This window comes from Micromys minutus (genome assembly GCF_963924665.1).
Source record: "Micromys minutus genome assembly, chromosome: 16".
NCBI classification, from domain to species: domain Eukaryota; kingdom Metazoa; phylum Chordata; class Mammalia; order Rodentia; family Muridae; genus Micromys; species Micromys minutus.
Genome location: NC_137985.1, coordinates 17,990,654 through 18,059,676, shown reverse-complemented (window position 1 = coordinate 18,059,676; position 69,023 = coordinate 17,990,654). Strand labels below are relative to the sequence as shown.

The 69,023-nt window shown below is 49.7% G+C and overlaps 4 protein-coding genes across 10 annotated transcripts; 3 read left to right on the top strand and 1 right to left on the bottom strand.

Moving 5' to 3' along the window:
- Window positions 1–1,858: 1,858 nt before the first annotated feature.
- ELOF1 (elongation factor 1) lies at window positions 1,859–7,050 on the top strand. 2 transcript variants are annotated; one of them, XM_080930047.1, is made up of 4 exons: window positions 1,859–1,911; window positions 5,888–6,023; window positions 6,108–6,178; window positions 6,423–7,050. In XM_080930047.1, exons 2-4 carry the CDS (start codon window positions 5,908–5,910, stop codon window positions 6,485–6,487), a joined length of 252 nt encoding a protein of 83 aa, XP_080786173.1. In that variant the 5' UTR covers window positions 1,859–1,911; window positions 5,888–5,907; the 3' UTR covers window positions 6,488–7,050. The 2 variants fall into 2 exon arrangements, with proteins under 2 accessions (XP_080786173.1, XP_080786174.1); XM_080930048.1 differs by lacking the exon at window positions 1,859–1,911 and adding an exon at window positions 1,955–2,085.
- A 5,012-nt stretch (window positions 7,051–12,062) lies between these two features.
- CNN1 (calponin 1) lies at window positions 12,063–21,185 on the bottom strand. The gene is made up of 7 exons (XM_080930190.1): window positions 21,053–21,185; window positions 19,208–19,329; window positions 16,313–16,379; window positions 15,426–15,563; window positions 15,141–15,251; window positions 12,875–13,021; window positions 12,063–12,785 (listed from the first exon to the last, which is right to left on the bottom strand). The coding sequence occupies exons 1-7, from the start codon at window positions 21,113–21,115 to the stop codon at window positions 12,540–12,542; spliced, it is 894 nt and encodes a 297-aa protein (XP_080786316.1). The 5' UTR covers window positions 21,116–21,185; the 3' UTR covers window positions 12,063–12,539.
- Window positions 21,186–33,715: 12,530 nt separating this feature from the next.
- On the top strand, window positions 33,716–45,117 carry ECSIT (ECSIT signaling integrator). Of its 6 annotated transcripts, none has more exons than XM_080929662.1 (9): window positions 33,716–33,794; window positions 34,863–34,977; window positions 39,378–39,495; window positions 41,291–41,708; window positions 42,639–42,862; window positions 43,597–43,654; window positions 43,763–43,911; window positions 44,292–44,397; window positions 44,797–45,117. In XM_080929662.1, the coding sequence occupies exons 3-9, from the start codon at window positions 39,400–39,402 to the stop codon at window positions 45,048–45,050; spliced, it is 1,305 nt and encodes a 434-aa protein (XP_080785788.1). In that variant the 5' UTR covers window positions 33,716–33,794; window positions 34,863–34,977; window positions 39,378–39,399; the 3' UTR covers window positions 45,051–45,117. The 6 variants fall into 6 exon arrangements, with proteins under 6 accessions (XP_080785788.1, XP_080785789.1, XP_080785790.1 ...); XM_080929663.1 differs by having other exon boundaries at window positions 33,720–33,794; window positions 34,867–34,977; XM_080929664.1 differs by having other exon boundaries at window positions 33,724–33,786; window positions 34,867–34,977.
- Window positions 45,118–46,004: 887 nt separating this feature from the next.
- On the top strand, window positions 46,005–63,312 carry ZNF653 (zinc finger protein 653). Its single transcript, XM_080929661.1, has 9 exons — window positions 46,005–46,330; window positions 49,197–49,240; window positions 51,497–51,712; window positions 60,413–61,024; window positions 61,126–61,327; window positions 61,431–61,542; window positions 62,295–62,409; window positions 62,738–62,837; window positions 62,942–63,312. Exons 1-9 carry the CDS (start codon window positions 46,041–46,043, stop codon window positions 63,117–63,119), a joined length of 1,869 nt encoding a protein of 622 aa, XP_080785787.1. The 5' UTR covers window positions 46,005–46,040; the 3' UTR covers window positions 63,120–63,312.
- The last annotated feature ends 5,711 nt before the right edge of the window (window positions 63,313–69,023 follow it).

Below are 69,023 nucleotides of genomic sequence, written 5' to 3'. Positions count from 1 at the left end.
AGAATGTGGGGAGGGGGGAAAAGGGGGGAAAAAAGGAAGAATGTACCCGGCATGTATATTTGTGAGGGTCTGCATGTAAAAGCCAGACCCCCACATCTCTCCATCTTATATGTTGAGGCAGGGTCTCTCTTGAACCCAGAACTCACATCAGCCAGCCAGCCAGCCACCTTGCTCTGGGGATCCTCTGTCTCCTGCAGTACAGGTAGGCGGGTAACTGCTTTTAAGTAGGTGCCAGGGATCAAGCCATCTCAGACTCAATCCTTGATTTCTTTCCCATGGGACGCCTCTGTCTTGCTCCTCAGAGAGGCAGCACTCAGGAGCTCTGCCGAAGACAGCCCCCCTCTCCTCCTCTCTGTCTCCTCTGCATAGTCAATTCTTCCTGGGGCTTCTACTTCAACTTGAGTGGCAGCCTGTGTGCCCCAGGCCTCCTCCTCTCAGATCACCTGGCTACTCTACCAGCATCGAATGTCCGGAGCCTGCATGCCTCTCCCTGCAGCACAGAAGTCTTGTGATGCACCCCTTCCTGTGCTCTTCAGTCCAGAGGGGGAATGGGGACTTGTGTCTCCCTTCTCCATCCCAGCTCCAGAAACCAAGTTTGGCTTCTGTCTTAGTTAGGGTTTTACTGCCGTGAACAGACACCATGACCAAGGCAAGTCTTAAAAAGAACATTTAATTGAGCTGGCTTACAGGTTCAGAGGTTCAGTACATTATCATCAAGGTGGGAACATGGCAGTGTCCAGGCAGGCATGGTGCAGGAGGAGCTGAGAGCTCTACATCTTCATCTGAAGGCTGCTAGGAGAAGACTGATTCTCAGGCAGCCAAGAGGAAGGTCTCAAAGCACACACAGCTTTGTACCTCAGTTTCTAGATGTATAAAGTTCTTTCTGTTCCCATCAATATAGCTCCACGATCCATTCAGCTACTGCTGTGGCTTTCAAACTGTTATACCGGCTCTCCTATCCCATCAACACTCCCTCCTACTTTCCAACCACCAACTAGGGTGACTTCAAAAGGTGTGGGGCAGGGGGCTGGTCTTTGTAACCCAGGCTGGCCTCAAACTCAACTTGTAGCTGCGTTAGTTGGGGTTCTCTAGAGTTACAGAACTTATGGAATGAATCTCTCTCTTCTCTTCTGTGTGTGTGTGTGTGTGTGTGGTTTACTAGAATGACTTACAGGCTACAGTCCAACTAATCCAACACTGGCTAGCTGTGAACAAAACGTCTAGAATCTAGTAGGATTAAGTCTACATGGCTAGATGTCTTAGCTAGTGTTCTGTAGTGCTGGAGGTACACACCTTCTGCTGGACACCTACATAAGGACATTGGAAGAAGGAAGGTGAATCTCTCTGCCTGCTTGCATTTGCTGGGGATTGATTCTTGGACTTCCCATTCACAGCTGACAGTTGTTGGGTTAGTTGGACTACAGACTGTAAGTCATTACAATAATTTCCCTCAATATAGAGACATTCCATAAGTTCTGTGTCTCTAGAGAACCCTGACTAAATACTTTGACCATATTAACCGGTTTTCCTGCCTATCACTTCCTCTGATCCCTTTCCTCTTAACTAGTCTCTTCTAGGGCTAGGATATTGGAGTCAGCATGGAGGTTAGGAAAATCTAGGTTTTCAAGGAGGTGAGACAAGTGAAACGAACCCAGGGAGATGAGCACAAGCGAGAACCTTAACCAGGGACACTAGATGTGGAGCCACCGATAGGAATTTGCTAGCGAATGAGCAGGAAGGCGCATGCGCTGTAACAATTGCGCGACAGTTGGAGGCGGGGTCTACACGCTCCCATTTACTTGGTTAAGGAGTGGGCGGGAAACACAAAGTGATATTTCCGTTTCCGTTAAGGGCCGGAAGTTAGCGTCTCCTGGGTGAAGCGGCCTTGGCTGAGAGGCAGGGCTGGTACAAGTAAGTGTAGGGTCTCGCGGGCGGACGTTGGGTTGGGCGGGACCGGCGCTCTTCTCTAGATCACCCACAGAGCGTAGAGCCAAGGCCGGGGCATGGCTTTGAGTACGACCGCGTGGGGAGCCTGACCCCTGGACCCCTGCAGCTGGGCGAGCAGGCGGCGCCACCGAAGCCTGGGTGAGGCGAACGGCGTCGCCCTCCGCCTAGACCCCTTCCCTCTGTCCCGGTCTCCTCAGGACACCACGGCTTGTTCGCAGGCTGCAGGTTGCCGGTGGATTCTGGGGTCACACAGAAACAGATTCAGGGAAACTCACGGATTTCGTTCAACAAGTAGTTATTAAATGTATAAGGTATACGAGGTACTGTGGGTGCTGGGGATTGAGCAGTGATCAAGTGAAATCCTTCCTCAGAGATTGATGGGCCGGGTTGGAGACGCTGAGGACCTGTGAAAAGTTTAAAGTGATCGTGAGTTCGTTTGTTTTGGATGCTGTGCGTGTGTGCGTGTGCGTGCGTGCGTGTGTGTGTGTGTGTGTGTGTGTGTGTGTGTGTGTGTGTGTGTGTGTGTCTGTTGGCTCTCCACCGTGAGAGCCCAGGGAATTGAAATCTGGCTCAGGTTTGGCAGTCACCATCTTCACCTGCCGAGCCAACGTCCTCTTCCTGTTTTGAAAGTTTCAGAAATCTTTTGCCCCACATTTTTTTCCCTATATGTGTATAATGTGTACAGAAGTTAATGGACAATTTGGCGGAATACATCCTCACTTTCCACCTTCATGTGAGTTCAGGGACCAAATTCAGCATTTCAGGCTTGGCAGTGATGTCTGTAACAAGCTGAGACAGGATGGTCCAAGATGTCCGAGATCTCTGATTCTGTTTTAGCTGGTTGCCAGGGCCAGATGGAAGGGGAAGCAAACACATCTGCTTAGACAGTTGACAGCGGGGCTGGGGACCAGGCTACACTTCACCTTCAGGATCTGGCCTTTCCTTTTGTGCATCTCACACTTTATCCCTGTTGCTCCCAGAGCTTCAGCCGTTCTTTCTGAAGTAAAAGGATGAGAAAACCCTTCATCTGGCTCAGACTCCTTTCAGATACACCCCTCTCCCTGGCTGTCTTGGTGTCAAAGTTGCCTTTTGTCATCCACACTTCATCTGAAATGACTCTAGAAGAAAAAGGCTTTCCTTTTTTATTTTTTAAAAGATAAGTACACTGTTGCGGTCTCCAGACATATCAGAAGAGGGCATCAGATCCCATTACAGATGGTTGTGAGCTACCATGTGGTTGCTGGGACTTGAACTCAGGACCTCTGGAAGAGCAATCAGTGCTCTTAACTGCTGAGCCATCTCTTCAGCCCAGAAAGGTCCTTCCTGATTCTCCTTCACCCAAAGTAGCCCCATCTCAGAAACTTGCATTTAACTCTTAATAACCTCACAGCAGTAGGATTCATCCAGTTACAAGTTTTCTTAAGAGTCTGTCATCTGTAACTATTAATACAGATATTTTGAAGATTTATTTTTATCTTATGTGTCTGGGATATCTGGATTCAGGATATCTGATATGTGACCCCCTCAAACCCACAGGTTAGAACCTGTGCTCTAGAGCCTTACACATGTTAGGCTGCTGCCAGCTGAATTTATCCAGTTAAGAATGTTCCTGTTGGTAGATGGTGGTGGCACATGCTGTTAATCCCAGCCCCCACACTCAATCTCTGAGTCTGGTCTACACAGTGAGTTCCAGAATAGCCAGGGCTACAGAGAGACCCTATCGAGCTTTCATGTTAAGAATTACATTTATTAGCATAGATTTTTATTTATTTTCATCATATATGGATATATACACATATATATGCTCTGCCTGCATATATGTCTGTGTGCTTCCTTTGTTTTTGTTTTAGACAGTAGATTTGGCTTTGTTTTATTGCCCAAGCTGACCTTCAGTGATCTGAAGTTCTGGGGTTACAGTGTGGGGTGGACTAGCTCAGAATAGACTCCAACTTGAGATGAATTTTCCACCCTCTGCCTGAGTCTCCTGGGTTCTGGAACTTTTGGCATATGCTAACATGCTGGCGTTTCCCAATTCTTCCTCTCTTTCCTTCCTTTCTTCCTTCCTTTCTTTCTTTAATACAAAAGCCACGTGTGATGGCACATGTATACCTCTAATCCCAGGCAGAGGCTAACCTGTTCTGCATAGATAATTAATTCTAGGTCAGTTGTATACAGTGAGACCCTGTTTCAATAAATAACTAGCTGAGTGTGCTGGTGCATCCCGTTAATCTCCACATGTGGATGGCAGAGGCAGGTCTTCCCAGTGAGTTCCAGAGCAACCCTGGACTACAGTGAGACTGTCTCAGAAGGAGGTGGGGGGCACTTCAGAGTGGTAGACAACTGAATGTAACTGTCCTCTCCATTCTCAGGGACCGCAGCAGGCTCCTGTTATGGGCAGTGTGGCCTAGGAACGGTGGGTGGTTGTGGTTGTGGTGAATCTGGAGGTGCCATGGAGACCAGCGACTACAGAGGCAGGCAGACTGCAGTGCCTCGCAGGGGGTCAGGGATAACCGCCACCATCTCTGTGCCTACCTGCAACCACGTCTGCCCTCTTGGTGCCCCTCACACTGAGACGGTCACCTCTCCATACCCACCTCTTCCTGTCTTAGATTTCTGTACGAGACACTTTTGGGTTGCTTTGTTAGAAAAAGAACCAACTTGAGGCAGAAAGGGGCTTATTTGGGGTTCCCAGCAGGTCTGTCACTGTGGCGGGAGCTGGTGAGTGCTATGCTCAGCTGGGCCTCCTTTCTCTGCTGTCTAGAACCCCACCCTAGGACGTGGTGCTGCCCTCCTCCAGGGTGAGTCTTTTCACCTTTATTAACCTAATAGGTAGCTGTCATGCCAGGCTCTCCTGAGTTAGTCTAGATTCTGTTGAGTTGATGATCAGCATTCACTACATCCATGTCAAGTGGAGAACCAGGTGTGGTAGCTCACGCCTATCTATAGTCTGAGCACTTGGCAGGTAGAAGTGGGAGGATCAGGAGCTCAAAGTCATCCTCTGCCATTTGGGAAACAGGCCAGGCCTGGGCTATATGAGACCTTTGTCTTGACTCTGTAGGCCTGGCTGCCTTAGAACTCAGTATGTAGACCAGGCTGACTTCCAACTCAAAGTTCTGCCTGCCTTTGCCTCCAGAGTGCTGGGAGCAAACAGCCCACGAACATGTCTGTTATCAGGGCCTCTCCTCCCAACCTTTTGTGTCCCGTCACAGCACCGCCCTCAGCTGGTACTCAGTCCATATGTTCCTGTCTCGCTCACTGCCATCCACTCCGGTCCCCTAGATCCTCAATCCTGACTGAGACTCTGTGTGTGGTCAGAGGAGGCACACATCCCACATCGTCCACGTGTAGTCAGAGAACAGTTTTGTGGGGGGTCTGTTCTCACCTGCCATCTTGTTTGTGCCCCATCCCTGTGTAGTCCAGGCTCACCAGCCAGAGGATCCCATACAATCCTGTCTCTCCTCCCACCTCCACGTCAGAATGCTAGGCTTTCAGTTTTGAGCCACTGGGACTGGCCATTTATATGTTTCTGGAATTGAACTAGGGTTGTGCTATTGTCGTGGTTGGTACCTTTGTCCACTAAGGTGGACATCTTCCTGCTCTTGACTTCATCTTTAGTCACTCTTTGGACTTAACTCCTTCACCCCTTAGCAGCATGCATCATTATTATGTCAGAACCCCTCTCTGTCCCTGTTTTCTCTCCAGCTAGCTGCCACCCCTAACCTCCCCTGAGACTCTGAGCTCAGAGATCGTAAGTGACCTACCTAAAGACAAACAAGAAGTTGGGAAATCAAGGTTAAAGGCTGTTCTTGGTCCTGCTTCCCAGTGTGTACACAGGAACTGTTGTGCGGGTGACGAGAGCATACATCTTCTCCACAGAGCACTGCTGATGGCCTGTGGCCTGCTTCTGGAGAGCCTCTGACCCCTGTCCTCTGCACCACAGGTTTTATCCCCCCTGCAGTTATGGGACGAAGGAAGTCTAAACGGAAGCCACCCCCCAAGAAGAAGATGACAGGCACTTTGGAGACCCAGTTCACCTGCCCTTTCTGCAACCATGAGAAGTCTTGTGATGTGAAAATGTGAGTGGGTGTTCACTCTGGGCCTCCCTGCTGGCGAGGTTGCCGCCACTGGCTCATGCACACCTCCACCTTATCTTCCTGCAGGGACCGTGCTCGAAACACTGGAGTCATCTCCTGTACCGTGTGCCTAGAGGAATTCCAGACACCCATCACATGTATCCTTGGAAAAATCAGCTGATCCTCTGAGAATAAGAGAAATGGGTGGAAGTCTGGGCTGTCCTGACCTACTCAAGGGCTGGTGACCTCCTGCAGCTCTGGCCTTGTAGCCATCTAGGGGAATAGATATTGTCTACTAGTTTAACACTGAGCGACAAGACATAGGGCAGGGTCCAGTGGACCCTGTCATAGCAGAGTTGTGCCTAGCAATGGGCTTCATTATTATCCTTGACCCTGCTTCAGACCTGTCAGAACCAGTGGATGTGTACAGCGACTGGATAGACGCCTGTGAGGCAGCCAATCAGTAGCGATGTCAAGGACCTGCTCCCCCGCAGCCCCTGATCTGGCTACTCATCCAGAGACATTCCTGGGCTCCAGGGTGTAGGTCCAGGGCTGTGATCCCCCCTCCCCGTGTGAATGGAGTGGATATGAATGAGTAGATGTGTGCGTGGCTGCAGATGTGACTGCAAGGACGGATATGAGCAATTGCTGGGTCTCACCATGCAGCCCAGGATTGCCTCAGAGGACTCCGAAAGCCTTTGATGCTCCCTTCTTCAGCCCACACCTGTGCCCCCAAGATTTAGGTTCCTTCTTCTCTGGTGACAGTCTCTGACATCCCAGGCAAGGAATATCTGTGGGACCTCCAGTCTCCTCGGCCACCTCACTAGCACCTTGCCCTTGAGGAGCTGGACTTTCTGTCCTTCCCAGCCTCCTAGTGCTTGTGGTCTGGGAGTCAAGGCTACTGACCACCCTGGTCTCTTGGCTGGGCTTTGCTGAGCAGCACCATTTTCCTCATTTGCCTTTGTAGAAAAGTGGGGGCTAGTTGGGGTGCAGCTGTCACTCATCAATAACCTATCAATAAAGCATCCAGTGTGTATCCCTGCATGTCTGTACTTCCTTGGGTCATGAGGCAGCCCCAGTGTCAGAAGGGGAGAGAGGAGTCAGGACTGAAGCATTCAAGAGAGCGTTTTGGCTCTGTGACATACGGTTTGGTCATTTTTTTTTTTTTATTGTTTATTGTATTCTTTGTAAGGACAGGCTTAGTGATTAGGAGATGGGGTATCATGTACCAGGCTGGTCTTGAACTTGCAATAATTCTGAGAATGGCCTTGAATTCCTCATACCCCTGTCTTTGTAACCCAAGTGCTGCAATTATAGGTGTGTACTAACAAATCTAGTTCATTTGGTGCTGTGGATCAAACCCAGATTTTTGCATGTTAGACAAACACTCTTACCAACTGGGCTACATCCTCAACTCTTGGTGGAAGATGGATGATTGGGTTGGTTGGGTTTGGCTTGGTTTGGGGGAGGGGGATGAAGTGACATAGGATTTTTTTTTTTTTTTTTTTTGCCAGTCAAAAGGCTTTTTATTCATGTACATCACAGAGACTATCTCCTGGTAACCTTTTTTTTTCCTAAGATTTATTTATTTTATGCATATAAATATACTGTCACTGTCTTCAGACACTAGAAGAGGACATCAGACCTCATTACAGATAGTTGTGAGCCACCATGTGGTTGCTGGGATTTGAACTTAGGACCTCTGGAAGAGCAGCCAGTGCTCTTAACCACTGAGCCATCTCTCCAGCCCCATTTTTTTTTTTTTTTTTTAATCCATAGGTTGGATTCAGATATTCCCTTTGGATCACTAGTGTTTTCCAAACTAGGTGGCCCAGAGAATCTGTTCTTGGCCTTTAGCACACAGTCACAAAAAGTGCTTAGGGGAAGTGAGCTGTTTATTTAGACAGCTGTGTCTGAACACAGAGTGGAAAGGCCCATTTATGCTTGCTGGCTTGTTCACCACCCTCAAGACTCAGTTCAGCTGTCGGCTACTGTAGGTTCCTGATACAGCTGCCAGGACTCCTAAAAGTCATCGTCAGCACAGAGTGACATAGGATCTTATTGGGGACCAGATTGGCCTTGTGCTCAGAGATCAGCTTGCCTCTGCCCAAGTGTTGAAAGTGTGCTATCACTCCCAGCCAGTGGTAGTGTTTGAGACGAGATCTCACTGTGCAGCCAGAATCGTCTCAAACTCGCCGTTCTGTCCCAGCCTTCTAAACGGAATCGCAGAGATATAACACCACTTCAAACGCTGCACAGTTGGATGATTCTGTGTATTCAGGACACCAGAGAGCCAGACGGAATCTGGCTTTGTATTTACAGCAGCAGTAAAAACCAGAGAGATGGGTAGGTGGGCCAGTGAGAGACCCTGTCTCAAAAAAACATGGTTGTGGTTGGCATGGCAGCACACGCTTTGAAAGATTTGGGTTTTATTCTATGCATGTAGGTGTATGAGCTTGTGTACGTGAGCAGGGGTACCTGAAGAGGTTAAGGCATTGGATCTCCTGGAGCTGAGAGCCACAGAGCTTTCTGGGCGACCTGATGCTCAGAACTGAACTCGGATCCTCTGGAAGAGCAGCAAGTGTTCTTAGCTCCCAGTCCAGGCCTCAGCACCCAGGAGGAGACAGAGACAGGAAGATCTGAGTTTGAGACAAGTGTGGTCTACACAGCAAGGTCTGGGCCAGCCAAAGCTGCATAGTGAGACCTGAGCTCAAGAAAAAAAGAAAGGCAGATGTCTCGGTTTGACGCCGTGAATTCAGTCCCCAGGACCCTCTGGACTAGAAAGAGCTGATTCCTGAAAGTTGTTCTCTGACCTCCACACAAAGCCCCCTTACCACATGCATCACACACAGAATAACAATATTGTATTTTAATGTTAATTCCATTTCCCCAAGAAGGGCTGCTTAATTAAGTGACTCCAACTGAACCTTTCCATTTTAATTAGTAAAATAAAGGAAAGCCAGTGACTGGGCGGGGCTCGGGAAGTAGAGAGGGCTGTGAGCTCAGAGGAGGTCATGGCAACATGGAGTTTCCCAGGGACCAGCTAGACCCAGGGGATATTAATTGGCATTAAATAGCTATGAACATTAAGGATTTTATAGGTCTAGCATCTTATATGACAAGCAGTTTGTATCTTTGTCTATTTGATGTAATCTTATTGTGTAGAGGGTTTGTGGATTGAGAGTTGAACATATAAACCTGTATGAAAAGCTATTGGGCTGTAGAATTGTGTTTGTGTGGGATTTTGGGGTACAGAAATACCCCGGGAGAGAGGCGGAGAACAGGCAGTAGTAAACGGCCAAGGGAAGGGGGTTGCACGGATGAGTTGGGCCGTGGTGGCTCGGACCAGGCTCCAGACGGGCGCGCGGCTCCGTATCAGGGTCGGGCCTGAGGAGTGAGACCTCAGGGCTGGTAAAGAGATCAACCGATTTTTATTTTTTAATATTTACTGCAACACATTATTGTCTCTGCTGGAAAGTGTTTGCTTGACAATCTAAGCTCTATACTCAGGCCCCAAGTGGTGGGAGGAGAGAACCAATCTCCAAGGTCCTCAGAGCACACATGCTCTGTGGCACCCACACACTAAATATTTAAATTTTGTACGAATTTTAGAAAGGATTTTATGTGTGATGGCATTTTGCCCAGGTGTCTACCACATGGGTGCAGTGTTGAGGAGTCCAGAAATGAGTATTGGATCTCCTCAAAGTGGAGTTGAAGGTGGTGGTGATACGTGAGTGTGTCCCTGAAGATCAGGAAAGGGTGTCTGTCGGGTCCTGTGGAGTTGTTTCAGACAGCAGTGAGCTACTTGACTCATTGGGGGGCCCCATGGGGACTGGGAACTAAACTTGGGTCCTCTGTAAAAACAGATAGCGCTTGTAACCACTTTCTTCCCAGCCATCTTTCCAGCCCAAATAAAACTTCTAAAAATAGAAAACGTGGATAGTAACTGAGGACTACCAGATGAGGTCGACCCTCTGACACACTTGTACATCCACATAAACACAAGACTTCTAGACAGGTGACCCCGAGGAGGTGACCCTGTGAAGGTGAAGTAGGTGTCTGGAGAAGAGAGGAGACCGGTGAACAAGCTCCTGCAGCCTAAAGGCACAGAAGGAGGCCTGGCTTCACAGCCACCATTCTAATTTCTTGTAGTCCAGGTACTCAAGTGCTCTGGGCCACTGGGAAAGTGACGGTCACAGAAGGGACCCTTTTTCTAAGAGTGTGAGGGCTTTTGGAAGGCTGGAGGCTGTGACTGGGTGGACACTCTTAATGGTAAGTATGTGAGAACCCCATGTGCCCTCACAGGGTCTCAGAATGACAGGAGACTTGAACCAAGTGACTCAGCCCCTCACCTGTTATTTAGAGGTCCTCATGGTATATCTCTTGTAAGAGAGCTCAGGAGGTGGCTGCCAGGGAAGGACTTGACCAGAGATCAAGCCCTAGGATCCATGTAGAAGCTGTACCTATATCTCAGCTCTGGGGCAGGAGAGATGGACAAATCACATTGTTGGGGCTTGATGGCCTGCCAGCGTCACATCAGTGAGCTCTGGGGTCAGGGAGGACCCTGTCTCCAAAAATAAAGTGCAGGGTAACCAAGGGTTGTGTGAATCGGCCTCTGACCTCATGCTCATGCATGCACATGCCCACACCACACCAGTGTGTACCACACACGAGAAACTGTCAGATTCGTGCAGAATGAGCCAGTGGTAGAACCTGGCATCAGGTGGTTCTGTGGCCACTCCAGAGTTGCTAAACAGCCAAAGCAGGTATTAAGCTGACCCAGAAATGATGGCCACTGGGCTGGGCTGTTAGATCTTATCTCCTGGTTCACCCTTCAGTGATATGTGCTGTGGAGCACTGAGGTTCTTTAGGCTTGGCTGGAGCCAGAGTCCTCAGCAACATTGGTAGGTAGTTTCCTGGATCAGTATCCTCAGTAGATGGGCGCCCAGAGCTGACATCAGTGCATTCTCTGGAGACCTGACCAGCGGACAGATAGTTCTCAGGCAAGAGAACAGGGTCCTTGCTGAAGCAAGGTGATGTGAAAGTCTTGTCTAGACTTTCAGGATCCTAGGCCAGCCCTGGGACTCAAGTTTTTTGTTTGTTTGTTTTTGTTTTTCTCCAAAGACATTTATTGCTGAATGATGGTGGACCCAGCACTCAGGAGACAGAGGTAGGCAGATGTCTGTGAGTTCAAGGCAAGCCTGATCAGAAGAACAAGTTTCAGGACAACCAGGACCACACACACACACACACACACACACACACACACACACACTCACACATCCTGTCTCAAAAAGCAAAAAAAAAAAAAAAAAAAAAAAGAAGAGTGTGGGTGATGGATGCATGCTTTGTCGAGAGGCAGAGGACAGTTCAATGGAGTTGATCCTTCATCAAGTAGGACCTGGGTTTGAACAAAAAGTTGTCAGACTTGGCAGCATACACCTTTGTTTCACGCAACACACGTTTACAGGTGTGACATCTTACCAGCCCGTGGGATTCAGTTTTAAGAAGAAAAAAAGAATGACACCTCTGGGCACAAGGCAGGCATATAGAGAAAGGCATGTCCTGAGGCTAACTACTCAACTGCTCTGCCAACATTAGGTACCATGTCCAATAGTTCCAGTGTGTGCCACATGCACACAGTCTGGGACCCTCCCAGGGCACTCCTGATCATTTTGTTTAAATGTATGTGGCATTTGCATTGTGCCTACCCTGTGTAGTGGTGAAGGTCTGTAGCTGTATATTTCATTTTTTAGATACATATTTATTTAAGGAAGGATATTTATCACATGACCTGTACGTGGAGGTCAGAGGACATTGCAGAAACCAATTCTTTTTGACCATGTGGGTCTCAAAGACTGAACTCGGGTTGTAAGCTTGGTGTCAAGCGCCTTTACTAGCTCTGAGCTAGTCTTTACTAGTTTCAGTGCCCTAGTGTATACAGGAGGGTATGTATACCTCCTGTATATGGGGGAGGATGGAGGCTATCTAAGCCAAACTCCTAAACAACTGTCCCAAGACTCCAATGATGTCACAGCCATTTATTGTGCTCCAGTGAAATAGAAAAAGTGTTCAAGTTACAAACGCTGCTGTCACATCCACAAACGCCAGTCACTGCAAAACCAAACTGCGTGTGTCCACTGCATTTCCAGGCATGCATTCTGCTCCCGTTGCAGGAATGGGACAAGGGTCAGGCCAAGCCTGGGTTCTGGGGGCTTCGCTTGAAGGGTTTCTGGTTCTGGGAGGTACTCACTTATGAGGGAATAAAGGGGGGCAGCTTACATAGCTTTACTCAGTGCTTCCTTTGGGTGCTGTTGGGGACACCCGATTCTATGTTGGGCCCTGGGAAAGCTCCAGGGATGAGGGGCCCCCTTCTTCCCATTGCCCCCCTCGGCCTGATCTCCCCAAACTGTAACCCTATAGGCAGGTGCCAGGGGGCTGGGGGACGCCATGCAGGAGATGGGGTTGGCTGGGCCAGCTGGGTCCAGCCAAGAGCAGCAGCCAGCCCCTTGGGGGCCCCTAGGCAGAGTTATAGTAGTTGTGTGGGTGGTGATTGTGGGTGGGCTCACCCAGCTCTGGGTATTCCGGGTTCAGGCAGTACTTGGGATCATACACCTGGCGAGGCAGCCCGTACACTGTCATGCCCCTCTGTGAGGCCCCCTTGTTGCTGCCCATCTGCAAGCTGACGTTGAGTGTATCACAGTGTTCCATGCCCAGACCTGGCTCAAAGATCTGCCGCTTGGTGCCTGGTGCAGTCATGCCAGCCTAAAGGATGGAACAGTGGTCAAGTCACAGGGATAGCAGCCCCACTTCCCCACCGCATCTCACTGGGGCACCCCGCTGACTACACAAACCTGGCTGGCGCCCTTATTGGTGCCCATCTGCAGGCTGATGGTCGCCTGGTCCAGGGGCTGATCTGTACCCAGTTTGGGATCATAGAGGTGACGCCGGGTACCATAGGCTGTCATGCCCTGCTGACTGGCAAACTTGTTGGTGCCCATCTAGGAAAGAGATTAACTGATCAATAAGGATTACAGGGTGTTCCTGTGAGATAGGAGAGCAGGAAGTCAGAAACAGAGTGGGGATACCAGGCTTTTAGGTTCAACGTGTGGCCCACATCCTGTCAACTGGAATCCTGGCTGGAGGGAACTACAGCTGTGTGGTGGCCCACAGCTGTAATTCCAAGAGGATGAGAAGTTTAAGGTCAGGCCCTAAGAGACTGTCGGCTCAGTGGGTAAAGAGTCTTGCCTCTAAACCTGATGGCTTGAGTTTAACCCACAAGACCCACACAATGAAAGGAGAAAACCTGAGAAGGCAGAGACAGGTGGATCTCGGTAAGTTTGAAGCCAGCCTGGTCTACGTGGTGAGTTCCAGGCCAGCCTGGGCCACACAGTGAGAACTTGTTTCAAACAATAAATGAAAGAGAAGGGGAGGTAGATCACGCTGGGGCTGCCAGCACACGTCCGTAGTCTTAGCTACTTGATGGGGAACCCGAGGAAGGAGGATAGCAAGGTAAAGGCCTGCCTTGCCTCCAGCAAACAGCCATCAGCCCGAACAACTTAGCAAGACCCTGTGTCAGGATAAAAACTGTACTCGGGAGGTAGAGGCAAGAGGATCAGAAGAGAAGCTCAAAGTTAGCTTTGAATAGCTAACCTGGGTTATAGGAGACCCTGCCTCAAGTGCTTGCCTAGAACCCGACCGACAGGGCAGTGCTATGCCTATGCAGGTGATCCTGAGTTATATAAGAAAATTGAGCAAGCCATGGAAAGCAAGCCAGTAAGTAAGGTTTCTCCATGGTCTCTGCTTCAGTTCCTGCCCCTAGGTTCCTGCGGGAACTCCTTCCCTGACTTCTTTCCAGTATGGACCATGATGTGCAAAATGCAAGCCAAATAAACCCCTTCCTCCTACTAACTGCTTTGGTTAGTGTTTTATTACATTACAATGCAGACTAGAGGGCTGGAGAGATGGTTCAGAGGTTAAGAGCACTGACTGCTCTTGCAGAGGTCCTGAGTTCGATTCCCAGCAACCACATGGTGGCTCACAACCATCTGTAATGGTATCTGATGCCCACTCTGGTATGTCTGAAGACAGTGACAGTGCACTCACATAAATAAAATAAGTAAGCAAATCTTTAAAAAAATAGAATGCAAACTAGAAAACCCAGTGAAAGACTGTTTCAAAAAACAAGATGGCCAGATGTGGAGGCAGAGGCAGGTGGATCTCTGTGAGTTTGAGGCCAGCCTGGCCTACATAGCAAGTTCCAAGACAGCCAGGGCCACAAAGAGAAACCCTGTCTCAAAACAAAACAAAGCAAAGCGGGTGGCTCCTGAGGAGTGACAGTGACAGTGGCTGTGACCTCTGACCTTGATGTGCACATATCCACAGACACACACAGGAAAAGTGGAAGGGGCTAGAGACGTAACTGAAGCAGTGCCTAGACTTGATCTCCAATGAAGAGGAGGAGGAGGATGAAGAAAGTAGTGTGCTCTGCAAACCCCATCTTTCTCTCTGTGTAAAGGATGGAGGCATACTCAGTAGCTAAGAATACTGGTTGCTCTTCCAAAGGATCCAGGTTCCACTCCCAGCATGCACAGCAATCCTTAACGCCATCCCCAGGGGACACAGCATCCTCTTGTTGTCTCTGTGGGTACCACACACACTGTGGTGCACATACATGCAGGCAGGCAGGCAAAGGTAAAAACAATTTTTTTTTAAATATAGATATTTCAAAAGGATCTAGAGGCTGGAGAGATGGCTTAGTGTTTAAGAGCACCAGCTGCTCCTACAGGGAACCTGAGTTTGTTTTTTAGCACCCACATGGCTGCTAATGGTTTATAACTTCAGTTCCAGGTGATCCGATGCTCTCTCCTGGCCTCTGTGTGTACTAGGTACACATGTGGTTCATAGGTATACATGCAGGCAAAACACTCACACACGTAAAGATAAATTAAAGTATCTTAAGGATCTGAAAACTCAGGAACTACTTAGGACTATGGGCAGAGGGAGCAAGTTAGTAACAAAAAGCAGAACGTCAGTGCTAATATTCTGACCCCCAACGCCTCCAGGGTCTGGGCTACCTTCCCCGCAGCCCAGAGCAGCCATGTGAAGAAGGGGCCATACCTGTAGTCCAATGATGTTCCTGCCTTCTCTCAGCTTCTCAGGCTCAAATCTCCGCTCTTGTTTCTCTGCATATTTGACCCCCACGTTGACTTTGTTTCCTTTTGTCTTGGCCTGCGTGGAGGAACAGAAGACATGAACCACAGATGAGCCTCCAGCAGGCCTCGCTTCCTCTCAGTAACTCACCCTTTGTGAAGCTCAGGGGCCTGAGTGTCCCTATGGCTATCAGACCTCAGCCCAGCCCCAGCCCCTGCCCCTGCCCTATGCCCACTCTGCCCCCACACTCACCATGCTGGCCAGAGCCAGGAGAGTGGACTGAACTTGTGTATGGTTGGTGTTTTCAAACAGGTCGTTGGCCTCGAAGATGTCGTGGGGTTTCACCCCATACTTGGTAATGGCTTTGATGAAATTACCTATGTTCTCCAGCTGTAGGGGAAGAGACTGTGTCAGAGATGGGAGGGCAGAGGGCTGAGGAGCTGCGGGATAGAGGATTGACTGAAACACCTGTAACTCCGGGCCAGGTCTCTGTGGGCACTTGTCCACACAAGTACACACACACACACACACACACACACACACACACACACACACACACACACTAATAAATACATAAAAAGGAATCTTTAAGAAAACTAAGTTAATAAGTAGGCTTAGTAGCACAGGTTCCATCCCCTCAGGAGGCTGGGGCAGGATTGCAAATTCAAGGGCTGCTTGAACAACTTAATGAAACATTGTCTCAGAATTGGTAAGAAATACAAACAAACAAAATAAAAACACTTTCTAAGTGTCAGGATCAGAGTTAGATTCTTCAGAAACCAAGTAAAAGCCAGATACAGGGCATAAACTAAAATCCTAGGACTCCTACAGGAGAGACAGAATCCTTAGTTTGGGAAACTGCCAGCATAGTCCCAGTGGAAAACAAGGAGTTGGAGACCTAGTCTCAAATACCTAGGAGAGGACCAAGACCTCTGACTATGGGGGTTGGCTTTGACAAAATCAACAGTGGAAATCAGTGGTTGAGTGTGGTTCTAAGGTAGAGCCCCTGCCTAGAATCACCGGGAGAGGGGCTAAGGCACGGCTAGGCAATGGAACTCCAGTCTAGCACACTCACGGCTCTGGGTTCAATTCTCATTACTAAAACAGAAAACAAACTAGTACGTTGTGTCTGAACTTACCTGGTGCCAGTTCTGGGTTGACTCATTGACCTTCTTCACAGAACCTGGCTGGAGCTTGTTGATAAATCTAACAAAGAGAAGCAGGGAATGGGGCAGGTGAGTTCCAGTTGCTTCAGGATCCAGGCTGGGTGGAAGAATTGACTTCTGGGAGGGGATACTTCTATACCCAGCACATGTTTATGATGAGCACAGCTATGGGCAGCTAAAACCAGTTGCCAGCCAGGAAGTCCTTTTGTGAGCCACATGTGTGTGAAAGTCTTTGGACAACTTTCAGGAGTCTGTTCTTTCCTTCCAACATGTGGATCTTGGAACACTCAGGTCAGCAGTGTTAGTGGCAAGTGCCTGTATCCACTGAGCCAATCATCTGCCCGTTGGGTGTTCTTTATTGTATTCTGTTGCTACTGATGTGAGTGTGATTATCTGGTTGGCTGGCTGATAACCTTTTCTTATCATGGTGATAATACTGCTGGGTATAGAGCCAGCACGATTTCTCCCACTGGTATTAACGCTCCCTCTGTAGGCGACACATGGAGTCTGGTTCACTGTCCACATGCCTAGAGTAAAAGCCGGTATATACCAGGAGCTCTGTAAATGCTTATTATGTGAATGACTAAGGAAATGGTTGGTCCATTCGCTGTATAATGCTGGGGATGGAACTTAGGCGTATGTCCGATACTGTAGGACCGTAGCCCTGGCTCTGTACTCGGGCTGAGCCAGCTCTCTCTAATCCAGGACACCAGCATGTCCCAGATTCTTGTTTCTGTTAGCTAGGAATGAAACAAGATAATAGCCCCACCTCTGAGCATCTGGACGCCGGGAAGCTGATTTGGACTGCATCTCTGAGAAGCTTTCCAAGGGTGAGCTGTAACCCATGGTGTCAGACTCAGAGAAGCAGACAGGCCCCGGCTGGGCTCAGGACCTTGCCCAGCATTAGGGGGAAGTGGGATGTCTAGGCGTGGTCATACTAGCCTGAAATCTCAGGGTTCTGAAGGTAGAGGCAGCAGATGAGTAGTTCAAGGCCAGCCTCTGCGGTGAAGAGCCCTGGCTGCTCTTCCAGGGGAAGACAGCATACTGCCCAAACGCCCACATGGATAAATAAAGTTGGTTTGGTTGTTTTCGTTTTCGTTTTGTTTTTCGTAAAAAGAGGGCAAGCAAGATGGTTCAGCAGGTAAGGCCACTTGCTGCCAAACCTGATGACTTGAGCTCAAATCCTGGGTAAGAGGAGGGAACCAACTCCCACAATTTGCCCTCTGACCTCTATATGCGCACGTACAATGAGCATACCCCATTTCGAACTCACAAATGCATGTACAAAAATAGAATGTGTACCTGGTGCTAGGAGTTGCTTTCACTATTGCTGTGTGCTTGTGTGTGCGTGTTTGCATGCGTGCAGAGGCCGGAGTCCAATCTCCCCTGTGACCCCTCAGGTGCTACCTCGATGAGGGGAGACGCGTGAGATGGGGTGCCCATGCGGAAGTCCGAGGTTAGCTGTGTGGATTCCATCCTCTCTCACCACCTTCCCATGGGTGGGCAGTGGAGCTCAGACTGCAGGTCTGCACAGCAGCGCCTGTGCCCAGCGAGGCCTCTCTCTAGCTCCCACTTTGTTTCTGAGACAAGGCCTGGAGCTTACCAGATAGGCCAGATTGGACGGACAATGAACTTCTGGGCTCTGCTTGCTCGCCACCAAGCCTGACCGCCTGTGTCCGATCCCCAAGACCCACACGGTACAAGGGGAGACCTGATGGTGGGAGTTGTCCTCCAGCCTCCACGATCATGCTATGGCACACGTACAACGTGAGCTCTGAGCACACAAGTAAAAATAGAATAATAAACGTGTATGTGCGCGCCTGTCCGAGGGTGTAGAGGACACAAAACGACATTGGACGTCCTCCTCTGTCACTCTCTGCCCATTCTCCCTGAACCTGAGGCTCACACTCCCTCAGCTGGGCTGGAAGCCATCAGGCCCCAATGTTCGTCCTGTTGCCGGCATTTGCAGGGATGTTTGACTTGCTACATGGGTGTTGGACCCCAACTCTGTTCTTCTGATCATGGAACAAGCGCTAGCAATCGCTAAGCCACCTCTCCAACCCGCCTTCTGTCTCAGCATTCAAATCCTCACAGCAAGCGCCCTCCTGACTGAGCCATCTCCCCAGGCCTTGTGTTCGGGTTGCGTTGTTTAGTTTTGCAAGAAAGGCTTTCCTGTGGCCTAAGGTCCCAAACCCAATGTGAAGCCAAGGGTGACATGGAATTTCTGATTCTCCTACCTCCACCTCTAATATGCCCAGGGCTACAGGCTGCACCGCCATACCTGGCTTTATACAGTGCAGGAGACAAGCCCAGGGCCTCCTGCGTGCTAGGTGAGCACTCCACCTTCCCCACCCGTCTTCCCCGGTTAAGAAGACAGTCTGGTTACGCCGCCGAGGCTAACCTAGAATTCTGAACCCTCACTCAGCTTTGCCAGTACTAAGGTCGCAGGCGTATGCCAAGCCACGGTGAGGATTTTCATCTCCCCCAGTGATGAGGCAAGTGGGAAGCCACGGTCTACATACATTCCCGTGACACCATCCAAATGTCATGAAGACTGGTAATAAACAGCCACGGTTGCCCACCGCGGTTTTATTATGATGCTGGAATCCACAGTCAGGCCTGCTAGCTGAATAATGCCCTCCTAACACCTCAGGGCTTCGCTGCTACCTGACTGTGTTTGACGTCATTTCTGCCCATGAAACCAGCACTGGTTGAATCTTTTTGACCTTTCAAGGAACAGGGTGGGACCGGATATCAGTGTCTAACTCTAGCTCCAGGCTCGGGATCACCTGGGAGTGTTGAAAGGCTGTTTGAAGAGGGGCTGCTGGGCTGGGGGGACAGGGCCTGCACCCTAAGATCCTCACTCACTCGCAAAGAATGATCCCGTCTTTCAGGCCATCCATGAAGTTGCTCCCGATTCGGCGGCCTGTCACCCCCTCGATCCACTCTCTCAGCTCCTGCTCACGCTGATGGTCATATTTCTGGGCCAGCTGAGAAGGAGACAGACATGCAGAGCAGGTGATGAGGACACAGTCAACAGAGAGTGGCTTTGGCCTTCCAGGGGCCCAGCCCAGTCCGGATAGGCAGATCTCCTACCCCATCCCAACTAAGGCAATCCTGTCTTAGTGTCCACAGTAGGGGAGGAGTGTTGGGGGAAGGCTGAGGGCCAGGGTTGAGGTGGCACCTGCCCAGGGGGCCATTCCGGGCATTCTGAGGTTTGGCACCAATGAATAGACAAGAGGGGGCTGGAAAGCCAGATCCTTGAAGCTGGGGGTGGGGTGGGGTGGGGGCGGCGCTTGGCTCCTCGGTTTCCCCTCCAAGCCAAACTTGGGGCTTAGCTTCCCCTGACCCAGCCCTCCCCACTCTCCTGTTGGAAGGGGAAATGCCTTAAACTGGGGGTGGGGAAGAACCCTAAGAAGAAGCTCCTGGGTGCTGGCTTCCTGGGAGCGCTTGCTCAGTCATACAGCTGTCTCGGTGTAGTACCAGGTCATCCTGCACACTAGTCAGAAACCAGAGCATCCTGTGCCCCTCCTAACCCTGTCTGTAGGTCTGTCTTCAGCCCCACTTGGTCTCTCTTGTTCTCCAACTTTCTACATTATCTTTTACTCGGTCTCAGGGTCCCATCTCTGAAGACCTGCCCAGACAGCTGTGGGGCTCATGGTTTGTTTTGTTTTTTAAGCTTCTGCTCCGATCCCATCTTCCCGGGTAGGGGTGGGATTCGGCAGACTCCCGTCTCAACCTCCTCTTAGCTCTTATCTCCCTCCTGGCTTGCTCTCCTGTCTCCTGTCTCCTAGGCTCTTTCTGCAATCCTCCTGCATGCTAGCCTCCCAGCCCCTGGTGGTGGTGAGGTAGAGGGATGCTTCACTTCTTCTGCACGGAGAGAGGAGGGATGCGGCCCCTTACCTGGCCCCAGCCCTGTCGCCCCCCCTCCTCACCAGCCCGGCTTTATAAAGCAAACCGGCCCTTATATAGCGCGGGCCCGGGCTGCCCAAGGCCGCCTTATAAGGCGCGGCGGCTCCTCTGCGACTCTGGGGCCAGCGCTGGGGGGAGGGGGCGGCGCTGTCATCAGTCTCCGGCAGAGCACCCGCCCCCCACAGTCCCTGAACTCCAGCCCCTAGGATACCCTAACCGGATCCAGGTCTCAATCCCTGCTCCTCGCTCCCCAGAGCTTCTGCTGTAGGACCCTGGAAAGAAAGTGCCTCAGTGTTCCCTTCTGTCAAATGGGACTGCCTCTCCCCCTCCGCGTAGTCCCTGAGAAGCTTGCCCATCCTTTGCGGAGATGGTTTGGCTTTGCACTTGCCTTACCCGGCACCCTAACTCCTTGTTTCTCCTTTCTAAGCCTCAGTTTACCCATCCATGACAGGAAGATGCTGTCTCTCAACCTTCTAGCTCTGCAGACCGGCAGCATTTGATTTTTTTTTTTTTTTAAGGTAAAGACCCTTTCCCCTACATCCCTCCAGGAACAAAAAGGTTGACCAAGAGCTATGAGCAGGTGGGAAGTCTTTGCAGCACCTGATTACTTCTATTTATGAAGTACCTCACCTCACCCCTCAAGTAACTGAGTGCTCTGGGATGTTGCAAGAACAGAAAATAGCCCCTACCCGTTATCTTTCTTCTCTTCTCAAGTCTTAGGACATATGACACAGGTGGGAGGGGGATTCAGGAAACAGGGCTCTGTCACGGCAGGGTGTTTGTCAGTCCTTCCAGCCTTACCTTGTTCTTTACTTCGGCAGACAGGCCGTAGGCAGGACCTCGGTTAAAATGTGCAGAAGACATGCTGGCCTGGGGGCTCTGGCAAAGCGGAGGTGCGGATGACGATGACGAGCGGGCGCACTAGGGAGCTGAGCCTCCGTCTGCACCCTCTTCCCTCCTCACACGTTTTTGAAGCTCCAGAAGCCAGCCCCGGGCTCTTCCAAGTCTGTCCCATTGGCCACAGGGGCTTGCCAAGGGGCGTGGCACCCCACACATACTCTGGCCACCCCCACCTCCTGATGTCAGAGCCTTGGTATTGGGAGCTGACTGTGTCATTGTTTCCACCTAAGGGGGCTGAACGCCTTATTCTGGGACAGGGGTGCTCAAACAGCCCACCTCTCATTCACCCCTCTCTTGAGTCTCCTCATCTCAGAGGTCCTTGATCTTCTTCAGTCCCAAGGCAGGACTGCTGCACGCCCACCCCAGCCCCCTAGGGTAGCAAGATGATCTGATGGACCTCCACACACCAATCCTTCGCCTCTATCGGTCTCTATTGCCGTCTCTAGAATGCGCTTGCCTTGCAAAGGTGTAGTAAAGGTCGGGGGAGGGGAAGGGAAGGTCAGGGATGTCCAGTACAAAGACTGACACAAAGGAGACCCTCAGCAGGGCTTCATTCTTCGAAGAATATAGTACCCAGTTCTGTCCCCTCTGGCCCCTCACAAGAACTTGGAGCAGCAAAGAGCCTAGATCTAAGCTCACAGATGACCCATGCCCGCAATCCCAGCATTTGGGAACTTTGAAGGAAAGGATTCATGAGAGTGGGGCCAGCCTGGACTACATAGTGAATTCTAGCACAGCCTGGGTTTGAGAAGAATCAGCTTCTCTCTCTCTCTCTCTCTCTCTCTCTCTCTCTCTCTCTCTCTCTCCACACACACACACATACACACACACTCACACACATACACTTCACACACACACTCACACACACACACACACTCATACACACACTCACACACACACACATGTAATGAAAAGAATGTAAAGGGTGAGGCTGGGACATAGGTCATTTAGTAGAGCATTTGCCTTTCACCCATAAAACCCTGGGCTCAAACCCTAGGACCACATAGACCAAGCCTGGTAATTCCTGTGTTCAATCCCAGGACCCAGGAGGTACAAGCAGTTCAGAAGCATAAAGTCATCCTTGGCTACATACTAGTTCAAGACTAGTCTGGGCTATTTGAAATGAAAACAAAACAAAGAAATATCCTGAATCAATTCCCAATATCCATTCACTGGCCACCCGAGCCACCAGGGCCCAGGTTAACAGGCCTTGGGCCATGAACACACCCGTCTCTGTCCAAATCAGGCTGGTCTGGCTGGACACTGTAAGTATTCCTATCTAGACAGCTCTCATCCAGACCCGGGAGGTGATGCTCCACCCACATCCTGTCAAGGACAGGGTAGTGACATGTGGATAACATCAATCTCATGATACTTTAAGTACCTGCAATTTGCTGGCCACATTTGGCAAGGCATGGAGGGCCACACCATTAATCCCAACACTCAGGAGGCAGAGGCAGGTGGAGTACAGGGAGATCCCAACCAGCCAAGGCAGCATGGTTAGACCCTGTCTCAAAACAACAATAATAAATAATCATAGTTCATTTTCAGGTTGACATGGGTTGGGGACACAGCGTGTGAAAATCTTTGAGTGTAACGGCCAGCACTGCAGAAGGACAGTGCAGACTGAAGATGCTTCCAGGCTGTACAGAACCGTGAACAGAGGGCCAGTAAAGGACTTGTCTCCAAGCCTGATGACCTGAGTCTGATTTCTGGGACCTCCATGATAGAAGAGGAAATCGGAAAGTTGTTCTCTGACCTCCACATGCAATCTGGGGTATGTGTGAACAACGACACACACACACACACACACACACACACACACACACCATGAAATACAGATGTTTATTCTAACATTTCTGGGCAGTGAGTGAAACAATGTCTTATGTGGCTCAGAATGATACCAAACTTGCGATCTAGCCAAGGATGACCTTGAACTCCTGATTCTCCTCCCTCCACTCCCAGCCCTGAAATGACCGACAGTCAAGTACAACCCACGCCCAGACACTTATATCCCCCACCACTGTCCTCCCTGCCCCCTGTTTTTATATCTGGTTTCCTCCCTCTTCCCACATGGCCCCATGTCTGCTTTCATGTCACATAGAAAACAAACAAACAAACATACAAAACTTCTCAGCTGGAGAGATGGCTCAGTGGCTAAGAGAACAACACACAGTTCTTGCAGAAGACCTGAATTCAGTTTCTGGCTCCTGCATCAGGTGGCTCACAACCTCCTGTAACTCCAGCTTCAGAGTACATGATGCCCTGTCCTGGCTTGACACAAGGTCTCACTAAATTCCCAGGCTGGACTTGAACTCAGAATCTGCCTCCTTCCACCTTCTATGTGACTGGGATTCCAGGCATGCGTTGTTGTCTAACCTGACTTTGACAATAGCTATTTATTTAATGCATATGATGAGGACACTGTCGCTGTCCTCAGACACACCAGAAGAGGAAATCAGATCCCATCACAGATGGTTGTGAGCCACCATGTGGTTGCTGGGAACTGAATCAGAACCCCTGGAAGAGCAGTCAGTGCTCTAACCACTGAACCATCTCTCCAGCCCTGTAGGTTTGTGGGTCACACATCTGCTCCACCATAGGGCATGGCCGTGGGACACCGCTTGGGGCGGGGAAGCACAGTCTGAGGCACGGGGACAGCAGGAACTGGTTCCGAGGTCCCCAGGCCTGAAAAGAGGGCGTCTGATTCTCAGGCTCACTGGGAGCCTCGGAAGAGCTGAGAACAAAGTGGGGGCCCACAGGCTAGATCTAGTCCAGGGCTGAGGGGAAAAGAGGGGAGCTCTGGCTGGTCCCTGGGAGGAGTACTTGGTTTGATGGTGGCTGTGGGCTTGAGCTTGATGTTGCTGCTGTAGCTAGGAGCACAGAGAGGCCTTTACAAGAGATTAGACAATGGGGGGGGGGGTCCTGATGAAAAGAGGCAGTCCATAGTTTTAAGGCATTTATTGTCATGGAGGGGAGTAGATAAGTAAAACCATACCCCACTTTTCAGGGTGGGCCTGAAATTAAATATCTTTTGCAGGGAGGAGTGTCTGGGAAGAAAGGTTAATTGGCTAAGTTTCCAGGCCTTTAGGTTCCTCATTATAATGGAGATCTGTCTTGAGCCAACCGGACGCGGGGTTGTGACCTCACCTGTGGAGGAGCTTGGAGCGTTGCCCTTACATGACTAATGACCACAGTGCGGCTAGTGACTGGGGCGTGGTGCCTGGGAGTCAGGCAAAATGCCTGCAGCCCTTCAGGGTCACTGGGTTTCTAGCCTTAGCTCAACCAGAAGCCAGGCTGCCTCAACCATACAGCCGCTGTCATGGGCACTTTACAGATGGAGGAATGGAGGCACAGGCAGAGGTGCGGAATCCTTTCCATAGCAATAGCACATAGGTTCGTCAGTGTCACCGCAGAATCTGAACTCTGTCGCAAACCCTGCGAGATTCTTGGCCGTCACATCGATGCTTGGAGCTGAATAATTCTTTGCCATGTAGTCCCACCCTGAACACTGTGACTTTAAACAGCATATCAGGCCTTTATGAGATGCAAGTAGCAACTGCTCTCTCCTTTTTAGGGAGACAGGCTTTCACAGTGTAGCCCAGGCTAGCCCCCTGAACGCTAGTGTGTCAGGTCTGCACCCACAGACCTAGTATAGGTTGACAAACAAATTGTGCAGTCACTGTCAAATGAACCTTGAGAATGGAGGGATGGATACCCAGCTTGTTGTCATTTGACCTCTGGTGACACGTGCCTGCAATCTATCATTGGGGAGATGCAAGCAGGGAGGTTAAGAGTTCAAGGTCCTCCTCAACTACATAGTGATTCTGATCCAACCTGGGCTACATGACATGAGGCCCATCTCAGAAAACAAACAAACAAAATAAAATCTAGTGTCAAAGAGTTGGTTCAGTGCTTGCCTGACACGCATAAGAACCTGTCTCAAAATAAAATACTTGGGTCCCATCCCCAGCCTGGCACAAGCCAGACACAGCAGATGGGGCAGGTCTCTAATCTCATCCACTGGGAGGCAGCACAAGGGTCAGAGATTCAAGGCCATATTTAACTTACATACTGAGTCTGAGAGGCTACACAAGAGAGATACTGTCTTAAAAAATCAATTAGATTAAAAAAGAAAGAGAACAAGAAAAATGAAAGAGAAACGGTCGGCTATGGAGGCACACAACTTTAAGCTCAGCACTCAGAAGACAGAGTCCGAGGCCAGTCTGGTCTACATAGTGTGATACAGGCCTGCCAGGGCTACATAGTGAGACTCTGGACAGGAGGAATAGAGGGAGTGGGAAAGGAGAGACAGAGACAAAAACAGCAAGAGGGGAGGGGGGAAGGGAGGGAGAGAGAGATGCAGACAGACAGACACACACAGACACACAGACAGACACACAGAACCAGTGGGCTAAGGATCAAACAGCATCAAATAAAATAACAACCCATGCCTCCCAACAGCCCTCTAAAGAGGGTCCTACAGGAGGAACAGAGACGTGTAGTCGGTTGTACAGGTCACACAGCCTGAAGGAAAGAGTGGAATTTGAATTAATTCATAACCAAAAGCTTCCACGGAGAGAGCTGATGATTCCTACAGCAAGGTCTGGTACCCCCTGGTGGCCAGGGCACTGCGCCGAGCAGAGCGGCTGACGTCAGCGCTGACTCACTCGCGGGGCTCCCCGGTCGCCGCGGCTTGGCCATTTATAGAATCCCTGTGAGCTCTGAAGTCAGAGCGCAGGCACGGCGGCTGAGGCGGTGGGTGGGAGCCCGGGTACCGGGAGGCGCTCTGTGGACCTCCCTTGGCTTCCTGATCCTGGAGCTCATCGCTGGTCCCATCTTAGTCCTTGATCACCTAACCACGGGGCACGGGGCAGCTACTGTGCCTCAGTTTCCCACTCCTAGAAGAAGCTTGGGATCGTTCAAGTTTGCTGATGTACAGCTGAGATGCCAGCACTCAGGAGGCGGAGGCAGGGGCATCAGGAGTTCAGGTCAGCATGGACTTCATAGTGAGTTCCAGGCTAGCCTGGGCTGTTCATAACCTGTCTCAAAACAAAAACTTAATTAAAATTATTTTTAAATAGACCAAGCAGCGGTGGTGCACGCCTTTAATCCTAGCACCGGGGAGTCAAAGGCAGGCAGATCCCTGAGTTCAAGGAGTCTGATCTACAAAGCAAGTTCCGGGATAGCGAGGGCTACACACAGAGAAGCCCTGTCTCAAAAAGTAAATAGTTAAACAAATAAATATTAAATAAATAAATAGGAAAGAAGGAAAGGTAAAAGCGGCGGTTTCCCTAAGCTTGAGGAGTTCCCTGAAACGCTTTCTCACACAGCTCGGCACCTTTGTGTTGGTGTGAGTGATTAAACACTAGGACAATTCTTTCTTAACAGTCCTGTCTTAAAGAAATGTTCAGCATCCTTAGTCATCAGGGAAACGTAAATCAAAACGACCCTGAGATTCCACCTCAGACCAGTCAGAATGGCTAAGATCAAAAACTCAGGTGACAGCAGATGTTGGTGGGGATGTGGAGAGAAAGAAACACTCCCCCATTGCTGGTGGGGTTGTAAACTTATACAGTCACTTTGGAAGTTAATTTGGCAGTTTCTCAGAACACTGGGAATAGCTCTACCTCAAGACCCAGCTATTCCACTCCTGGGCATATACCCAACAGATGCTCTACCATATCTCAGGGGCTCAACCATGTTCACAGCAGCTTTATTCCTAAAAGCCAGAGACTGGAAACAACACAGATGCCCCTCAACCAAAGAATGGATCAAGAAAATGTGGTGCATTTACACAATGGAATATCACGATGTAGCTATTAAAAACAATGACATCATGAAAGTTTCAGACAAATGGATGGAACTTGAGAATATCATCCTGAGTGAGGTAACCCAGACTCAGAAAGACAAACATGGAATGCGCTCACTCGTAAATGGATATTAGCCGTAAATCACAGGATAGCCATGCTACAATCCAGAGACCAAAGAAGCTAAGGAACAAGGAGGGCCCACTGGGGGCGTGCTTGAATCTCACTCAGAAGGGAAAATAGAATAGAAATCTGGGATGGATGGAAGGGGGATGAGTGGGGGAGGATCTAGGAAGGGGAGGGATCAAGTTGGGGGAGGGTAGAGGGAGATTTCATCCCTACATGCAAGAACAGTGGAAGAAGATCCAGGTCTCGAACTCACCCACTTTTGACCGAGGGACTCTTAGCTGCACACCAAGTGGGGTGCAGCTCACTCCCCAGCACCGGACCAAGGCCAGTAGCTGTGAGAGTGCTTTGTGTGTTCCATTTCTCCCCTCCCTAGAAGAGCAGCTGGAGGAACACAGGGTCTAGTTCACGACCTGTAACTGGCATTTTTCTAGAACATCCTATGTCTTAGTCTCATAGACTGAAGGGTTTCCAGGAAATTATTGAGAGAAAGTACTTAGTTACTAGGCATGGTGGTGCACACGTTTAATCCCAAGACTCAGAAGGCAGAAGCAGATGAATCTCTGTGAGTTCAAGACCAGTCTGGTCTCCATAATATGGGCTAAAGGCTGTGTAGGGCTACATAGTGAGATGCTGTCTAAAAGAGCAGAGAGAGTTCATTTGTATTTAACTTTATTTTATTTTAATCCCTGAGACAGTCTCCTGTAGCCTGAGCTGACTTTAAACTTCCTATGCAGATGAGGATAACCTTAAACTTCTGATCCTCCTGTGTCTGCCTTGAGTTCTGGGGTTACACACCTGCCTGTATTTTATTTTTTAAATTACATTTATTTAATATGACACACAGATTTGTGTGTGTGTGTGTGTGTGTGTGTGTGTGTTGTGTAACTCAGGGAACAATACATGGGAGTCATTTCTCTCCTGATACAAGGTCTAGGGGTTCAAACTCAGGTTTGCTTGCTGGCATTTAGTGTTCTCTCTCTCTCTCTCTCTCATAGGATCTTTTAGCTCAGGCTGGTTTTGAACCCCCTGTGTAACCATGCCACCACACCCAGATTTTTCTTCTAAAATAGGTGACTGTCACACTGAGAAAGGCGACACTGGCCACCGGCAACACGTAGGCCATCTGATGATCTGATGTTACTGGTGAGTGAGCAATTTTCAGACATTTCATATGACAAAATTCCTCGGCATCAGACCCAGGCTGCCTTCTTTCCTCGTCATCTCAAGAAGTCCAAGTGTGGGTATGGAGAGCGGCGAATGTGCACAGGAACATCAACCTCTGTGGTCACGTGACCTCGCACATCCATCAGAGGTGGAAGAGGGAACACAAACGAAGGCTCAGTGCAGGCCGACTGCAGTCAGAGGGAGGTACCACAGCACAGTGCAGAACTCCTCACCTTTTGCTTTCTTCAGGGCTTCGGTGGTTTGAATGAACATGGCCCCCATCCATAGGGTCATATATTTGACTGCTTGGTCTCCAGCTGGAGGGCTGTTTAGGAAGGACTAGGAGGCATGGCCTTGTTGGAGGATGTTTGTCCCTAGATGTGGGCTTTGAGGCTTCAAAAGTCCATGTCAGACTTTGTCCCTCTGACTCCAACTTTTGGCTTGGATGTGCACTCTCAGCTATTGCTCCTGTGCGGTGATTGCCTGTCTGCCGCTATGCCCCACCCCGCCATGACCATATGGACTCACCCTGTGGAACTGTAAGTAGGCTCCCCAAGGTAAATGCTTTCTTTTATAAGTTGTCTCAGTCACAGTGTCTCTTCCCAGGAAGGATGTGCAATGCTTTCTGGCTTCATGGCCTAAGACAGGTTGATTTTATTCTCGACGGTGTTTTTTGTTGTTGCTGTTGTTTGGTTGTTTCTGGTTTTTGTTTTTTAAAATACAGGTTTCAGGTAGCCCAAGCTGAGTAAGAACTTCAGTTCGGGGGCCATTGAGATGACTCAGTAGTAAAAGGTTTTTCATACCAGGCCCGAAATCCTCAGTCTTATCCTGAGAAGACCAATTCATTTAGTGTCCTCTGACTTCCACATGCACACCAAGGCACACGTGACCCACCCAAATAAATAAATTTTTTTTAACACATAACTTAACATATAGCTTAGGATGCACTCAGGCTTTTGATCCTCTGCCTTAGTCTTCTGAGTGCCGGAGTGACAGCCAGCACCACACCCTCACCTTTCCGAACCTCCATTTCCTTCTGACGTGGGTATTGAAACAGTCTTTAACATTTATTTATTTCTTCATTTGTTTAGATTTGTACGCCAGTATTTGTGGAGGTCAAAGGATAGCTTGCAGAAATGTTTGCTCCTTTCACTGTGGGAGTCTCAGGAATGGGACTTGGGTCCTCAGGCTTCATGGCGAGTGCCTTGGTTTGCTCACTCATCTGCAGACCCTTTTCGGCTGGTTTAGTGGGTACAAGCATTTACACCCACTAACAATGAGGAGCTGAATTTGACTCCCTCCAGCCCATATTAAAACTGGGTATGGCAGCTGGGCGGTGCACACATTTAATCCCAGCACTTGGGAGGCAGAATCAGATGGATCTCTGTGAGTTCAAGTCCAGACTGCTCTATACAACTCCAGGACAGTGAGGGCTACATAACAGAGATACCCTGTCTCAAAACAACAAAAAAACAAGTAAAGCCAGGCATAGACGTAAATACCTGTGGGACAGGAGCAGGGCAGAGGCAGGAGGGTTCTGGAAGCTGGCTGATTAAGCCAGTTTACCTAAAACAGTATCCAGGTTCATTGAGAGGTTTCCATGTTAGGGGAATAAGACAGCAATAAAGAAAGACACCAGATGTCCTCCTCTTGACTCCTCAGTGCACACACGTGTACATACCCATCTCTCTCTTTTGCTCTCTCTCTCTCTCTCTCTCTCTCTCTCTCTCTCTCTCTCTCTCTCACACACACACACACACACACACACAAAACTGGTAATTATTAGAGAAAAGTTGTAAATCTAGTTCCAGGGTTCTCGTGTATACTTATCCTAGCTGTCTTCAGACACACCAGAAGAGGGCATCAGACTCCATTACAGATGGATGTGAGCCACCAGGTGGTTGCTGGGGATTGAACTCAGGACCTCTGGAAAAGCACTTAGAGCTCTTAACTACTGAGCCATCTCTCCAGCCCCAATGCTAACATTTTTTAAAAAGCTGTACATGTATATGTTCTCCCATGTGTTTGTATGTGCACATGAATGTATGTATGTGCATGTAGCATCCAGAGGTGTTAGATCCTTGGAGCTGGAGTTACAAGTGGTTGTGAGCTACCACATGGGTCCTGCGAACCGAACTCGGGTTCTCTGTAACAGCAGTAAGTGTTCCTAACTGCTGAGCTCTCTCTCCAGCCCTTAATGTTAACTGCTATAAAACTAAATGAACTTTTTGGTTTGTTTAGTTACTTGGTTGAGACAGGATTTTATTATGTAGTCAAGGCTGGCCTGCCTCAAACTCACAAGTACCTGCCTCAGCATTTTAACTCTGGGAATTATAGGCACGTGCCTTCACAACCTCCAGCTCAGAAAAACTATCTGCTAAGCTCTAGGCTCATGAGGATTGTTTTGGGACACGGTTCTGTTTGCTTTTCTGTCCTTTCCTCATACCGTGTCCTTCCCTTTACTCTCACACCTCTGTAGTTGTCCTTCAGTTGTTGGTGAGCCTGACCCGTGCCAACCCCTCAGCAGCCATTCTCTATGTAGATGATCTCATAATTTGGTCCTGACTAAAGCTTTTTGGGAAGAGTATGGGAGAAGTGAGTGTGCCTTCTGTGTGCGTCATACTCAGGGTGTGTGATGTCACCGTGACTCATGGCTGGTGATGGGAAGCATGGTCCTCCGGCTGCCAGGACTTCTGCCAGCACTTTCCACTATTTTCCTAGGGTTATTTTAAGGACCTCATGATAAAGATGGACACCCGGAGGCCTCAAATGTACTACTGTGTACAATGGATAAGGGTGTCAGTGAAGGCGCTTGTTTGCATCAGCTGCTTGGGGCTGCATTCCTCAGCCCTGTTTGTTTTAAAATTTTCTATTACATTTATACACTTGTGTGAGTGTATCCAAGCACAAGCCAAGACACACATGTAAAGAGCAAAGGAAAACATGTGGGAGTCTGTTCTCCCCTTTCATCGAGAGTCCTAAGAACCAGAGTCAGCTCTCAGGTTGCAAATGCATTTACATGGCTCACATCACTATATCTCTGCTCTGGGGTTGGGTTTTTTTGTTTGTTTGATTGTTTTGTTTTGTTTTTAATGGTGGCAATGAGAACTGAACCTAGGAACTTATGCATGCTAAGTAAGCGCTCTACCACTGAACTACACGTTAGCCTCATGGTAAATTATGGTACCTTTTCATTTAAAGCCTTTACTCATTTAAAATTTTATGTACACGAGTGTTTTGCTTGCACTGAAGTGTAGCGTGTGTCTTCAATGCCAGCAAGTTCAGTGCCCAGCACCCATGTGGCAGGCAGCCCACAACTGTCTGTAACCCCAGTTTCAGATCTGATGCCCTCTTCTGGCCTTTACAGGCACTGCACACAAGTGCACATACCCATACGCAGACACACACTCACACACATAAATAAAAATAATAAAACTATCTGGGCATGGCAGCATAGGCCTTTAACCCAAGTACTTGGGAGGCAGAAGTAGGTGGATCTCAGTGAGTTCAAGGCCAGCCTGGTCTACCCAGCAAGTTCTAGATTAGTCAGAGATTCATAGTCAACAACAACAATAATAATACTTTAAAAAATTAAGCATCAAAGGCAAAGGAAAAGTCATAACAACCTAACTGGTCCGCTGAAGCTGACCCCTGGTCCCACCCAGCTAGAGTGCCCTACTTGTACAGTAACTAAGGCAGACGTTGTAATCCAAAAGGTCATAGAAAGGTCAGTAGCACGCCCATCATCTCTCACGGGACAGTCTTACCTAGTCAGTAAGGGGTTGGCAGAGAGAAATCAAGGCCCCAGATCTACCTCTGCCTTTGCTGGGTGTATTCATCTGTTTCATTTTTCTATAGTGAAATGCCCAAGACTGGGTAGGTTTATAAAGAAGGTTCCATTCCGTTTAATATATGTTCTGGAGGTTCAGAGACTCAACACTGAGTTCTTCTTTCTGGCAGAGTGCCCAGTAAATGCAAAGCATTGGCCAGAGATGGGGAATATGAACATGTCTTCTGGGTGCTCCCAAGACATACACACACTCATACTTTTTGAGACAGTCTCTCATGATGTAGCTCTAGCTGGACTGGAAGAGGCTGGGTGGACCAGGCTGGTCTTGAACTCTAAGAGGTTCTGCCTCTTCTCTCCATGTGAAGCCACCAGTACTCAATAACTGGGTCCCATTCTGATGACATCCTGTGTTGCAATGGGTCCTCAATGGCATCACCTCATAACTCCACACTCACTCTCCCAGGTTTACACTGCCAACTAGAACCTAAAGACAGGCTAGCCAGGTCCATACAGAGTTCCAGGCCAGCCGGGCCAGGCAACATAGTGAGACCCTGCAGACACTGTAGAGGCTCTGGATTGGATCCCCAGCACCACACAGACAATGTGTGGTGACATAGCCTGTAATCCCAGGACAAAAGAGGCAGGAAGGTCAGATAAAAGTCAGATTCGGCTACACACACGTTCAAAGCTGGTCTTCGATACACAAGCCCTTGTCTTAAAAATAATTACTTCTGGGGTTAGCAGTGGCTAAAGTGCTGCCAAGTCTCAATCCCTGGGACTCGCAGAATAGATTCTAGCAAATTATCACCACATGCACAACCCCCAAAATAAAACAATGTTAAAAATGCATTTAAAACAAAAGCCTATATTCAATCATCTTGTGTGTGTGTGTGTGTGTGTGTGTGTGTGAGTGTGTACTCACTATCAGCTATACATGCATACAATAATTCCAGGGCGATCCAGTCATCTACACATACATCCCGAGGCCTCTCAGCCCTCAGTGTGGGTGGTCTGAAGAGTCAATCTAGACTCCCTGTTGGGGAGGGAGAGAGGGGTGTCAGGAATGCATGTCCTTCTCACAGCAGCCCTTGGTGTACTTATATGGCCATTTCACATAGATGAATTCAAACTTCAAACATTTTTATTAAAGGGCGTTAAAAGTGCTCGCAGCCAAGCCTGGTTTCATCCCCAGTACCCACACAGGAAGAACATTCCCCCTGAGCTGTCCTCTAACTTCCACACGAACGTGCTCACATAGATTTATAAACATAACACACAATAAAAATAAACACAACATGACATTCTGTTGAAGCTGTTGGCAGTGTTGCCCACCTAAAGTTCCAGTTATTCAGGAGTAACTAAGCCGTAGACTGCTTGCATAGAATGCAAGAGGCCCTGTGCTCCGAACCGGATGTGGTGCTTCCAGCTCGTAACAATAATAATTTGCCATCACGCCAAAGAAAACTGGACCGGACAGAAACACAGACACCCGATCCAGCGCCTTCGCACTGGTACCCTAGGTCTTCAGGCTTTTAGCGTTCGGTGAAGGGCCGGGCCAGCTCCAGAGACGAAACCATTGTCTTCCCGCCTTCCTATTGGTGGATCTCTTTTTGAGGGCGGGACCTCTTGTCACACGCTTTTCTGATTTGCTGTCACCTTCAACTCGTAACCGGAAGCTCTGTGGCTCAACATGACGGCGCCCAGCGGTCCCACTGAGCCGGCTGGGGTGTGCGGCTGGCCGCGTGAGTAGGTGGGTCGCGTGTGGGAGGGCTATGAGATTGTCTGGGATTGGGACGTCCACTTCCAAGCCTGGTAGAGCGGGGAAGGATGACCTTCAACTCGACCTCAGAGTCAGGGCACTGTGACCTTTTGGGGTGCAGGCTTGGGAACGTGCAAGGAAAGGTTGCTCGGTACCTCTTGCTGCAGGCGTTCGTTTCACAGACGGAACAGCGGACTCGGGCCTTCTGTGAGAGACCCGGAATCGTGCCAGCCCACACGCATATATACACGCCACCTCGATGTCCAGGTTTATCTATGTTTTGTAGAAGCTTACTGCTTATTCACACTCAGTTGATCGGTGTTGGGCATTTTACCATGTACAGGCACAACGATGAGAAAAACAGATTTTTACAAAAGTACTATTTAAGAGAGACAAATATTGAGCAAATTACAAACAGAACAGGTAATTTCGCGATTTCAAAACAGTGGTTGTTGCAGACAATGTGCTTTTCCCTGAGACAAGAGTCTTTATGTATCACAAGCTGGCTTCGAACTCATCATGATCATCCTCTTGCTCCAGCCTCCTGAGTGCTGGATTACAGGCATACACCAAGACAGTTAAGTAGTAGGCAGCAGGTAAAATAGGTTCAGAGCCCGTGAGACCAATAAACTTGTCTCGTTTCAGAAACAGTGTGGCTGGAGCTACAAGAGATAGGGGAAGCACAGCAGGTAGAATCCATCCGATGTGTATTTATTATTTTAGTTATGGTGTGGGGGTGGGGCACATGTGCCATGGTGCATGGTGGTAGTCAGAGGACAACTCTGCGCTTTATCCATACACCTTATGTTGGTTCCAGGGTTTGAACTCGGGTCGTTAGGTTTGCTTTGTTCCAACAGTAAGTTCCTTTTCCAGCTGAATTCTCTCTCCCAGCTCTTACTTAAATTTTAGACAGAACCTTCCTATAGCTCAGACTGCCATGGAACTCACTAATGATCACCAGCTGGTTTGATTCTGGAGGCCATCCTTCCTCAGACTCCCCAGTGCTGGCTTTACAGACAGAATACCTATCTCAAGTGCTTTTTTTTTTTTTTTTTTAAGACAGGGTCGCACTTTGTAGCCCTTGCTGGTCTGAAACCTGCTGAATCTATATAATTAGTCTCACCTCAAACTCAGAGATCTGCCAGCCTGTGTCTCCCAAGTGCTGGGATTACAGGTATGTGCTATCACACCCAGCATTCTTGTGTGTTCATATGTGGGTACAGGGATGTATGTTAGTGCATGTACACATGTAAGCACATGTGTACAGAGGTGGTTCTCAGGAGCTGTCCACCTTGCGATTTGAGACAGACCTCACTGGGACACGTGGCTCACTGATTAGGCTGGCTTCACCTGTGGGAGCTCAGGTCCTCACACTTTCAGGGAAAGCATCAGTGGAGCCATCTTTCCAGCCCTCCTGGTTTCTGTTAAAGCTTTCTTTTGCAGTGGAGGAAAGTAACTGGCAGGGCAGAAGAGAGAGGGTGGGAACGCAGACCATGGACTGGTGTGACCTGCAAGAGGGACAGGTTTGAAAGTACTGAACGCTGAGTGATTCCTACGTGGTGGCTTGACTAACCAGGAAGCGTGCTACTGGCTAATGTCCGGAGAAGCACAGTTAGCAAAGGTGTTGTCATTTAGTGTTCCCTGAGTGGAGTTTGGGATGGTTTGTACTGAAGTTGTGCTTAGGTATGGAGGCACAAACATGGGGGAGCCGTGAGCATAAAGACTCACGACTCTAATACACGTAGGAGCCACCTGTGGGTATTACAACAGGCCTGGGTTACAGCCAACATTTTACAGGTCCTGGAACAATTTGCAAAGCAAAGTTTTAGATTCTTTTAATCTAGCTATACCAAGCAAGTACCTACCAGGAGCCACACCATCAGCCTCTCACTGGGGGATCCTAGGTAGGGGCTCTAACACTGAGTCACACTCCCAGCCCCTCAGGTTCACTGTGACCAGCAGCTCCCTGGAGGAGTCTACTGAGCCACAGCCTGAGTCCAAGCCAGTTACATTTCCTCAGACCAGCAGCTGTCACTATCGCAGACATGTTTCCACTAAGCCTGAATCTGCAGGTTTGCTCCTAGAGCATTTGTCTGCACCCTCAGCATTACAGACAATGCTGACACTGAAAAGCATCTCATGATTGGCTGAGAAATAGACATGGATGCCAGGAAGAAACCCAAGGATGTTAAGAAGGGGTATAGGGGAGGGGACATCACTATATGATACTTGAGGAAGTTGGCACCTCGAAGTCATCGGCTTCTTCAGCATGTTGAGCACACCAGTTCATTGGACCAGCATTACTGACAGGACTAGGGCAGCCATCAGGTTGCTCAGGAGGAGCCATTTGTAGTCATGGCTTAGGTAAAGCTTTAATGATAAGAAAGCAGGGAGCTGGAGGGAGATTTGGGGCCAAGATGGGAGATACTAGGAAAAGAGTTGGGTTTTTTTCTACTTGAATAGGTTCTCATATGTACACCTAGCTGGCTTGGAACTCAAGGAGGTCCGGCTGCCTTTACCTCCTGAATGCTGGGATTGAATGTGTACATTACTATGTCTGGCTTAACCATAAAAAAATTGTTTGTTCGTTGTTTTTACTTTATTTACTCGCGTGTGTCCGTGCCACTGGAGGAGTGGGGACAGTTCTTTTCTTCCACCCTGGATTGCAAGGATGGAATTATGGTTGTCAGGCACAGCAGCAATGTCTTTATCTGCAAAGCTTGTCACCCCAAAAGGTGTTGTTGTTTTGTTTTCTTTTCCTGTTTTTGAAACAGGTTTTCATGTAGCCCAGTCTGGCTTCATACTTGCAATGTATCCAAGGCTGACTCAAGGCTTCCACCTCAGTGCTGGGACTTACAGGTGTATGCCACAACACCACTCCAGAAAGTTTTAGTTCTGGCAAGAATGATCCAAGCACTTCCTAACATGTTCTCTGTGGTGTACCCTGATACCAAAACCAAAGCAGTACACTAAGAAAACTACAGGGCTGGAGAGATGGCTCAGTGGTTAGAGCACTGACTGCTCTTCCAGAGGTCCTGAGTTCAATTCCCAGCAACCACATGGTGGCTCACAATCATCTACAATGGGATCTGATGCCATCTTCTGGTGTATTTGATGACAGCTACAATGTACTCATATATAAGAAATAAATCTTTAAAAAAGAAAACTACAAACTAGTGCCTCATGAACACAACTTTAAAATTCCCTCAAAATGGGCTTGCAAACATGCAAAAAGAATTCTACATCTTGCCTAAGAGAATTTATTTTTGAATGCAGAGTTAGTTTAATATCTGAACATTAAAGTATATAATAATAGAACAAAACCCTAAAATTATATGATCATTTCAGGCAATGAAGAAAAATATTTGAGAAAATCCGACACTTACTCTTTCCATTTGTCTGAAATAGCGTCTCACTGTGTGGAAAAGGCTGGCTGTGATGGTCCCTGCAAGTGTCATAACCAGCAGGGAGACAGTCCAGATGAGGTCAATAATGAAACTTGGGTCAGCAGAACTTAGCTGGTACTGGTTCTAAACTTCTGGAATCTAATGCCAAGTGATTTGTTTCTTACACATTTAAGTACAGTAAAACTTTGAGGATACGTTTCCATGTAACAATTTTTACAACAAAGCTTCAGCACAGCTGCATGGAAACTCCCTTGAAAAGTGCATCTCTAGCAAAGCATCTTTCCCACAAGATGGCTTCTGTTGGCTGAGAAGAGAGTTCAGGACAAGGCCCTGGGAGGAAGGGACTGTAGTAAGCCTAAGGATGGGTTCCTCTGAGAGCCAGTGTTTAGGACAAGGGCCCAGGGAAGAATAAGCAGAAAGCAAACTCTTGCAAATTACATGGGACCTCTTTCATGAGAATGGGTTCTACTGACCGAGACAAAGTGGTCAGGATTCAGGGGGTGTGTGTGTGCCCTAACTACAGCTGGCCTTGAACTCACAGATCAGCCTGCCTCTGTCTCCTGAGTGCTGGGGGTAAAGGTGTGAGCCACATGCCCAGTGAAAGAATAGATTCTTTTGGCAGAGTTTAGGTGCCAGACAAGGCTGTTGACCCTGGCCACTTCTCAGTGTTGTGCCAGAGCTTCCGGTTAGCACGCAGGAGAGAGGAGGAACTAGAGCTGCTGTGGAGACAGTGCAGATAGTTAGGCTCTTGCTGCAGGAGCCTGGCCGCCTGAGTTCTAATTTTGTCTGAAGCCACACCTGTTGTCAGGTGGCTCCAACTTTCTTCTGAGCCCCCTCTCTCTCTTCTTAAAAGATTTTATTTTATGTATGTGAGATCTCATTACAGATGGTTGTGAGCCACCATGTGGTTGCTGGGAATTGAACTTAGGACCTCTGGAAGAGCAGTGCTTTTACTTAACCACTGAGCTATCTCTCCAGCCCAAGCCCCTTTTCTTAGCTCTTTCAGTCCTTATGCTCAAGCCCGTCTTCTCTTTCTTTTTAAGCTGGAGGAAGCAGAGAAAGGGGGATCCTCGGGGCTCACAGCCATCTGTTATGAGATCTGATGCCTTCTGGTGTATCTGAAGACAGCTACAGTGTACTCATATAAATAAAATAAATAAATATTTTTTTTAAAGATAAAAATAAACTTGCTTTAAAAGAAAAGAAAAGAAAACATGGTGGTGCATGCTGTTACTCCCAATACTCAAGAGGCAGAGGTTGGGAATCTCTGTGTAGTTTGAGGCCAGCCTAGTCTGCATAGCAACTTCTTGACCAGCCAGGGCTACACAGTAGGACCCTGTCTCAGAAAGGGGGTTGGAGAGCTTGAGAGTGGGGGGATGGTTAAGCCATTAAGAGCACTCCCAAAGACTAGGTTTGATTCCCAGTACTCACATGGTAGCTGACAACCCCCTCTCACTGCACACAACTCTTGTCTTCTGGCCTCCATGGGCACTGATATGGGCACAGATATACGTGCAGGCAAAACACCCATACATATAAAATAAAAATAAAAGACATCTTTTAAAAAGCCAGATGTCACAGCATTCCTACAGCGAGGTAGAGACTACTGAAAAGTTGTTCTGTGGCTTCCACAACAGTATTATAGCCTATGAACCTGTATATACACATACACACAAAAGAAACAGGCAAATCTTTCCAAAGAATGAAGAGGAAAAGCTGCCAGGTATGAGACAGTGGGATGATTCATGGAATGAAGGTGCTTGCTGCCAAGCTTGGAAAGCTAAGTTCAGTGCTGAGACCCACATGGTGGAAGAGAGAACCAATTCTCCAAGCTATCCTCTGACCACCACACACATGCATACACGTGCATGCACACACATACATGCACAATAAATCAGTAAATATAATTTGAAAGCTTGCCAAGTATGGTAGCTTACACCTGTAATCTCAGCACTGGGGAAACAGGCAGGAGGATCAGGAGTTTAAGGCCACCCTTGGCTACCTGGGCAATAATCTATCTTGAAAACAACAAAATCAAACAGAAGTAATAACCCTTGGAGCTTGGTGGATGAGGCTCTTCTGTCTGAACTGTGCTCTTTGTCATAGTTTACCCTGTCTCATGGAAGGTATGCTGTAGGCTTATGCTGTCTCAATCTCTCTCAACTAGGTGTGGTTGAATCTACAGAGGCATGAGCTGGGTGCAGGTCAACTTGCTGGCCCGAGGCCTCTCTAGAGGCTGGGGAGGCATCTGCAGGACTGCCCTCTCAGGAACTCCCTTTGCTCAGGTAACCACAGGTTGGGCATTTTTGGGTGGAGAAGGGAAGGCCTGGGCTTTACTCTCACCCTCTAAGGATCAGGCCACAGAAGCTGAAGGTGGTCCTTGGCCTGCCTGTCCTGGTGGTGGTCCACTGATGTACTAAAGTACCAAGACCATAGCCAAAAGAGTGTCTTGGCTGCTTGTGACCAGAGTAGGAACCTGAGATCACATCTCATGCACATGGGAAGGAGAACAACCTGTAAATGAGAAGCCGTCATAAAGCCTCTACTCCACCTCTGTCTAGCACAGCTCCATGTCCTGAAGGTTCCATGACCCCAGCAGCACTACCAGCTGGACCATGCATTCAAGTTCACGAGTCTATGAGGAACATTTCTCATTTCGACCATAGCAATCTGCCTCTCTCCCTGGCCCCACGGACTCCTGGCAGTATCATGATACAAAATGTATTTCATCCAATTTCAAAGGTCCCTATGGCTTTTGGCAGTGTCAGTATCATTTAAAAGTCCAAAGTGTATTCTAAGACTCATGCAATCGCTCAACTGTGACATCCTAAGAAGTACATATAGATCACACATCTCCATCAGGGAATGGCACAGATTGTATCCTCCCATTCCAAAAGGGAGGAATGAAGACAGCAGGGCAAACTCTAAACCGTGTAGCTCCAGTGTGCTAGATGTTAGTTCTAACAGGCCCAGGTAGCCCCATTCCTCTAGCTCTGCTGCCCCAAAACAGCCTGCCCCAGACTTACCTCTGATATCCCCAACATCTCTAGGTCTACTCAGCAACCCAAGCTTCACTTTCACAGATCAATGCAATGGTCTCTTGGACTTTCTACCTTCTCAGGACTCTTCCTTCCTTCCTGCCTTCAAAGCCAATACCAAACAACACTGTCAGATTAGCTGCATGGTACTTCATCACAGTAACAGAAAAGTAACTAGTACAGAAGTTGGTATCCAGAAATAGGTGGTTGCTGTAGACTCTGAAGATGTTATCTTGGGAAGGTGGAAGTCTTTGGAAATTTGGTCTAGACAAGCAAGTGAATGCTCTAAGCAGAGTTTGATAGCCTATGGGGGAACTTCTCATTCAAACCACAGCAGTGTGTACATACGTGTCTTAGGGTTTTACTGCAGTGAAGAGACACCATGACCAGGACAACCCTTATAAAGGCAAACATTTAATTGGGGCTAGCTTACAGTTTCAGAGCTTTAGTCCATTATCATCATGGTGGGAAGCATGGCAGCATGTGAGCTCATGAAGCTGTGAGTTCTGCATCTTCATTCAAAGGCAATGAGGAGAGACAGGCTTCCAGGGAGCCAAGAGGAGGGTCTCAAAGCCCACCCCTACAATGACACATTTCCTCCAACAAGGCCATACCTTCTAATAGTGCCAATCCCTTGGCCAAGCATAGTCAAACCACTACACTGTGAAACCGAGGTATGCACATGTGTGGATGCATATATCTGTGTTACATCTGTGTGAGCGCTTTATCTTCTGAGCTATTTGCTGGTCCTGGTAATGCTTCTTCGTGTTTTCTTCATGTGTGTGTGTGTGTGTGTGTGTGTGTGTGTGTGTGTGTGTGTGTACACATGTGTATGCACCATATGTAATCCCAAATGGCCTTAGAATATGAATGTATGGTTCAAGCAAGCTTTGAGTTCTCAATTCTCCTGCCTTAGCTCCTCGGGGTTGGGTTTTCAGGAGTGTGCTACCATGTGGCAGTGTACTTTAATGCACTATGTCATATCTACACTATGGTTGGCAGCCACAGTATCAAAGTCCTGATGTCCATCCTTTCTCCCCAGGTGCCCCTCCTCGCTCCACGAGGCCTTCACTGTACTGCAGTTACACACAAGGATGAAGTGTGGTTGGTTCCTCAACCCCCAAAACCCCAAAGGAAGCCCATCAGGGTTCCAGCAATACATGAAGACCTGTTCAGGCCATCAGGAAACGGGGAGCAGGACAAGGCAAGCTTCCTGAATGCGGTGCGCAGCTTTGGGACACACAATGTGCGCAAGCGCGGCCATGTGGACTTCATCTACCTAGCACTTCGCAAGATGCCAGAGTTTGGTGTGGAGCGGGACTTGTCAGTATACAACCTGCTGCTGGATGTTTTCCCCAAGGAGGTCTTCCGGCCCCGCAACGTGATCCAGCGCATCTTTGTCCACTACCCACGGCAGCAGGAGTGTGGAGTTGCTGTCCTGGAGCAGATGGAACGACACGGTGAGGGAAGTGGGCCCAGCCTTCCCCTTCACACCGTGCTCCACTCACCCTTCTCAGTCTCCCAAGTCTTTCCCCTACCTTTCCCTTCATCCCTCGTTCTTCCTCTTCCAATTAGTGGGCCTAGGGCAATAGCAAAGTTGGAAGAGGACTTACCTGAGATGCCCCAAGGCTGATCCAAGTATCTGATAACCTCGGGTGCATACCTGTCCTCTCAGCTCTTGGGCAGTGAGGGGTAGACAGGGATTCAAGCTCATCCTTCACTACATATGTTATTTGGCTTTTAGATTTATTTTTAACCATACGTATGCTATGTGTCAATGGGTATGTGAGTTCTGGTCCCCAAGGAGGCCAGAAGAGGGTGGTGGATGCCTTGGAACTGGAGTTAAAAGTACATGTTCCTAATTGCTGAGCCATTTCTTTCTCCAGCCCTCTTTCCCCAACTTTACATGGTCTCATGTAGCCCAGGCTGACCTTGAATTTGCTGTGCTGGGTAGCCATACCTGGCTTTGGCTGGTTTTTGCCTACTGTTCCGAGTGCTGGGATTACAAGCATGTGCTACAGTGTGCCTTTTATACGGTGCTGGGTCTGCTGTGTGTGCCAGACCAGCACGCTACTCAGCTGTGCCCTAGCCTCAGCTTCAAACAAAACAATAACAACAACAACAAAATTGATGGACCAGATGTGTTAGTGCACACCTTTAACCCCAGCACTTGGAAGACAGAGGCAGGCAGGTCTGTGAGTTCGATTCTACATATGATAGACTTCCATACCAGCCAGGTCTTACTGACATAAACCCTGTCTCAAAGTAAGAATAAGAAGAAAAAAAATCAATAAAAATAAATCTCTTTTAATTCTGTTCTTTCTGACTTCAAACTTGTGTTTAATTATATCCTGCCTCTCTGAGGCTGTGCCTTTATCTGCCCAAAACAGGAGTCATGCCCAACACAGAAACGGAGTTCCTGCTAATTCAGATATTTGGCCGCAAAAGTTACCCCATGCTCAAGTTCCTTCGGATGAAGCTGTGGTTCACCCGCTTCAAGAATATTAATCCCTATCCAGTGCCCCGAGATCTTCCCCAGGACCCTTTGGACCTGGCCAGACTAGGCCTGCGGCACATGGAGCCTGACCTCAGTGCTAAAGTCACTGTGTACCAGGTATGTATTCCCGTTTATACCTGCAGCTACACTCCCTGGCTGGGCCTTATTGCTTACCTGGGCTCTTCTGCTAGTGTCCTGACAGTGATCATGGCCATTCCTTATTACTACAGCTGGACCTGTTTTTGTTTATTTACCCATTGTAAGAAAATACCAGCCAGGAATGGTGGCTCATAGCTTTAATTCTAGCACTTGGGAAGCAGAGGTGTCTGGGTCTTTCTGAGTTCAAGGCCAGCCTGGGCTACATAATGCTTCAAACAAAACAAAAACACACTGATGGACCAGGTGTGGCCCATGCATAGGGAGCTCTAAGTCAGCCAGAGCTACAGAAGAGTCTCTGCTGCAGCCCTATAGGGACCGGGCTGGGGGTATGGCCCAGTGATAGGACACCTGCCTTCCTTGTACAAGGCATGTAGTTTCATTCCTAGTGCTGTGACAAAAGAGAAACTCATCAGCCAAGTCAAGTTCTTGCTGCCATCTGAAGAACTGTTACTTTGTTACTGCCATTTTTGCACATGGATAAACTAAGCTATGTAGGTACAGTGACTTGGATGAGGTCACTGCAGTTGAACTTAGGCTGGATGTCTTCAGGGTGCACTCTGACCACACCAGCTACAAGGAGAGAGAGAAGTCTACTTCTAGTGACATGCCATTGCTCAGGAAGCATGCCCTTCCCTTTGCTCTCAGGCTCCCCTGTAGAGGTTGGGGAGACACAGCCCTGCTCTTCCTTGCAGATGTCTTTGCCCAGTGACTTGACAGGCATGGAAGATCCCACACAGCCTCACATTGTAGGTAAGTCCCCAGTGTGTCCCCATTTCTGCTGGATCCCTCTGGGCCCACTAAATGAACTTCTGGGCCTTTTGCCACTAAGGCACCAACAGGTTCTCATCTCTACACCAGGAATCCAGAGTCCAGATCAGCAAGCTGCCCTGGCCCGCCACAACCCATCCAGGCCTGTTTTTGTTGAGGGACCCTTCCCTCTCTGGCTTCGTAATAAGTGCATCTATTATCACATCCTAAGAGCTGACCTGCCACCCCCTGAGGAAGAGGTGAGTTACTGGCTGAAGCACTTACTGCCAAGCCAGACCACCTGAGTTTGATCCCCAGACCCATGTAGTGGAAGGAAATTTCTGACCCTTACAAGTTGCCCTCTGAGTTATACAGGGGTATGCATAAATGTGCTGGTTTTTTTTTTTTTGTTTGTTTGTTTTGTTTTGTTTTAAAGACATAAATAGCAGTATCCAGGAGACAATGGTCGGCAGTGCTTTCTGAGTTTAAGGCCAGCCTAGTCTACACAGTGACTTCCAGATTAGCCAAAACTACGGATTCTGTTTGGGGGGAGGGGGAATAACACTGTCCTGAAGGCTCAGTTGAGACTGGGGTTTTGTGTTCTGACCTCTAATCCTGCCTGTTCTCTTGCCTGAGGTAGAAAGTAGAGGAGATCCCAGAAGAATGGAACCTGTACTACCCAATGAAGCTGGACCTGGAATATTCACGGAGTGATTGGGACAACTATGAATTTGATGTGGATGAAGGTAAAAGCACGTCCTGTGTGGCAGCCATTTCTCTACTCTCCACACAATGAAGAGTCATGTGCCCCCAGGGTTCCTCTCTCTGACTACTCCCTCTCCCCCTTGTAATACCTTTTATGGAGCTTTCTATACTGCTAGTGACTGACCAGAATAGATGCAAACTTCAGGTCATTAGGGAACAGTCAGTTTGTATTTGGGGGAGTTGAGAGGAGCCACATGGTAGCCTCCAAGTTAGGAGTCAAACTTGGTTTCTTGGTATCTGAAGCAGTAGGTGGTATAGCCCTGGGGACATTTTAGAACATTTATGTGGCAGAGGAAGCTGTGCATGAACTCATGGAGGTGCTCATGATGAGAGGTCAGAGTACCTCAAGGTGATGAGAGCACAAACTCCTCTCTTGACAGTGACAGAAGGCCCCATCTTCGCCATGTGCATGGCTGGTGCCCATGATCAGGCAACACTGGTCAAGTGGATCCAAGGCTTGCAGGAGACCAACCCAACCCTGGCACAGATCCCAGTGGTGTTCCGTCTGGCCAAGTCCACAGGAGAGCTCTTGACAACCTCAAGGCTGGAGGGACAGTCCTCTCCTCACAGTCCTCCCAAGGGTTCTGAGGAAGATGAGGCCATTCAGGCCCAGCAGCAACAAGGTCAAAGTTGAGTCTCAGCTGACATGAGAAGAAAAGACTGGACTGGTATGAAATAATATGGAGAAAATAAAAATTAAAACCTTTGCCCTGGCCCTGTGGCTTCCCTTCAGATATTAGGCTTGGCTCGTCTGGGTTTACCATTGAGACCCTCCTTTTTTAAAAAAGATTTTATTTATTTATTATATATAAGTACACTATAGCTGTCTTCAGACACACCAGAAGAGGGCATCAGATCTCATTACAGATGCTTGTGAGCCACCATGTGGTTGCTGGGAATTGAACTCAGGACCTCTGGAAGAGCAGTCGGTGCACTTAACCACTGAGCCATCTCCTAAGCACTAAACTTACCTTTTAAAAAATTCATTTATGTATTTATGGTATGAGAGAGATATGTGGAGGTCAGAAGACCATTTTCTGGAGTCTATTCTGGCATTCAACCCCATGAATCCTGGAACTGCAACTCAGATTGTCAAGTTTGCCAGCAATCACCTTTACCTGCAGAGCCATCTTGCTGGTCTTTAAAAACATCTTTTAAATATTTACCTTTATTTTACGTGCATTGATGTTTTGCTTGCATGTGTGCCTATGTGAGAATGGCAGATCTTGGAGTTACAGACAGTTCTGAGCCGTCATATGGGTGCTGAAATTTGAATCCAAGTCCTCTGGAAAAGCAGTGAGTGCCCTTAATCAGAGCCATTTCTCCATCCCTTTCGAAAAAAACCTTTAACCACGCTGCCCTAGAATTCAAGAGAGAGGCAAAGATAACCTGAGTTTCAGGACCCAGCTGCCTCTACCTTCCAAGTAACAGACTGTAAACGGAGCGCACTTCCCCGGCCAGAGCCAGACGGACTACGCGCATGCGCAGCTTTGGCTAGTTGTCCCCGTTTGGCGCCGCCGGCAGAAAAGACCCTGTGAGAAATCTCCCGTCGGCGCAGACAAGGCGCGCCACTTCCGGCCCAGGCTCCTAACAACGGGGGAGGCCGGTAACCAGGGAGGGGGGGATGGCGGAGCGGGCTCCAGAGCCCGGGGCGGAGGCGGAGGCGGGCGCAGGAGAAGCGGCGGCAGAGGAAGGTGCGGCAGGCAGAAAGGCGCGGGGCCGGCCGCGGCTCACCGAGTCGGACCGGGCCCGGAGGCGGCTCGAGTCCCGGAAGAAGTACGACGTGCGGCGCGTGTACCTGGGCGAGGCGCACGGCCCCTGGGTGGACCTGAGACGTCGCAGCGGCTGGAGCGACGCCAAACTCGCCGCCTACCTCATTTCGCTGGAGCGTGGCCAGCGTAGCGGCCGCCACGGGTAAGGGGGCGCGGGGCCGGGAGAAGGAGGGAGAGAAGAAGCCGGAGGGAGGGACGAGAAGATCGAGGGCCCCGCCCCCGGAGCTCGAGGCCCCGCCCCCGGGCCTTCGGGCGGGCCTTGGTCTCTGGCGTAGGCAGCCCAGACCCCTCACGCGCCTCCCCGCGGCTCTGCCTCCGACCCATTGACTACCCAATGCAAGCCTGTGCCCCACCCCTCTGCCCGCCTTCTGAAGCTCTGACTGGCCCGTCTGAGAAGTCGACCCCGCCTCCACTGGCCTGGTTTGGGGCTGCCTCTCAGGTGTAAATCTCAAAAGGTGCTGGGTACTCTAGATTTTCTGTGTATGAGTGCCTACTGCCTGCAGAGGTCAGAAAAGGGTATCCGATCGCCTGAAACCATCATTCTGAACCACCACATAGGTTGTGGGAACCAAACCCGGTCCTCTACAAGAAGGCGGTCTTAACCCAGCCACCTCTCTGTCTCAACTCTTGTCACGGCTACTTGTGTGCATCCTGAGCTCAGGGACTAAAGGCATGTGCCACGCTTGGCACGAGGGCTCTTTTAAGGTTTATTATTGTGTATTTGTATGTGTGTGATGTATGTAGGCTCACGTGAGGACGTGAGAGGACAGCTTTGCAGAGCGAGTTCTCTCCTAGCATGTGCGTTCTAGGGATCAGACTAAGATCATGAATGTTTCACCACGCCGTAGTTGTCAGAGTATTGGTAAACTGTCATGTGCTGCTTGCCCATGCTGAGAAGCCAGCCTTGAAAGTATGGGTGCCCCTCCTATTTGAGACTCAAGCATGTTTGTCTCAGTGTCCTCCAGTACCCTTTGTCTAGGGTAGGGTTGGGCCCTCTTACTCTGTGATGGGAAGAGAACAGCAGAAATGCCCAAGAGTAAAAACCATTGTGTCCTTAAGAACAGCAAGAAGGTGGAGCATTTTCAACAGAGGTTGCTCCTGTTGTCCCATAATGCAGATAGCCACAGTGGAAAGAAAAGCTGGAAGCTCAGCCGTGGAGGGAAAGCTCAGCTTGGAATTCCGGCTTGATTCCTCAGCGTTCCCAGCCAGTTGCTGCATGCTGTGAACACTGTCTGGTTTGCACAGACAGTTCCAGCCAGCCAATACTCTGTCTCAAATAAAATTCGAGCTGGAAACAGAGCTTGGAAAGGATTGGCCATAGTAAGGCTTCACTGCATATTGTGTTCTGCTTGTCTGCATGCATCTGTATGAATGATTCTTTAAGAGTTGACTCTAGACCCTCAAGAGGTTGGCTCGGTGGTTAAGAACACTTGTTGCTCTTTCAGAGGACCTGGGTTTGGTTCCAGTCACGGGCACTGTGATTCACAACTATCTGTAACTCTAGTTCCAAAGGATCTTACGCCCTCTTCTGACCTCCATGGGCACTAGGCAGGTGCAGAGATATGAATGCAAGTCAAAACTTAATACACGTAAAATAGTGAAATCATTTTTTAAAAGTTATCCAGGCATAGTGGCACATGCCTTTAATTCCAGCTCTTTAGAGGCAGATGCAAATAGAGCTCTTTGTGTTTGAGGCTAGCCTGGTATATATATTAAGTTCCAGGGTAGTCAAGGACTACAGAGAGAGACAGGGGGTCTCAAAACAAAAACAAAATACTTTGATTCGGGCTGGAGAGATGGCTCAGTGGTTAAGAGCACTGACTGATCTTCTAGAGGTCTTCCTGAGTTCAGTTCCCAGCAACCACATGGTGGCTCATAACCATCTGTAATGAGATCTGATGCCCTCCTCTGGTGTGTCTGAAAACAGCTACAGTGTGCTCATATAAATAAATAAATTCTTAAAAAAACAAAACTTTGAATCTGAGGGGCCGTAACCAGCTAGGAGCAGGGGGTATAACTCAGTGGTGGAGTGTCTAATGTGTGAAAAGCTCTGGAATGTGCATGCACACACACCTATTAATTGAGCATATCGTTCCATCAGTAGCTTGCCTATAATCCATGAAGCTCTAGATTTATTGCATATTTGTAATCCCAGCACATCAGAGGAAGGTGTTTGTTCCCAAGCCTAATGACCTTAGTTGACCCCCAGGACACATGGTAGAGGGAGAAAAGTCCTGCAAGTCATCCTCTGCCCTCATACACAGGAACTATGCCATGTCCCTTACACTATACGTAAACCAGTGTAACATACCTTTTTAAAACAGCATGCTCTTACACTGAAGCAGGCACTGGGAAGCCAGGAAGGAGGAGCTTGCAGCCACCCTCCTGCTCTTGCTCTTGAGTGCTGGGGTTATAGGCATGAGCACCACATAGGGTTTGTGTGGTTCAGAAGGAAACCTGGGCTTTGTGCATGCTAGCTATGTGCTCCAGTATTTTCTTCATATTACTTTTATTTATTTTGCTCTTTTGAAACAGGGCTTTTCTATATAACCTAAGCCGGCCTTTTCTTGATATAGTCCTGACAGGTTTCATGATTTCCCCCACCTCTGCCTCCTGAGTGCTGGGGAGACATGCATACACCACCACTCCTGACTATCATTTCTAATTGTTGTTGGAATCTGTAGATACAGAGGCTGACTCTGCATCCAGGGTATGTGCCCCAGAGGGTAGGGATCATGGTGCCCTCTCATCATTCCTCCCACTGTGCCACATCCCATCTACCTGGGACCTTCTGAGTACCAGTGTTCTCTGAGCTAAGTAATGGTGGAGACCTCCATTCAGGGGTGCTGGCAGGAGCAATTGCCCAAGCCAAAGACTGCTGGGAACAGAGCAGGACAACAGATATTGAGGTGGCATCCCAGAGCAGATAAGCTGCTGTCATTTCCTACCAGGCCAAGACTTGGGCCCACTGGCCCCTTGTTCAACCTCACCACCTCTCTGTGTTACAGGAAGCCTTGGGAGCAAGTCCCCAAAAAGCCAAAGCGGAAGAAAAGTAAGTGGAGCCCAGCATGGGGAGGGCGGGAGCATGCAGAGCATAGCCTGGTAGTGGCCAGTCGCCATCCCTGTCCCTTCGCCACACTGTCAGAAGGGGATGCCAGTCCCTACCCTGCCCACTCGAGGCAGTGTGGCATAAATCTAAAAAACCCACGCAGTATGACCTCAGTGCCTGGCCAAGTCCTTGTGTTTTGGGTCCCCATCCTGCCTATCAGGGTGGTCTGAGAACCACCTGGTGGCAGTGAGCCCTGCTGTGCCTCTTTTTTGATGCAAAGGTCTCATGTAGCTTCACTGGCCCCAAACTCATCCTATGTCAGAGGCTTGCCTGTGTCCCACAATACTAGGCTGATAGGTGTGTTCCAGCACAGCTCACATGGTGCTGATGAAACCCAGAACTTTGTGCACACTAAGTAGAAGCTCTGTGGCTAAGCTATATCCCCAGATCCCCAGCTTAGAAAGTTGTTTTCAAAGGCACTTATCCTTTTGTTTGTGTGTGTTACACACATGTGTGTGTACATCATAAGTGTGGGAATCAGAGAACAACTGTGGAAGTTGGCCCTTGCTTTCTACCACATAGGCTCTGAGCATCTATGCTGGGTGGGCCAAGATTGATAGCAAGCACCTTTACTTGATCAGCCATCTTGATTGCCTACTTTTTTTCTTGCTGGTTTTGTCTTGTAACCCAGACTGGCCTCAAAACTCAAAACTGCCTTGTCTCAGGATTACAGGCATGCCTAAACATTCCCATTCCCAGCTTTGGCACGAGTGAGCTGTGATCTTTCCTGTGCAGCTCGAGGGTTGGGTAGTGCCAGGCTGGCAGTGAAGCAGCTGTTCAAGTCCATGTCACAGACGTGGTGCTCACTCCTGCAGCCCAAAACCCCCTTTTGGCCTTCTCTCTCTTCCAGCCCTACAGGTGGAGGACAGTCAGTCCCACCTCATCATACTATCCTAGGCCTTCATGGCTTCTTTGTGCCCTCCTGGCTTCTTGACAGTCCCCAGATGTAGAATTCTGCTTTGCCCCTGGCCACTCACTTAGAGCTGCCTAGCCCGATTGTGGCAAAGCCAAGATCTAAATGCAGGCAGTCTGGTTCTGCCATGCCCTCTCTCCAGCACTCTCACCATGCTTGGGAGCTCTTGCCCTCACCAGCCCCAAGGAAGCAAAACTGATCTGTTTCTTCCCATGTGGGGTTGTTACTCTACTGGGGATGACAGACAAGAGGCTCCAAGTAGACGCACAGGTAGCCTCTTTGTGGTGTTATAAACAAACTAAAGTTGGCTAGACTGACTCTGGGAAGGGTGGCTCTGAGAAGAGTGTACAGGTGGGGAGATTTCTGAATGAAGACACAGATGAGGAACCTGGAGGAACAGCATAGCTTGTGTGAAGGCTGGGGCAGGATCATATCTAGCTCATTTAAAGGACAGTAGGAGGTAGTGTGACTAGGGAGACGGAAGGGAGGGCGTGATACCTGGCAGTGCCATGACCTTGCTAACCACCTTGGCACTTGCTTCTTTCTCTCTACCCTTTTGAGGTGGTAGCCACTGAATTTTGAGCTGAAAAAGGACAAGTTCTGTTCTCCTGACACCCTCTTGTGGCTGTAGATGGCAGTAGAAAGGCATCAGGGAGACCTTCCAGGATGGTGTGGGATAAAGATTTTGGTTCTTTTTGTTTTTCAAGACAGAGTTTCTTTGTGTAGTCTAGGCTGTCCTGGAACTAGTTCTGTAGATCAGACTGGCCTCGAACTTACAGAGATCTGCCTATCTTTGCACCTAGTGCTGAAATTAAACGTGAGTACTACCCTGCCCAGCAGTGGCAGGATAAAGATTTTTATTTAGAAGCAGCTGAGTATGGTAGTGCATGACTTCAATCCCAAAAGAAACCGATAAAAGCTGAGCAGCGCACACCTTTAATTCAGCACTGGTGTGACTGAAACAGGCAGATTTCTGTGAGTTCAAAGCTATCTTGAACTACATAATAAGGCTCTATTAAAAAAAAAAAAGGAATAGCCAACAATTTTTGTGCCCTTGCCTGTGCCAGGCTCCATTAGCCGTATGACTTCACTCAGCCAAGGACAGTGTCTGGCTGTCTCCAGATCCTAGTTGTCTCTAGGTTGTATCACCTCCCCAAACCTCAGTTTCCTCTTCTATAGTGGAGTGGGATTCAAGAGGCTATCTCAAACAGGGAATTGTTGGCTCCAGGGGAGTGCAATGCTGCATTGTTTGTCCTTACATCTACCTGGGGCCCCTGTGTCCACAGGGCGGCGGCGCAATGTGAACTGTCTGAAGAACGTGGTAATCTGGTATGAGGACCACAAACACCGCTGCCCGTATGAGCCGCACCTGGCTGAGCTTGACCCTACCTTTGGCCTTTACACAACGGCCGTGTGGCAGTGTGAAGCTGGACACCGATACTTCCAGGACCTACACTCCCCGCTCAAGCCCCTCAGTGACTCAGAGCCTGACAGTGACAAAGGTGGGTTGTTGCAGTAAATAGTAAAAGGTTCTGTTGTTACCATCTCCGTGGTCTCACTCCTTGGGATCTGCCCTAGTGCGGAGTCAGGCACCCAGATGCTATCACAAGAGCCACAAGCCACCTGCTCCACTCAGTTCACTTCCTAAGTGGTTTATTTCACCCGCCCATCTCAGCCATCGCTTATACACATTCGCCCTCTCTCAGCTATCTCTCTTTTAGTCTGGAACTTTTGCTACCATTTCCTGCGCAGAGCTGCAGGCCACCCTGGCTGCTCCTCTACCAGCCGAGAACTTAGCTAACATTCTCCACAGCCTGGTAAAAAACATGACTCCACAACCATTAACTTATGAAACAGGTTTATATGTAAAATTCACAATCCACAAACCCTCTACACAATAAGCTTACAAAGATATAAACTGCCCATCCAGAAAAGATAACGTAATCCATAGGAACCCTTAGAAATAATCATAACAACCACATCAAGCTAGAGATGCTCTGAGAGAAACATGCACAGCGGCTTCCATGTCGCCTCTGTCAGTCTCTGCCTCCTGCTTCCTCTTCCCCTCCACTGCCTCTTTGCCCGCCTACCTCTACTGTTCAATCATGTATCACCTAAACATAAACCTACAGTGGGTGTGCAGGGCAAGAGTGCTGGGGGGGGAGTAGCAGGCATGTCCTCTGACACTCACTTAGCATGTTCTAGGAGGGGCTCTATCACTTGGTCACGAATCCTCAGCCCCCAACCCCCTTTTCAGCCCTCAATTTTTTCCCCCATTTTTATTTTATGGTGTTGTTTGCATATGTCTGTATCACAGTGCTTTTGGAGCCAGAAGAACTGTTGTATTCCTTGGGAATTGGAGTTACAGATGGTTGTGAGTCACCATGTGGTTGCTGGGAACTAACCTCTGGTCCTCTGGAAGAGCAGTCAATGCTCTTAACCTCTGAGTCATCTCTCCAGCCCCTTTTAATTTAGCCTTTTTACTTTTAAGGTAAGGTCTCACTAAGTCACCCAAGCTGCCCTCTAGTTCAAGTGAACCTCAAGTTTGAACTTGAAATCCTCCTGCCTCAGCATTCCAAGCAGCTAGGATTACAGGCCTGGGCTGAACTCAAGCTTCTTTCCTGTTCTTGATCTTCTGTTTCACACTGTTGTCCCTTTCTCCTTACCACCCCCTTCCTCGTAAGTCTGTCACACTTTTTATCCCCTCCTTTTTTCTGTGCCTCACAAGTCACACTAAGCTAGCTGTCCACTGAAGCTGAGAGGGACTCTCAGGAAGGCCCAGGTAATCCTGGTGTGGTCAGTGAGGATGCTGCATGCTACCTCAGGACTTGGTATGACTAACGGCCTATAGGGCCAGTTGCCAAGTGCTATAGCAGGCCTGAGGGTGGAGCTAGTCAGGGCTAAGTCTATGCTGGCAGGCACCACCAAGCAGGTGGCATCCCAGCTGGCTGAGGAGATGCTGTGGTGAGAAATACTCCTGATGGGCCCACACCCACAGCCACCCTGCTGGGCCTTGGCCAGTCTCCAGAGGGCAGGTGTCCTGTGCTTTTTAGTTAGCACCCTGCCCTCCTCAGCCTGCCACTCCTCCTCAGTGTGTCCCACTGGAGGCCCTGTAATGGGCCATCTGACTCCTCCCCATAACTCTGTCATCTGTCCTGCCATACAGCTCTTGAGGAAGCCCAGGAGGATTGGGACTGCTCTATCACCCAGACCAACACTGACCTCAGTAATTGGGCTTTTGGGAATGAGCTCTGTGATCCATTAGCCATGACTGCCCAGGCAAGGAGTAAGGAAGTGTCTGTTTGCTCCTATCCTGGCCTCTTCCCCAAGCACCTCTCTTTACCTTGCTCCATGCCTGTAGTGGCAATGCTAGAGTCAGCCAGGAACCTTCTACTGGAGCTGTGAATGAATTCCAGAAGCACACACATGTTTTCTTGGTTGGTGTTTGGGACATAACCCAGAACCTTACACTGCTGGGCAGGCATTCAACCCTTTAGCTTTTTGAAGGCTGGATATGAGGCACCAAGTTGTCCATGGTGGCTTTGGACTAGTGATCTTTCTGCCTCAGTCTTTTTTTTTATTATTGATTAATTTATTTACTATATATATGTACACTGTAGCTGTCTTCAGACACACCAGAAGAGGGCATCAGATCCCATTACAGATGGTTGTGAGCCATCAATGAGGTTGCTGGGATTTGAACTCAGGACCTCTGGGAGAGCAGTCAGTGCTCTCACCACTGAGCAATCTTTACAGCCCTGCCTCAGTCTTTTGAGTAGCTAGGGTTTCAGATTGGCGCCCCCAGGCCTATTGTGATCACATATCCTTAAGGGAATTGCTGGGACTGAGAAGTTACTGGTGTCCGGAAGACCTGTTCCTCTTCCCAGCCACTCTGTGATGCATGAATCAGGTGGTATATCCATGCCTACCTGAGTCGGTTTGTCACTACCATGAGTGCCCGAGACAGTCCACTTAGGAAGAGAAGGCTTGTCTAGGTTTCAGAGGCCCTGATGCTCAGGGATAGCAGCAGTGGGAGTGCCACTCACAACAGCCTCCACCATAAAAAGCTAGAGCAGGCAGAGGTACCACAGTTTCCTTCAGGCCACACCTGTGACCCAAGTCCTCAGGATCAGCCTGCCTATTAAAGGCTCCACTGTCTTTTAATGGTGCCATTTTGGGGACTGTGTCTTTAAAACGGGAGCCTTTGGTGAACATCTAGCCAAACCATAGCCATACCCCAAAGGCTACTAAGAAGCAAAACAAAACCAAACAAACAAAAACAGAATCCCAGGACCCTGTCTACCCTTTAGGTCTCTTTTCTCAGTAAATAGCTCCGGTGTCAGGCCAGCCGCAGAATGATTCTGGGGCCCAGAGTGGTGCTGAGGAGGCAGGACATGCTCACAACTACAAGTAGGTACCAACCCAGGCTCAGGAGCCACAGAACTCGGTAGCAGACAGCATGCCCCAGTTGTTATGGGTGTAATCAAAGTCCCCGTGTCACTTGTGGCTCTCATCCATCAGGCTCTTTGTGGATTTTACTATATTAGTAGCAAATACCTGGCTATCAAGTCAGAGGCCCTTTGGCTTACTGTTGGCCTCCTGGGAATGGGAGGGGTGTGTGTGTGTGTGTGTGTGTGTGTGTGTGTGTGTGTGTGTGTGTGGCCAAGGAGGCTAGAGGTTTCAGATTCCCCAGATCTAATGTTTTAGGTTGTGAGCTTCTGACACAGGTGTTGTGGCTGAATTCAGAACCTCTGAGATAACAGTACGTGCTCTTATCTACTGAACCATCTCTCTGGCCCCTTTCAGCATTTCTGTTCTAGAACAGAAGCAGGCAGTAAGCAAAATAATCAGTACAGCATCAAATACACAGGGAGAGGGGCTGTTTGAGAAGGTGATCAGAGTGCCTCCCTGGGAAACTCAGTGAACTGACCGTCAGCCCTAACCAGTGCTAGGTTCTGGCAGCTGGGATTGCAGGCCAGAGCTTGTCTAATGTCCCTGGAGTGAGAGACCTAGAGAGGACATGAAGACAGGAGGCAGGAAGATAATTTGGGACATGTAGCATGGTCTGCAGAGGTACACTGAGTGCCTTCAGGACACTTACAGAAAGAAAACCTGGCCCCAAAGTGGCACACATTAGGGCTCTCTTACTTTGTGTTTTAGTTTTGGTTTTTCAAGACAGAGTTTCTCTGTGTAGCCCCTAGTTGTCCAGGAACTAACTCTGTAAACCAGGCTGGCCTTGAACTGAGAGGTTTGCCCACCTCTGCCTCTCGAGTGCTAAAATCAAAGGTGTGCATCTCCACACTCAGCAGTTTTATACTTTTTAAGACATTATGTGTGTGAGTGTAGGTCTGTGGTTAAGCATGTCACAGCATGTATGTCAAGGGTCAGAGGACAACTTGCAGGGGTCACTTCTCTCATTGCACCATGTGATTCTCTTGGATGGAACTAAGCGTGTCATTTACTCTTTGAGCCATCCCCTAGCTCCATCACAGTTCTTACTACTCATGATGCTCTTGTTTTTCACAAACCTAGCAACCCTAACATACGTGTTCCCAGTACCTGTGGGCTCAGGCCCTTTTTATCCTGACTCTAGCCTCCTCTAGATGGTAGCTTGGCCCAAGGGAAACTCTTACCTGCTGCCCTATTGGCGGGACCCAGTGCTGAGTGGTGTCTACTTGTTGCAGGATATGGGCGATGGCAGAGCAGCAGGGTGGGCAGGAAAAAGCTGGGTTTGGGAGCAGCCAGCTTGTCTCTTACAGGAAGCGATGAGCAGATTCTCAGAAGCTCGGGAACCAAGCTACCCCTGTTGCAGGAATGCTGAAGCTGTGACCAGCATCTGTAGGGATTGAGGAGAGACAGTTGGGCTGTGGGTGGATGGACTTTGGATGCAATCCCAACAGGTTTTGCTGACAGATTGGAAGTGGGTGTGAGAGAGAAAGTCAAGGAAAGCCCTGGGACGTTGGCTTGAGCCACAGGAAGGACAGAACTGCCACCCTGTGAGACAGGGCCACCTGTGAGCAGAGCAGCACAGGCTCTGGTGGAAGAACGTCTAGTGAAGAGGATCCCAGGGTTGCTAAGTGGGTTCTGAGATGGGGTAGCAGAGGGTGTGGTACCAAGAACTTAGGGCTCAATAGGGAGGCCCAGCTCCTCATGGATGCAGAATTAGCGGCATGGCTGTGTTGGTAAGGTGCTTGCTGGGCAAGCATGAGAACATGATTACAGTTCCAGCACTTAATCCAGAGAGCCACTCCTGTAACCCTAGCAGTGGGAAGATGGACACAGGAGACTCCCTGGAGCTCACTGACCAGCCAGACTAATAACCAAAATGGTGAGCTCCAGATTGAAAGAGAGACTCTACAAAAATAAGTTGGAACTAGACATGGTGTCAGTTATCTTTAATGTGGCACTGAAGAGGCAGAAGCAGGGGAATCTGTGAGTTCAAGGCCATCTTGGTTTACATAGTAAGTTCTGGGCCAGCCAGGACTACATACTGAAACCCTGATTCAAAAATAAACTAAAAGTAAGTGAATAAGGTAGGGAGAGAGTGATTGAGGAAGGTACCCAAAATTGTTTCTCACCTCCTTATGTATCTGTACATACATGCATACAAATAAGGTACATAAACACACATGTGCAAAAGCCCAGAGGTTCCAGATGTGTGCTTCTGTCTTCATCAGATTCAGCCATCCGAGAACCGGCTCTAGGGAAAGAGCAGCATGCACGTCCTCAGTCCATACACAGTACAGTGTGGGCCTCTTTTCTTAGTAGTTCTGTTTTCTTTCTGGTTTCTTGAGATGCTTAATCCTTACTTTATTTTGTTTGCTTTTATTTGCTTCTAAAACAATACGGTATTGAAAAAGTAATTTGTATTGTATCAGGCATTATAAATGATTTAAGGCAAATGGGGGAAGTGTATATAAGTTCTATGAAGGTTTAAAATTACTTCAGAACAGCTGGGGCTACCTAGAAAAATCTTGTCTAAAGAAAAATTTGTGTGTATGTGTGTGTGTGTGTGTGTGTGTGTGTGTGTGTGACTGTATATACCACATGGGTGTCCCATAAAAGTCAAAAGAATGTCTCAGATCCCCTGGAACTGGAGTTACGGGCAATTATGAGCTGCCATGTGGGTGTTGGGAACCACACTCTGGTCCTCTGCAAGAGCAGCTGGTGCTCTTAACCACTGAGCCGTCTCTTCAGCTCAGAACTGATCTTCTAAGACTTGAAGTTCTAGAACCAATCTCCTCTGAACAAACTTCTAAAATCCTTAGAATTTCATGAATGTAGGAGTTTTTGTTTTGTTTTGGTTTTTTTTGTAAACTAGTTACTCAATGAATAGTTTCTTGATTTATTTTTACTTTATCAGTTTGTGTGTGTGTGTGTGTGTTTATATTGTGTGTACATGCATTTGTGTGTTTCTATATGTGTGTGTTTGTATGTGTCTGTTTGTATGTGAGTGCATGTATATGTGCATGCATGTATGTATGTATGCATGTGTTTGTCTCTGTATGTGTGTGTGTGTGTGTTTGTGTATATGTGTGTGCCCATGCATGTATATATGTGAGAGAGAAGGAAGGTGAAGAGGGTATCACAGGACACCAGATCTCCTAGAACTGACTCCTAGAGGAGTCAGTTGCTGTTGTGAGCTCCCTGGGAATGGAGCTCTGGAGGAGCAGAAGTGCTCTTGAACCCTAAACTGGGCCATCCCTGCAGCCAGTAGCAGTGTATCCTGTGCTTCATGAGGAGCCACTTTAACAAGGAGCATTTTGGAATACCCTGAGTCTATGCTAGTTAGCTGACTCTGGGCCAGTCACCTACATAGCTCCTGGATGGGGGCTAATCACCACAAGACCAAACACAGTATCTAGGGAAAGTGTACGTCTAACATTCACCCATCAGGGAGAAGGCTCAGTCAATAACATGCTTGCTATACAAGCATGACAACATGAGTCTGGGTCCCTAGCACCTACAGTGAGATAGCTCAGTGCATAAAGGTGACCTGAGTTTTGTCCTTAAGACCTACATGATGGCAGGAAAGAGCCAAATCCTACAAGTTTTCCTCTGACCTCACACATACACACCATAGTGGACCCTACATGCAAATAAATAAATTTGAGAAATAAAAACAATAAGGGAGAAAGATTAACGAATACAGATGCCGACCTCTAGCCTCTACAGACCAGCCTCTTGATCAGTGAGCAGGTAGCTCTCTTGTGTGGCACTTGGTGGTGCTGAGACTGAGGCTTTCTCGGAAAGGTGCCGGAGCTGGAGTCTGTCATTAAGAACTAGGCTTGTGACTCCATTGTTGTTCTCTTCTGGCCATTAATAAGTTATACCTTCATAATTAAGCTATGAGCAGAAGCAGACTGAAGGGAGAACTTTCTAGAGTTCCATGAATCATCATCCCAACAAGTCATGACACCAGAAGTGGCATCATGGAAATTTCCAACTGGTCCTTAGACAGACAGACACAGAGAAGCCCAGAACTTTCCACAGGCATCAGAAGTGGAAAGAGCCTGTGACAGAGCCCTTGATTTACTGGATGTAGAGGCTCACTCCAGGCAGATTTTTTCCTGAGTCCTCTAGAACTAATTGAAATGACAATATGTGACATGAACCTAAGGAGAGTCAGAGAGGGCTGACGCTCAGTGTGCTGGTGAGTGCTTTTGATCCCAGCACTTGGGAAGCAGAGGCGGGTGCATCTCTGTGTTTGAGGCCACCCTGGTGTACACATGAATTTCAGGGCAGCAAGGGATACATAGCGAATCCGTCTCAAAACAAGAATAAAACAAGCCAGAGAGGCCAGGAATGAGCAATGTGAGGGCATAGCAAAGAGAGTTTGTGGTGATTACGTACAGCCAGCCAAATTAGGTGGTATAGGGACCTAGATGGGCCACTGGCTTTGGCCCTGAAAGTCACAGTACTTAGTTTCTGGTGGCACATAGATTCCAGCTCCAGAACGCCCCCATGTGTTCACATGAGTAGGGGTGGAGACACATGGATAACCTTGAATGTCATCCTCAAAAATGGCATGTACCTCTTTTGAGACGGGCTCCTCCCTGGACTGGAGCTCATCCGTGTTTGTTGAAACTCACACATGTCTACTACTAAGCATGACCTGACATTTTTAAATTGTTTTACATGTTACTAGTATGTGTGTAGTGTGTATTAGCATGTGTATGGGGGTGCCCTAGGAGGCATGCACTCCACAGAGCACATGTGGAGGTCAAAGGACAACTTTGTGGAGTTGATTCTTCTCTTTTCATATACAAGTCGTGTTAGTTACTTTTTCTTTTTCTTGATGTTTTGTTTTTTTCAAGACAAGATTTTTCTCTTTAGCCCTGGTTGTCTCTGGAACTCTTTGTAGAACAGGCTAGCCTCAAACTCAGAGAGATCCGTTTTCCTCGGTCTCCCGAGTACGGGAATTAAAGGTGTGTGCTACCAGCCCCGATTTTCTGTTGATAATACACCGTGACCAAAAGAGACTTTAAGGAAGAAAGAGTTGACTCTGACTTACGGCTGCAGAAAGGTTAGGGGTCCATCTGGTGGGAAAGCATGGCAGCAGGCAGCAGGCCTGGCAGCCAGAGCATGAAGCAGAGAGCTTGTATCTCCACATACCAACACAAGCAGAGAGCAGATTGAAAACAAATGAGGCTGTGTAACCTCAAATCCTGCCCCTACTGATACACTTCCTTCAGCAAGGCTGTACAACTTAAACTTGTCCAAACAGTGACACCAACTGGGGACCAAGTGTTCAAATGCCTGAACCTATGGGAACATTTACCACTCAGATCACCACATCTGGGTTCCAGGAACCAAACTCAGGTAGCAAGACTTGCTTGGCAAACACCCTTAGCCATCTTACCAGTTGGCACACAGAAATTTAAACATTTATTTTTATTTTATTAGTGTTGTTTAGTCTGCATGTATGTGTGCAGTACTCATAGAGGCTAGGAAGGGGTGTCAAATCCCCTTCAAGTAGAGTTATAGACTAGACTAAGCCACCATATGAAGGCTGGGAACCGAACCCTGGTCATCTCAAAGAGTAGTACATGCTCCTAAGCAGTGAGCAGTCTTTCCCATCCCTGTGCATGGCATCTTAACATGGGTTCGTGGGATGGAGCTCAGGTCCTTGTATTTATAAAGCAAACACTTTAATGAACCACCTCCCTAGCTCGTTTCTGTCTCCTTTCTTCTCTCTGCAGTGGGCAATGGCCTGGTGGCTGGCAGCTCTGACTCATCCAGCTCTAGCTCCAGCTCTGATTCGGAAGAGCCTCCTGAGACCCAGCCAGCCAAAGCCTCAGCTGCTGCTGCAGCGGTCACCCCCACCAGCCCCACGGGCAGCAGTGGGCTTATCACTCAGGAAGGAGTTCATATCCCCTTTGACGTCCACCACGTGGATAGCCTGGCTGAGCAGGGCGCCCCTCTGTGCCAAAATCCTGCAGGCAGTGGGCCTGAGGCCCTGGAGACGGTGGTGTGTGTGCCAGTTCCCATGCAAGTGGGCACTGGCCCTGGCACCCTCTTTGAGAACATGCCCCAGGAGGCACTGGGTGAGGTAGTGGCCAGCTGCCCAGTGTCAGGCATGGTGCCTGGCTCCCAGGTGATCATCATTGCTGGTCCTGGCTATGACACCCTCACAGCTGAGGGCATCCACCTCAATGTAGCTGCTGGCAGTGGCACACCCAGCAGCAGCCTGGGTGAGGAGGTGTCCTGTGCCATGATGGAGGGTGTGGCAGCCTACACACAGACGGAGCCCGAGGGCACGCAGCACAGCACCATGGACACCACCTCCATGACCAGCATTGAGACCAAGAAAGGTCTGGGGGTGCCACTGTGGCCTCTGGCAGGGGTTGGGAAGGGTGGCAGAAGGGAAGGAGTAGCCCTCGAAGTGAGCTCCTTGACAGCCTTATCCCCACAGACACCACCCCGTGTCACCCCGTAGAGAAGGAGGACCTGTATATGCTCAAGGAGGAGAAAGAGGATTCAGTGGCCCCAGAGCTGGCAGAGCTGGCAGCCACGGTGCCTGAGAACACAGAGGCAGAAGCGGAAGTGGATGGAGAGGAATTGGACAGCAGTGAAATGTCAGCCATCATCTACGAGATTCCCAAGGAGCCCGAGAAGTGGGTGCAAGGGTGGATGGGTGGGACCAAGGGCAAGGGACAGCTGCGGGCTTATGGCCCACTGGGGAGTGGCATCCTGATGCCACAGGCCCCTTCTCTCCAGGAGACGACGGAGCAAGCGGTCACGGGTTATGGATGCTGATGGCCTGCTAGAGATGTTCCACTGTCCGTACGAGGGCTGCAGCCAGGTGTATGTGGCTCTCAGCAGCTTCCAGGTGAGGCCACCCCCCAGGCAGGCCTGCTGTTGGGTCCAGCTAATCTGGGCCATGTGGTTGCATAGAGGGCTCTACCAGATGTAAGTGGTGCAGGTCCTGCCTCCATGAGCCCATTTTGTCAGAGCTGGCCTTGCTTAACTTCTGACTTCCTCAACCCTATCTCTGCAGACACATGTATAGCCAACCTGGTCTGACCAGCACCTCCCAGGCCATGCTCTTGGTCTTGCACAGGAAAACTGTCTTGGTCCCAGGCATTAGCCATGCACGGGAACCCCAGATCCTTAAACAATTAGAGCTTTCCCCATAGCTTACCTTCTGTACTGTGGATAGTATATCCTAGGGACAGAGTGGGCTTTCCTCATCTCTCACAGAAGGCAGCACCAGTAAGCCCATGGGCTTGCTGAGCATGTTGGCTGTTCTCATGGGTTAGAGAATGAAAGAAAAAGAAAAAGAAAAAAAGCTCAAATCCCCCAGCAGCAGTGCAGCACTTGAGAGGCATCAGCCAACCATTGTGCCCTGGAGCCTTGGTTTCCTTGTGTGCATATTGGGCTAGCAGCAGGAGCCTACCAAGGTTAACAGGAAACGCTGATCTTTGACACCGATGCTCCTGTCCAAACTGGACACTAGGATGCCTCTTCTACTTTCCAGTCTAGGCTGGCTATGGCTTATGTCCTGGCTACTTGCATGTCTCCCCTCTTTAATAGCCCCCCAGGTGGTCCCATGGCACCCACTCCTGCCCCTCTCACCCCTAGAACCACGTCAACCTTGTGCACCGAAAAGGGAAGACCAAAGTGTGCCCTCACCCTGGCTGTGGCAAGAAGTTTTATTTATCCAACCATCTGCGACGCCACATGATCATCCATTCAGGTCAGGCCCTGCCAGCTAGGACCCATAGGCCAGGTGTAGTTCACATGTGTAAATTCCAGTGTTCAGGAAGCCTGAGCTGTACTATGAAATCCCACATTCATATCTGTACCTGGCACTGGTTTTCATGTGCAGTCGTCCTGAATCCCGACACAGGTCATATGCGAGCTCATTTTAGCTTAGCAGTTGACACCTTGTGTCAGAAGCCCTCTTCCTACCTGCTGTCACTCCAGCGGATGTTGGCTCTCAGGGTTGTGGGGAGGGGGTGGGGGGGCTTGATTCTTGTAGCCACCTCTGTTGGGCAGGGTCCTGAGGCCTCTGCCACCTGCAGGCGTCCGAGAGTTCACCTGTGAGACCTGCGGCAAGTCTTTCAAGAGGAAGAACCATCTGGAGGTGCACAGGCGCACGCACACTGGGGAGACGCCTCTGCAGTGAGTGTCCGGGCGCGCGCTCGGGAGGGAGGTGACCTTAGCGGGTTTGCAGGGGAGGCTCAGCCCGTGGTGACCTGCCCTTGAGCCCCTCTCCTGCCATGCAGGTGCGAGATTTGCGGGTACCAGTGCCGGCAGCGTGCTTCGCTCAATTGGCACATGAAGAAGCACACAGCGGAGGTGCAGTACAACTTCACCTGCGATCGCTGCGGGAAGCGCTTCGAGAAGCTGGACAGTGTCAAGTTCCACACGCTCAAAAGCCACCCGGACCACAAACCTACCTGACTGCCCGTGCCCTTGGACCTCACCCTCTATTTATTTGTACTCTTGGACATTATGTCCAGACCTGTCAGAGCCCTAGACAGCCATTGGGGCTGCCCCAACCGCAGGCCGGAAGGAGGCATTCCCGCTCTTCCCTGGGCAGGTGCCCCACCCTGCCCGTCACGTCCTCCCCATGGATCTGGCACATGGGACTGCACTGCTGAACTTGGCAAGAGCAGAACGCAGAATGAGATTAAAGTGAAAAAGGAATTGCCCTTCCCGTAAGCCTGGATAATTGTGGGCACTGGGCACACCTCTCTGTGACCAATTAACCTGCTCCCTCCCTGACCCAGTCTAGGTTGAGGGTGGCTGCCTTTGGATAACACCGGACCTTTCCTGTCAGCTTCTGTTCCCACAGGGTGGGGGTGGAGAACTAGAATCCTGATACCCACACCTCCCATCCCTCACAGAATGTTTATTCTTGGCCCAGAGAACTGTGTTGAACAAACATTTGGAAACTTCAATGTAGACAAGCATCAGGCAAAAAATGGAGTGATGGGTTGGGTTGGGAAGGGAGGGGGCTTCCCTGAGGAGGTGGCTTTCGTTCTCGAGCCACCAGAATATCAGAGTCCATCCCTGTATAGGAGGGCTCAGTGTGTTCCTGGAACAGGACACCGTGGGATAACAACTGCCTTGGACCCACTGCGGACTGGGGGACTTATGAAGAAGTAGGTGCCACCACCAGGTGGTGCGCGTGCCGTTTGTCTATTCTGGATGGTTGCTGCCACGTGACCCAAGGGACAGCCGCGAGCTCTGGCACGTGCCCTTGGGAGCCCTGCGGTGCCACGCGCAAATTGGTCCCGATAGAGTGGCAACAAGACCCAGTTCCCATTTGGAACTCGAGTACATAAGCCTGGTGTAGAATTAACCGGCTGGTCTAAGTTCTCCAAGAGCCCGTTCTCTTAGGCAAGGGGAGCAGGCAGTTTCCATGGGAACCGCGGTGGGGCCTTTGCCCCAGGAGTAACCTGGCAGCAGAAACTGAATGCCAACCAAGAAGAATGCGGGAGCAGGGTAGGGGTGAGCTATCGTTCGGGGCAGGTCCTACTTCAGCAACTGAGTTGCCCTAAAAACGCCAGAGGAGCCACTCGGGAACCCGCTTCGCCATCGCCCCTACTGTGTGGGTCACTGTGATTAGCCCGCCCTCTCCAGCGCATACGCCCTCTCATTGGCTCGATCTCTCCGGAGCTTCTTGCAATTGGGTCTCTCGAGAGCCATTTCTGATTGGTTAAATCAAGCTGATTCGCACTCTGGACAATCTGGATCCTGAAGGGGCGTCCAAGAATAAGAATAGGGCCGTTGAGACAGCTCAAGGCGTCTCCCCACCAAAATTGATTACCTGAGTTCGATTCCTGGGCGCCACGTGGTGGAAGAGGAGACCAAAATCCTGAAATTTGTCCTCTGACCTACACATATATACCATGCCAAGTGCGTGCGCACACACACATTATTTTAAAAAAACAAAAACAAACAACAACAACAACAACAAAAAAAAAACCAGGATGAGTTTAGGCTAGGTATTGTGACTCTGGTTAGAAGATCTGGCTGCTTCTCGTCAGACCGCTGTCTGTGGTGCTGAAGCCTTGCGCGAGCCCCCATCCCACGCCAGCATATGTTGTAAACATTAAAGGAGGTGTTGCCACTCCAATCTTCCCAGAACAACCAATCACGCGCCCAGAAAGCCAAACATTAGTCAGTAGACTCCCAACTTGCTTATCCAAGTTTGGGGACCTAGTTATGGTCTCTCAGGCTGTCTAACTCTAATGGGGAACATTTAACACAAACTTCCTCACCTTCTTCCGAGCAGGGCGGGGTCCCCCTGACAGGGAAAGTGCCAACACCCACATTCTGAACTCTAGAGTACTTGGCACACTTAAAGCCAACTCGGTGTAGTTTCCTTCCAAGGATGATAAAGTCAGACCACTGCTACGTGCTCAATGGCTTCCTCACCGCCACTTTACCTTTCTTTTTAATATTGCTGTTCTTGTTTGTTTTGTTGTTCATTTTTTCTACAAGGTCTATGTAGCTCAGGCTGGCCTGGAATTCACTATACAGCTGACACTGATCTTGAACTTCTGATTCTTTTGCCCCAGCATCCCCAGGCTTGTAGCACTGTGTGAAGTTTATGTGGTGCCAGGAATTGAACCCTGGACTTCATGCATGTTAATAACTGAATTAATCCTCAGCCTCTTTTTAAAGAAATTATTATTGTGTGTGTGTGTGTGTTTGTGTGACTGTGTGTGTGTGTGTATACCTCAGGTGTGTGTGGAAGTTAGAGGATAACTGTATGTGTGGAACTGGTTCTCTTCTTCCACCTTCACATGGGTTCCAGGGACCACACTCAAGTTGCCACCTAGCATGATGATACATATCTTTCATTCCAACACTTGGATGAGGCCTCTGAGTTGGAGGCCACCTGGTCTATCAAGAAAGTCTGTCAAGACAGCCAGTGCTGCACAGAGAAACCCTATCTCAGAAACAGAATAAAACAAAACAAAACCCCTCAGATTTCCAGGTCTTCGAGACAAGAACCTTTCCCTGCTGAGCTATCTTTCCAGCTTCCTGAAGCCTTCTGTTTTGTTTTGTTTTTTTGAGAAAGGGTTTCATGTAGCCCAGGCTGGCTTTGAACTCGTGATCATTCTATCGTCTAAAGTTGACCTTAAAAACATGTGCCATCGTTTTGACTTTTTGTTTGTTTGGGTGGCTGGTTGATTGGTTGGTTTGGGTTATTTGCTTGGTTTTTCTTTTCTTTGTTCTTTACTGTTTTAAAAGACGGGGTTTTAAAAGCACACAACAGCCTGAAGTTTGCTATGTAGCCCAGGTCAGCTTAAAGTGCTGTGTAAACCCATGACAGACTGAAGCTACCAATGACCTTCGTGGCTCACCACATCTAGTATTATTTCTATTATCATTAGAGGTCATGCGGAGACAAAAACTATTCATCTCGGATCTAGCAGCACGAGTCTGGGTCTTTGCGCCTTCTCAAGGCCCCCTTGTATGTGGATCACCGAAGGCTGTCTTTTACCCCTTCAGAGTTAGCTGCTGGACTGAAGAGGGGAATCCAAGTTGTCTGCAAAACTAAAGTAATACTCAAGAAGGATGGCGTCAAGACTGGACTCAGGGTTCGCAGACAAGAGAGAGCCAAGATCTGAGGCCTCATTCTATTCTCTTTTGGCAGGCAGAGTCCAGGCCCGCGCACACTCGCTTCCACCTGCCGCGCCGTCGGGAGCCGGGAGGAGGCGGGGACCCGCTGTCCCAGCCAATGAGCGACGCCGGCGCTGGCAGCTGCCGCTATAAAGGGCTGGGGGCGGCGGCAGTGCGACCCAGAGCGCGGAGCGCGCAGCGCGGGCCGGTGGGAGGGAGGGAGGGCGGGCGAGAGGAGAGGACCCATCACCCGGCACGGGACAGGCCCGACAGAGGGCCCGCCGCAGAAGGCAGAGCTGCCGAGATCTCTGTCGAAAAGAGCGAGTTCTTCGGGCCCCGCGGGGCCGCGCTCGGGCACCCTCCACCTCGCGCCCGCTCCCTCCATCCACCTGCCGCTGGGGGTCTGGCCGTCGAAGCGCTCATCCTCAGGCTCGGGTCAGTTCCCGGCCTTCGAGGGCGCCGCCGCCTCCATCTCCGCCTCTGCAGCGTCCGCAGTCGCAGACGCCCGGGCGGGACCCCGGCGTGAGCACCAGGCGCCCCCCTAGGAGTGCACGACCTCCGGAGCCGCCCTCGATACGGACCGCGCCCGCCGGGCACACAAGAATGGTCACTGTAGGTACTCCCTTGTCGCCGCGAGACGAGCACGGGAGGGAGGGGCGGAGGCTGGCTCCACGGAAACGCGGGGGGGGGGGGTAGGACCAGGCCTAGCTAGGCCTGGGTGGGGGGGTAGGACCGCGCCTCGGGCCTGAGAGTGGCCAGAGCCGCATCCGGAGTTCTGGAGAGGAGAGCCTGTTCCAAGAGGCTCTGGAGAGCCAGGCTGTGTACGGGGTGCCCTCGGCCACCCGGTGGTCCTTGTGGCTCCTCACTGGAAGGCTGTGGGGGAGGGGCCGAGGCGGTGGAGGATGCTTCCAGCATCCCAGGCCCAGACCCGCAGGCCACCCAGGAGGACGAGGGCTACGATCGCCTACTGTTGGTCCGGGTAACGCCACACGGCATTCTCTCTGAGCTTTTTGGAGGGGGAGGGGGATGGAGAGGCGGGGTGGCGTCGGATCGCGCTGCTCTAGGCCCCGGCCGCACCCGAGAGGCGGGCATCTTCGTCCTCGAGCCCCGTCGACCTTGCGGCAAGCGGGGAGGGGAAGAGGAGGGGGCGCCCTGAGGCCTCGCGGCCGCCGCCGTAGTCCCTTTGTCTCTCCGCGGGCCGTAGCCTCGCGCGGGGCCTTGGGGCTGCGGGGGGGGGGAGTGCGGGAGGGGGCTCCACGTTCCCGGGCCGCTGCCTCCGGATGAGGGCGTCCAGGGCTGCAGCAGCACTCCACAGAGCCTGCTGCACGCGCCCTCCCCCGGACAGGGCTCCGGGCCGCGGGGTGACCTTGAACGTGCCCGCAACTCGGGCCGCGGGGCCGGCGCGCGGATGCTTTCAGCAGCTTTGGAGCTGGTCAGCTCCCGAACTCACTGCCCCGCCCGACATGCCACGCCCTGTCGTGCCACGCCCATCCAGGCCCCGCCCCTAGGCCCCCTGGACCTGGCCTCGAGCGAGCCCTCCGACCTCCACCCAGCAGCCCGGGCGTGTCCCGGGGCGGGGCTGGCCAGTGCTCACCGCACCCTGGCTCCACCCCCGCCTCCCTGAGGGACTAGCTCCCCGCGCCGCCGAGCGTCCTTTGTCTGGTCCCCGCGCCCAGCCTACCTTTTCCGCTCTTCAGAGATCTCTTTCTGTATGTCTCTGAACACCAAGTGTTGTTCTCGGCCTATTTTTCCAGTAATGGTGTGCACAGTGGGGGTCGGGAAGCTCAGTAGTCCATCTTGGGTCTCCTCTCTGCTCGGGCACCAGGCCACCTGGCTCTCTGAAAGGACCACCTCCTCCCCATGCCTTCCCAAGGGCTCAGCTAGCTGTGTGACCTCAGGCTGTTTCCTTACCATCTCTGGGCCTCAAGGTGCTCATTCAGGTCTGAGAACAGGAGTATAGCCTCCTGGAGACTCTCAGAACCCCAGCACCTCCAAGACTTCCCTCATCTGTTGTTCTGTTTGAAAAGAATGTGCAAAAGAGAAGAGGGTGTGGTCAGAGGTTATAGCGGGGCCTGGAGACCCTTGGAGGCCTGCAATTCCCACTGGTGGTGGTGGGAACACTTAGGACGATATGCCTTGAGAATAGACCAGGATTCAGTGGGGGCCCCTCATGGAAGCAGAAAGGAAAAGGGCTCAGAAATACGAGGCTCAGTCTGCACCACGTGGTGGCCCTGACTTGCAGTGCTTAGATAGCCACTCAAAGCCCTATTTTCACCAGTATCCTGGCATCTGTCATTGTGACTGGAGACCAGAGGCCCAGCTGGACTGCAAGAGAGTCTAAGGAGCAAGTAGCTTTGGTGTGTTGTTGACAAATCCTACCTCAGCCCTGTGTGACTGGGGGTAAGGGCAGTTTCAAAGAGGGAGTCTGGGGGTGGGGCGGGGGACAGTGGAAAAGAGAAAGAGGGGAGACTTTAAACCTAGAGTAAGAAACAGGCCCACAGGAGGAGCCTTGCCTCTTCTGTTCTCTCTTTTTTCTGACTCCCCTCTTTTCTGTCCTGGACCAGTCCTCAAGGTCCTTCTCTGATGCTACGGTGCCACCATCCAGGGCCACACGGTTACCTCGACCAGGGCAGGCCGGGTGTGGCTTCTGCCAATCCGATCCCCATTATCGGCTTAGGCGGCTCAGTTGGTTCAGCTGTGAAATGAACACCAGGCCTTGCCCCAGCT

Coding starts and splice junctions, on each gene's coding strand:
- ELOF1 (XM_080930047.1), top strand. CDS start 5,908: ATGGGACGAAGGAAGTCTAAACGGAAGCCACCCCCCAAGAAGAAGATG. Junction 6,024..6,107: donor AAGTCTTGTGATGTGAAAAT/GTGAGTGGGTGT, acceptor ATCTTCCTGCAG/GGACCGTGCTCGAAACACTG. Junction 6,179..6,422: donor ATTCCAGACACCCATCACAT/GTATCCTTGGAA, acceptor ACCCTGCTTCAG/ACCTGTCAGAACCAGTGGAT.
- CNN1 (XM_080930190.1), bottom strand. CDS start 21,115: ATGTCTTCTGCACATTTTAACCGAGGTCCTGCCTACGGCCTGTCTGCC. Junction 13,022..15,140: donor GGAACATCATTGGACTACAG/GTATGGCCCCTT, acceptor TCTCTTTCCTAG/ATGGGCACCAACAAGTTTGC. Junction 12,786..12,874: donor CCAATAAGGGCGCCAGCCAG/GTTTGTGTAGTC, acceptor TCCATCCTTTAG/GCTGGCATGACTGCACCAGG.
- ECSIT (XM_080929662.1), top strand. CDS start 39,400: ATGAGCTGGGTGCAGGTCAACTTGCTGGCCCGAGGCCTCTCTAGAGGC. Junction 43,655..43,762: donor CACACAGCCTCACATTGTAG/GTAAGTCCCCAG, acceptor TCTCTACACCAG/GAATCCAGAGTCCAGATCAG. Junction 44,398..44,796: donor TGAATTTGATGTGGATGAAG/GTAAAAGCACGT, acceptor CTCTCTTGACAG/TGACAGAAGGCCCCATCTTC.
- ZNF653 (XM_080929661.1), top strand. CDS start 46,041: ATGGCGGAGCGGGCTCCAGAGCCCGGGGCGGAGGCGGAGGCGGGCGCA. Junction 61,328..61,430: donor ATTCCCAAGGAGCCCGAGAA/GTGGGTGCAAGG, acceptor CCTTCTCTCCAG/GAGACGACGGAGCAAGCGGT. Junction 62,410..62,737: donor CCACATGATCATCCATTCAG/GTCAGGCCCTGC, acceptor TGCCACCTGCAG/GCGTCCGAGAGTTCACCTGT.